We start from the raw sequence: 64,694 nt of genomic DNA on the forward strand, positions 1-64,694 counted from the left end.
TTTCAGTCAATGCTGTAGCGACAAACTTCGACAAGAAGTCTGTCAGTGATTTTCTCCGTACAGCATATCGCGGGCAAATGCAGAAGAGGTGTTCTGCCGTCTCAGGTGTACCGCATTCGTCACAATTCACACTGAGTCCCTGCGAATCATGTTTCCTCGCATATTCGAACTAAAATCTGAAGCTATCATGTCTGCAGCTTGTGTGTAAATCGTACTTTATTAATTTTCTGACGCAACTTACGTTTACAAACTCAGTTATTTCAATTAATCACTTGCGCTTGGAGGGCCTTGATGAATGAGGTTTTATGCTGGGGCGCTATAACGTAAAACTATTCCAAACTTTTCTATTCCAATTCTGCTATCAGCCCTCCACTATTGGTCAAAAACGTTTTTCGACCAACCCCCACTTCACATGTCTGTCACGCGGCGTCACGAAAACCGCGATACCTCCCCATCTGATATGATTGGTACACACTGATTATGCATGATTTGACAGAAAAAAGAAAAACGGTTATTTCTGATTTGACCCCTTTTCGCCATTAGCCCTCGGCTATTGGTAAAAAGTTTTCTGGCTGCACCCACTTCACGTGCCTGTCACGCGATGTCACAAAACCGCACAAACTCACCGCGTCAAAGTGACGTATACGCGATAAAGATGCATTAATATACCGAACAAAGCGGAATTTATTTCGGAATAGCCGCAGGCTGCCCCGTTCCGAAAGGAATAAAAGATGGCTGCCGCCGATCGCTAAGACGCTGGCTACTCGCACCTGCCGGAGAGCATGGGTGCATTTGCGTGTAATAAAACTTCTTGCGTGGCCGTGTGACGTTTTGAAATACTTTCGGCACGTTTACTACCTTATTCTGCCCCCTCTTCTTTGCTGAGGGTCAGTTTTAGCGTCATTCTTGAGCTTCCGTTGCATGCCGCCGCGATTTTCGACCAACCACCACAAGCTAACCAAGGGAAAGCCGACCAATCGCAGACGCCGGCACCACCCTCTTCATCCGGTTATCGATTTTCAGTGCACTGGCTCGGCATCAGTGGATCGTTCTCCACTTGAGCGTTCTCCTCGCCTCTTGTCAGCCAATTAAATACGACAAGCCTTTAAGTGTAGGCAATGTTATTCGTTTTTCAAGCAAACAAAAGTGACCTCCTATGAACGAGGATAGCGTTTGATTGGTCTGTTCAGACAACCCTGCGGGTGACCGCCCGGTGCTTGCGTCGGTGGTTACGCAAATTTGACGTCAGGAAATTGGAATAGAAACATATTGGAATAGTTTTACGTTATAGGGCCCCTGCACTTCTTCGCACATGTGTGTGCGGTGGTGAGGAACGTCTGCACACAATGTATCTCTGCTTGATGCGTTAGCGCTGTGCCCACTGCATCTGTCGCACAGCGTGTGCTGTGACCGTAATCGACATTATGGCAAACACTATACAAAAACAGTTCCTCTACCTGGCGACCGCGGTCACTTAGACTTCAAGGGGCAGCTGGAAAAGGGCTTTGTCTTTCAGTTTCCGCGTAACAAAATTATTTTCCACCGTATATTCAAATTATAATCCGACGCTATCGTGTCTGCACCTTGTGTGTGTGTCGTACTTTAGGCATTTTCTGACGCAATTTAGTTTGGAAAACTGAATTACTTCAAGTGAGATTGCCGGAGGGCCTAGAAGGGGGAGGATCCATGCTGCACTTGGGGTGGTGGTGCTTGCCTAACGTAGTCTCACATCAGTTGGGGTGATAGTACTTGTCTAACATTGGTTGTGCTTGTCTAACGTAGGCAACAGCTTCGCGGTAGATCCACTTTCACAGGGTGGAATGGAGGCGAATTTTTTTGCATGCCGTTAATGGGCAGATAGAGACTGCCTCAGTAGCGCATGCTGTGGCAGGACGTTTAGTGTTTGCCACTACAGCCTGCTCTAAGTGTTTATGTCGTAGAGCAAGTTATGCCCAGTTATATTTCTTTCTGTTTCTCCAGTAATTTTTCTTCTCGCATTTTCTTTTGTTTGTTTAGTCTCTTTATATTTTCTGAGTCGCTTGTGTGTATTTTTGATTAATAGAAAAGTAGGCTGTTCGGTGGCTTAGTATCATTGCCCAGGCTTTCACTTCTCACCGATACAGATTTCGTATTCTAAACATTCAAATAAAAAAGGTCGTTGTCTTATGCAGAATAAGAACTTTTAATTGAAGCTTGTGGAATGAAGGCCCCTTGTCGTTTCACGTTTGCCTATTCATTTTTGATGGTCGATTTATAAGTTAAATTCTCCATTCATGTGATATGATGAGTGTCAACTTGAGCTAAATACTTCATGGCAGTTGTTTTATTACAGACCATAATCGAGAGCGTCGGAAGATGGCTGAAAGAATACGGGGATGTGTTTGGGTGAGACATTCATTTCCTCTTCACTAGGAAAAAGAAACATTTTTGCCTACCTAAGACAACGAGATGTGCCCTTTTACTGTCGCGCCCAGTTTCAGATGACCACCACGGGTGAACAAGAAATGATGGGAGCATGATGAAACCAATAAATTTATTTTTCCAGTCACAGAATGATTCTGTCACTTCCGAAGAACGTTGCAATGTAACGCCTTTTATTAAAGTCACTGCAGCAAATATGCGAGCAGCGAGAAAAAGCGGCAAAGTCGCGCTTTCATTCGTTTCGATAACTACATGATACGTTAAGTATTAATAAGAAAACCTCGAGCACAAGGGCCCTCAGAGTAATCGGAAGATGTAGAAATATCTTTGCCAATCGAATGTTCAAGCTGCCAGTTTAAGAAAAGCCAGCGTGTTTGCATGGCACAGTCGGTCTTTTATAGATGACGCATAAATGTAACCTCGAATAAGTAGGCAGAATCGTCAGACGATGTTTTGTACAGCATATAGGATTTCTTCATGTCCCAAGAAAGAAGTCATTGTTTTCTGCAGAGCAATGAGGCTCGCCAATATTTTGCTAATTCGGTAGGTGGCTTTTTCGCGGCAATCTATATAGATAACAGCAAAAGGCTCAACCATGGAGGAAGACAATTATTTTTTTTTAATTTTCTCCTTCGTAGTTTGGTTATTTATAATGGACTATAACCATCGTTTCGCCTCGTACCTTTGTGCCAAACAGTTGCGATGCGCATAATAGAGAGAGAGAGGTATCGACAAATACGGTTCCTCTATCTTGAGCTGAATAAGAAGCTCTTCCGAGTACCGCTCTGGTGACTGAGTGGGTACGGTGTTCTGGTGCTAAACACGAAGTGCTAATTTCAATTTCCAAGCACCTAGAAGGCATTTGCGTGGCTAGTAATTAAAAAAAAAAGAAACTGCCGGTTACCTACACTTAAGTTACACGGTAATGAACCCAAGGTGGCTAAAATTAAACCACAACTCTCTCCATCGGCGTCTTTCTAAAACATAAAGCAGTTTTTAGACGCCGAACCCCAAAATTTGAATTCCTTATGGAATGCAATTTTTATGTTCGTTGGTGCTTGTTAAAGGAACTTCTTTTCGTTTCAGAGATTTCGGCTATATGACAACATGTCCTTCGTTAAGGGGGCGGGGGGCACGGAATGAGCGTAAGTTGATGTTCAACATAGAAACTAAAAAATTTCACTTTCGTCCTGTTTCTCATATTCAGGTTTTACCTTGGCGATGCTCCCGTCGTGGTAGTAAGAGACGTGGATATGATTGACAGGATATTCGTGAAGGATTTGAAGAACTTTACTGCCAGAGGAGTAAGTCTAATATAAGAGAACGATACCATGCAGCTTTATTTTTGAAAAGCTGAAAGGTTTACCATAGGGTTTGCACAGACACAAATTGTCATTATTTTAAAAATGTTAGATTTCAGTCAGAGAAAAAGTTATTTTTGAAGGGCTTCGGTTAAATCTTCGAGGAACATACCAGATCATTGTTCGAAATAATACATGTTTTTGTGCAAGAACCTTTTCGTCAGTGCCTTTGTCTGCACACGTGACTCAAGTTTTGCTTTGTCTTTTCGAGCACATGACGCACGTCCACGAGCTACAGCCTCTCTTCGTCCGCAACATGCTCTTCACCAAGGGCAACGTCTGGAAGGACGTGCGACACACGATGGCACAGTTCTTCACCCCGTCGAAGCTGAAATCGGTGTGTCATATCAGTCGGAAGTTTTGCAAATGGCACATTTTGCTCACTTTATAATTTCATGGGCAAATGCGTAATGCTCACTCCAATTCACGGGGAACGTCTCATCTGTATAGGCTTTAAAGGGAAAAGGGAAATAATAGCTTTTTCTGATCACTGCTTAGAGTGATCCGTGGAAGTTGCAGTACGCTCCAGGGAAGACGCTGTATTCTTGAGAAAAATGTAAAACGGCAAATTACAACATGTCATTCCTAAAACGCGGAATTTGATATCTCAAAATTTGGATTTCACCAATTGGCGCTTAAAGTACAGCCCATATTAACAGCTTCGATATTCTACAGAGAGCGTTCTCTTCTGTATAGTCAAGGAAATCAGTTAATTGCTTACTATACTAACTCTCATATACTAACTTTGTTTCTTATTGAAAGTACGACCTATGCGGTGGATAGAAATAAAAGTGAACAAGTTGTTTCCATTTTGCTCGATGTGCAATCTTGTTCGGGTTTCGTGAGACTATAAATATCTGAAAAATGGGATTGAGAAAGAATAAAAGCTAAACGATGATTAAGTCTAATAGCATGTGAATTGCCTGTCCGACTATGGATCGTGGCGCATCGAATGTTCTAGATATTGCATATGACCTGTGCAGTAACGTTAAAAATCGGATAACTTGCGAGTTGCTGAATCGCGTGTTGAAAGCAATTTGCGCGTTGCCGATATCGACAGAATGAAGGAAAGAACGTGTGATTCTGGTTCATGATTTTGAATTTGATCACTTTAAGCCAATGTGAGAGAACGGTAATAAAAAATTGCAGATAAAGCGAGACAAGGTAAACCAACGACCGAATATGCATGAGTCATTGTGTGGATGATTAGAATGCAAGGGAACTAGATCCAAGGCTGTTTGGGCACAAGCGGACTAGATTAGCTTTTTGGCACCAAATTAAAAAAAATAAAACACGTTTTTTCCCTCCAGTAATCAGCCTCATGGCGGAAAATACCTAAAACAGGGTTTTCAAAGAATGCCTGATTGGCAGGTACTGATTTGGTGTTCCTATCTAGTGTACATTTAAGCCTTTTATGAAGCGGGCCGTACACGTGCTAATCTTGAACCTGCTAGCGGATTCGGCCTCTTTCATTCGGTTCACTTAAAGAATGATTGAATTTTCATCCTTCGGCCACTGGTACAATGTTTGTTTAGTTTCAGTTATTTATGTGCGGATTGTGGCGATCATTACATTTACTGACGCTTTCGTTTAACGAAAATTTTAAAAAAGAGAGATAAATTTCGCCTCCAAATGGTCAATCGGGTCATGGACCAAAAAAAAAAAGAAAGAGATTCTCTCCGCACATACTACTTGCATCTGCCGTCGTAAATGCGTGCACTTTTGCATAGTGAACTAGTAGTCAGTGGTTCACCTTTTTCACAGGTGATGCCCTCTATGATGGATGCCCTCAAGCGATTCATCGAGATTCTCGATGAGTTTGCCGAGCGCGGCGATGAAGTCGACATCAACGCACTCTGCGAGCGCTTGACGTTCGACGTCGTCTCAAAGGCAGCGTTCGGGATCGACACCAACGTGCAACGTAACCCGCAGCACCCGCTCTTTCAGGGTGCCCTGGTAACCGTTCCGACTTACATGGCGGGATTCTTCTACAACTTAGCCCGTGAGTTTTGCAAATGTCGACACGATTCAGCGCTGGCCAGCTTTAGCCGTGTGAATTGTACATGTCGAAACTCCGTGTGCTACCACCACAAGGAAGTACCACAGAGCACTGAAGTACTCAAGAAATAAGCATTATGGAATGTGTTACTCCCGATATGAGGGTGCACGTGCGTTACCCATAAATATGTGAAGCGTTGTCTTAACATTGGTGAATACGTGGCCTTCGGCTAACACGTGCTTACAGTCACTTTGCAGATTTCAAGGTTGGCACTTTAAGGAAAAAAAAAGTACAATATTGCGACTGTGTCGCAATGCAAACGTTTTTTGTATAAAATATATCTGTCGCAGTTCAGATACAAACCGCAGACTTCCCAGCAGTAGCATCAGTCTGTGACGCACATTCCGCAAGGCAGTGTGTTTTAGCTCGAATTGTTCCTGTTTACATATTCGTTAGAGCGCAGAGTCTCCATGACATGCAGTTCCATTCACAACTTATCTTGAAAACCAACTGATACCTGCACTATGGCGCAGGCTTCTGAATGTCACTGTCAAAAGAAAACAACAATCATTGAGAGCGTGGCACCAATGTGTAACGAAAACTGGGTGAAGCATTGAGAGGCTCAGGTAAATCGATGAATATACTGATCCAGCACTTCATTCTTTCCTCATTCGTTAAATCCATGAATATATCACTCAGAGAACTACAGTGAGCTTTAGATTTCTCTTACATGCTTCAGACACTGTTCTCCATTGTTGAAGTCCTTTTTATTTGTATAAATGTGTGAATGCGTGGGCTCCGCAGTCAGGTTTCATGTTGCTGGCGGGCTGAAAACAATCATCGTTGAATGGCGGCTAACATACAAGGAAAAGGACGTGCTCACAGCTACGCCAGAAGGAGCGAAGAAAACAGAGGGAGAGAGAGAAACAGCAAGGAAGTTAACTGCGACCACGCTGTCTTCCTTACATTGTGGGAGCGGGAAATTGACGGAGAATGAAATAAGTGTGGACAAGCCAGACTTCGAGCACGTTGTTGGCGCCGGCGAAGTGTTGAGCACTGCCTCACATAACACGGCCACTCAATGCGGCTAGCTTCAATACCCGCAGGGTCGCTGTTATTTGCTACTGCTACAATCTTCTCAAGGCGGATAGCCCCGTAAATTTGGCTTTTGTCTTATTCGTGAAATGACGGGGACTGCAATCATAGCTGTCATTATTCTAATTCAAGTAGGTGTGAGCGTTTGTGAAGCAGTGCCCACGTAATTGTGGCAGAGTATGGGTTGCATCGCGTCAGCAAAGATCAAATGGCTGGTGCGAATGCATACGGAAGTCAGGTGAGCGCAACCAGATGAGCTCTAAATGAAGGACCATTTATTTCCCCAAGTCGTATCATGGGTGACCGCGCGAAGGGATCATGCTGCGTTCTTAATCACTGTAGTTTCTTCGAAGCGAAATAATGCCGATTAAGCTGAATTCATGCCTCAGGGAGAAAGTTGTACGATGAACCTGGTCGGAACTTGCGGTAAAGTCACGAAAAGAGCGAGGAGAGTCATGTATTATTTTCGTTCCTCTTTTTATATTTGAGCGTACAGCAGCAGTAAGCCATCACAAGCTAGAAGTGCAGGTCTAGTCCGCGCTACGTGCGGGTAAAGGTGTTGCGCAATGAAATCATAGTGAGTGACACACACACTAAACAAAAGACCACATTTCTTTTCGCTTGTTAACTGCTCTACAAATACCTAATACAAGTATGAATAAGACTCAAGTGATTACTTCTAGCACAGATCAGAGACAGCGTGAAATACTCGAGGCCTTCCCTATTCATCGGGAGAAACAGGCATGGGTCTGAAACCTAACCTAATTTTGACGGCAAAAGAGATAAAAATCTTGCGCAATAGGGTGTCATTGCTCATGCGCTTCAGGGATTGATCATCTAGGACGCGTCTTTTCGCCTAAATATTTGAGTCCTTCTGAGTATAATGTCTGTTGATGTCTAGCGTTCGGTGTGTCTTTTTCCATGTTCCGGTCCGGGTCATTTTTCACTCGCTTGTGCAATGTCCCCTCATGCGCCTAATCTTCGCCTTTAAGAATGCAAAGTGATAGCATTCAAAGATTCGTGACTGCTTCTCCCGCTTCCTGGCAAGTGCAGCTTATGCAACCGCAGTGTTTACCGGGAAGCGAAGGCAGCAATGCTATGCACGAAGGGGAGCTTTCTGGTAGAAACGCGGCCTCTTGCGCGGGCTGCGAATATGCGGAGGCGAGCGCTATGTTTGGATGGCGCTGCTAGGAACCGGACACGCCGCTCAATTAATGGTAAAAACACTGAAAGAAATGTTTGTGTTTAAGTTCCCGCGAAACAGAATATTTTCTCGTATATTAAAATTACACCTTGTGCAGTTCGGCAAAGTCAGAAAATTTGTTTGGCACTCTGCGCTGCATTTCAAGTAATTTATGCTTACGGCAAGGCACCTTTCGTTGTGACGCAGTTAGGAAAAAGTACTTTGACGTATATTGAATCCTACTGGATCGGACGTTATGATGTTGGCAGGTTGTGTGTACTTTGCACGACTTTTTAGGCATTTTACTTTGTGAAATTCAATTAGTTCTGGCACATTAGCGCTGCACGGATGGCCTGCCTGGTAGGGAATGATTATTCGTTCACAGTACGGTCGGCGCTGGACGCCGACCTTATTTGTGCTATCGCGTTAAAGGAGTGGCAAGTCTGTAGCCGAGTTGGAAGCCTGCGAGCACAAATACGTTCTAGGTCCCGCTATACCTTGAGCTACGTGACGGGGTGCATGCGCCATTGATCTAGAGCTATCTTTACGCATCAGGTGCAACGCTGTGGAGGCTACAGGCTTCTTTAAGTTGCTTCTGAGCAATTTTCGGGAAAATTCTGTTAATGTAGGCTGAATTCTGTTATATATATAAAAAAGGTGTGCTTCCCGGAAACGAATGAACTATGGATTTAACCCGGCTGCTGAAGCGGTGATTTAATTCAACTTGGTTTCTGTTGCTTTTATTTTCGTGTTTTTCTTTAATTTTCCATCCCTGGATGCCGCCTGGCGCGCATGCTCGCGTGAAAGAAGCTGTTATGGAGCAGCGAAGCGTTGACGGAACTCGCGGAGCCATAAATTTTGGTGACCCAACGTGTTGCCTAGCTTCTACAGCGTTGCACCTGATGTATGAAACTCAGTATAGTTGGCGCCACCGACTTCCATTGCACACTCCTTAATGATGCCCACAAGATTGTCGTTCATTGTTCCAACACTAAGGTCCTCTTCCCGAGTTAAAGCCGAATACCTGCTCTGTAGCTTGATCTGGAATTCCTCTATTTTCCCTCTTACCGCTAACTCATTAATCCGCTTCTTATGTACCAGTTTCTTCCGTTCCCTCCTCAGGTCTAGACTAATTCGACTTCTTACCATCCTTTCGTCACTGCAGCGCACCTTGCCGAGCACGTCCACATCTTGTATGATGCTGGCACGAGCGAAGTATGAGCGTGGTCGGTACGTGGCCAACTAATGGCAGGCATTTTTAGCATTAGTCAGGTGTTGTATTCTTGTATATGATGACCAGTAGGTAATAAATAAATAAAAAAATAGGCGATCGTGGCCTGACGGCTAGGGTATCTAGCTTCTGAGCTCGGCGTAAGAGATTAAATCTCATCATTGGACACGAATTTTATCATTATAGCGCTAAGGGCTTTGTGCCGGTAAAAAACACGGCGTCGGTGTAAGTGTGGACGTCGGCGACGTTGTCCGTATGAAAAAAAGTAATCCTGAAACACGCATCCCGGTCCACGCGGGCCATCCGCTTGGCGCAGAGACGTTACTGAACTAATTCGATTTCTCAATGTAAAATGCATAATAAAATTCGTAAAGCACGAGTTACAACCTCGAGATATGACAGTGTCGGACTGTAATTTGAATATACGAGAAAATATAATTTTATTACACGGAGGTTCAAACACCAACCCATTTTCCAGCTAGAGTTTGAGGTCTGTCTGAGTGGGTGCGGCGCGACCCGCCCGATTCCATGCAACACCACCCAGATGGCGGTCGCCTTCACGCATGCGCGGCAGCGGCGGTGCCGGCCGTGAGGAAAACAAGCAGAAAGCTTTCCCTCGTGCATAGCGTTCCCCGCTAGCGTTTCCAGAAAACATTACAGTTACATAAGCTGCACTTACCAGGAAGCGATAGCAGCAGTCAGGGATCTCTTAACCCTACTGCGTTCCACTGGTAAAGACGAAGGTTAAGCGTCCTCCAAATTTTTCTTTTTATAATAGGAGGCGAGACAGGAGATACCTTCGATGAGCCAGTGAAGGCCGTTAAAACAAGGATTGACGGAATTCAACGCATTTTCTGCAAGAATACAGTTCTAAACAAATTATTTAGTAATCGTTTACCTCGGGATGTTCCTTTCAGAAATTCTATCTCATTGGCCGTGGATATTTAAGGCATTCTCTCGGGTGATCGATATGTTCTACGTGAACCCTATTGTTGCGTTAACCAAGAAGGCAATTGACGTCATCGAATTCCGACGCCAAAACCCACAGGTTGGAAACTTTCATTAGCCATCATTTTGCGGTTGCTTTCGTAAGAACAAAATGTTTATTTTGACCATTTGGATTTGTGTTTGTATTTATTTGCGCACGAAATAGGCTTGACTTGCCTTAGGCGTGAGACATATCGCAAATGACATAACGAAGCCCTCAACTGCGTCTTTATTCGTGGACAGTCACTTGAGGGAGGACGGCTCGTTCTGTTATGGCAGTCTGAGAATTCTAAGTGTTTGAAGGAAGAAATGCACCATTCCTCATTCTTTATTTGCTTAATAAGAAGAAATGCATGCATTTAAGGAACCCAGTATACCCTGAATTGCCTGAAAATAAACATCGACTTTTTTTATCACCAGACAAACTGCGCATTACTTAAACTTATCAATTGGTATGCACATATGTTTAGTAAGAATTCCTAACGCATTTCTTAACTGGTAGAATGTGTTGACCTCGCTATCTGCATGACAAATTGCAATAAAATATACCTTTGAACTGCAAGTTCTTTTTTGCTAAATGTTTGTCAGAAGTTCGCACCTTCTGTCTCTATCGTTGACGAGACCTCTGGTCATGACTATATGCTTAGTTCGCCCGGGAAAAAGTGAGAAACTTGTGTGATGCTTTCGGAGAAGCGAGTCGCGGCAGATATGTTAGCTGGCATTGGCGGCAGCCCTTAAAGCTAGATAGCGCGGATTTGCAGGCTAAGCTTCGAACACAGCCTGTGTTCAAAGTGCTATGTATTTTAAGTCTGCAAGTCTGCTCTAAGATATGTGATGACGGTGGTAAGGCAGCCCCGAATGCTGTTTGGCTGATTTAACAGTAACTTCTTTTCGTTTCACTTCAAAGAAACAAAACGGTTGTCCTAAATGAGTTTCAGAAAAACTTGTATAATGGGATATTCGGCAATAAATGCTGCGCAGGTCCGTGCGTTTCAAAATTTAATTATGGGGTTTTACGTGCCATCTCGAATAAGATTGCCTCGGTGCGTCGAAGAACTTATCCACGAAGTGCACTATTCGTACAGGTTCTCGCGTTCAGTCTGGACCAATTCGCAACATCCTGGCCAAACAACACGTCATAGTTTGGGACTCAGAAATAACGTGGAGCAGTTTGGGTTCTTTCACGTGAACTCCTTGCATGCTACACGCATATTTTTGCGTTTCTTTCCATAGAAATGCGGTGGCTGTGGCTGAGAGTTGATCCCGCAACCTTATTCTTATCAGCGTAACGCCAAAGTCACTAAGCAACCATGACACGACAGGGTTTATGTAGTAGTTTATAAGTACATGCCTGACACGGTGTGAAGAGTTGGCTTTGAACGGTACATATGAGCATTGGGAGAGATGAATATTGGCCTCGAGCTCCACCACTGGAAAAGCTGGTGCCACCGTCACCGTGACGTGCTATTAGGGATCACGTGGACATAGCGGCCGCGTCGGCTGCTTCGGGAGCGCCGAAGCGAGCTGAAAACGAGAGTTTCAATTCCCTCGTACGCGGCGGTCCTCATTTAGTGGGGAGATTTTCCCGCTTCGAGTGTCTCCTTTACAACGATTGAAAGTACTACAATAGGTAGTGGCTTCGTTCGAAGACGCACAACTTGGTAGGCTACTGCCCGGTGCAGCAGTGCCGGACGTACGCAACGGAGCTTAGTGTCAGCCTTATTGACACGTAGCCGCAGGACAAGAAGCTGCGGGAAGCTTGGCTCCCGAAACATAAAACCGGCAAACAGTCATCTGCTACAACTCGGGTATGCAGCAAGCACAGACGCGAGGAAGATTTCTGCTACGGCGCCGTGTCTGCGATGTTCGGAAAACGCGCACTGAGACGCTCGCCCGAGTCCGCTGCCCGACTAATGTCATGACGGTTTGGTCTATGAACTTGTAGATGCTATAGATACTGGCAAGTTTTGTGGAGTGGAAAGGGAGCGGTAAGAAGCACATTAAAAAAAAAAGCATGGCATCTCGTCATGTTTGTGTTATGAATTAGTACACTGGATTACAAATAAGAGTCAGCGGGAAATCGCACGCTGAGAACACCGATAAACATACAGTGCGCCGCAACTCGAGAAATAATATTGAAACGTTCAAGAATTTAGAAGAAAAAAAAACACTGAGTCGTCGCGACGGCAGATCACAATCCCCGTAGGCGTCGAAGTCTCTACATGAAAATTGTTTTTTAACAGCTCTGATAGCGCCGATGCCACAATGGTTGTTTGTATACTGTCAAATGCTCATATTCTGCGGCCTAAAGCTCATGGCACGGTGCGAAAACGCGCACGCGGCGAAAGCGAAACAGTGCGCGGACAAGCATGCAGACGCTCATTCGTTCGCTGCGAATCTGTGCGAGAGCTGCATTGAGGCTTCATTCTATTACGTTCCATTTAGTTATACAAATACTATAAGAGCATATTTCACATAGTTTTCTCTCAGCGTTTACCTACGTTTCCCGCAAGAAGCCGGTTCGGGAGACTCCATCGTGGCGACCGCGCGCAGTGACGTTCACTGTACGTATTCGGTAAAGAGATAGCGTCTGTAAACGATTCTGTGCTTTCAGTTTGCGCAAGAATATTATTTAGACAGTAAAAAACTTCTCTAGTTTCGAAAGTACTTACAGAAATGTCCGGGAGAGCTCGCCCGTGGTGTTTTTAGTGAGCGCTGAAAGCAAAACCTATGAGGAGCGCGCCGTGTGATCCCTCATACTACGCCAGCGAGGCGCTTCCGATAGATGTCGACTCCCCAACTCCTCACCGCCAATGGGGCTGCATGAAATAAAGCTATGCCATCATGATTCTATAAAAAATTCTGAAGTCAAGTTTACGTAACCACAGCATCGAGTGGTGTTCGCAGGTGTCCAATCGAATGCTGTGCTTGTTTATAGGGAGCAATTTTTGTTTGCTTTGTAATCAAATAGCATTGCCTACATGGACAGGGCATTATTATGTAATCGGCTCACATAGCTTGAGCGGAGAGGGTTTCAGTGGCTCCGAGCTAGCGTAATGAAAGTAGATAAGCGGATGAGGAGGACAGGGCCGACATATGCGATTGGTCTGCTTCCTCTTGCTTAGCTTGTGGTGCATCACTGGTCGAAAATTGTTGCGGTCTGCTATGGAAGGTTAAAAAATTCACCCACGATTACGATACTCACTAATGCGAAATTTTAGCGCAGCTGTATACGTGTTTTCATTTCGTTCTGTATAGGCTGGTGCGGACAATCTGCTTTATGCGGCACTTTGCAAACGAAGCGAAGCGTGGCGCGACTGCATCGCTAATCGGGAGATTGCCAGGCACAGCGCGTCAGTGGCGCGTCGGCACGATTCACAGCAGCCGCCGCAGACGGACCTCCGCTCATGTAGCGCTTTGTTTCCATATGTCTGATGCACGCTACTCTGGCACAATCTCGTAGCCATCGTCACCGTAAAGCCTGCCTTGCGCGGCACTACGCTTTTGTTGTCCCGCTTTCGCGTTACCCTCCTAGTCCACTTTCCTTTTAGCGCGCTGTTTACTATCATCGCCTTTCATCACCCGATGCGCTCCGCGTTCGCTCTTTTGCCTTCGCTATGCTCGTTCGCTCGGTTACGACGGACCCCGAGGCACGCTGACACTCAGCGCTGGAACGGGCGCCCGAGAACGGTGCTCTGAAATGCCGATAAAAGGGAGCACCAGAGAAGAAGAGTCGGCAGACAGATTTCGTACCTTTCCAAAAGGGCCCAACTACGTTCTACTGCCACGCATTTTTTTTAACCATACGCAGCGATAACTCTTCTTCTCGGCACCCTACAAGTAGCCTGTGCCAGAGCAACCGGTGGGCAGCACACTTTTATTCATTTCAAAACGGGGCAGTCCCCAGCTATTCCGAAAAAAAAAATCTGTTTTGTTCGGCATATTACTAAATTTTTTTTTTCTTGCGCACATGTCACTTCGACGTGGTGTGTTTTCGGAGTTATGTGACGTCACCTGACGGAGAGGTGAAGTGGGCGCTGCCCAAACCCTTTGACCAATAGCGGAGGGCTACCGGCGAAAACCGCGTAAAATTGAAAGAAGTAGTTCATTTTTCTGGCCTAATCATGCATAAATAATGTGTACATGTCAGGTCATATTAGGACATTTTACTGTTTTCGTGATGTTGCGTTAGAGATAGGTGAAGGGGCGGTATTGCGTAAAAAAATTTACCAATCACGGAAGGCTCGGCGCAGAAATGGAACAGAAACAGATTGGGATAGCAGTACGTTATAGCACCCATAACCACAATATTTCTTTCTACTAAGAAGCACTCTACACAGATATATGCAGAAAACTGCTGGACGCAAAATGCAAGCATAGAATTCATCGTAGGGGTTAAATATGTGGCGCCTGATGCGCCTTCGTATGCAAATTGCGAGCCGAATTGGTTCGTTAGCTGTAGGAACCATTCATATCTGGCTCCTTGGTTGAAGAAACGTCCGGTAGTGATCCCTATGCATATTTATGCACAGTTTGTAACTAAAGAGAGCAAAGTAACTAAGTATACCAATGAAATATTATGCCGTTGTATCGAGTGGCTTCGTCTTCTGTGGCGAGGACTTTCACAACTTCAATTTAAAACTGCCCTTACTATTTGTATATCTATAGCTAACACACACTAAATAGAATGCCCTTTAAAATCATGTTTGTATCATTTGTTTGTTGTGTTTAAAATAGTCGCAAGCCGGAAAGGATTGCGCACTGTCACCTCTGCGGCTTGCTCCGCCGACACTCGCGGACAACCTTTGTTGGCATTGAAGGAAAAACTATGGAGGTAGAGCGAGCACAAGTATGAGCTCTTCCGAAAAACGTCCCGCACTCTCATTCTCGTTAGTTTAAGCCAGCAAAGTGGAAACAAACGAGTTATCTACAACAGCAACATAAGAAAAAATGTGCTAGGGTCTAGTAGTTGGACTTTTTCTTCCATTTTTCTCTTCTGCGTTTTGGCAAATGCGACGAACGCCGCATGCGGAAACTACACTGAGTCTGTATCTCTTCCGAGATACCGAAACCATGCTCGACTCAGAACCCATGTGCAGAAGCTCTTCACCTGTAGCTTTCGCTTCACTGACACAGAAAGTTGTCGGCGTGTATATCACTTAGTCAAGTCGGAACATGTGCGCCATCCTGGAGGTTTAATCTCAGGCCATGCACAGCGCAACTATACTTTTGGGTTGTTTGCTAAGCCTTGAGAAGCTACATATCAAATACGGCCGAATACATGCCCGTGCATGGGTTGTTTTAATATCTGCCTTGTTTACGAGTAGGTGCGCCAACGAAACTATATGCGAGGTGTTCTCATGCGCGGAAGCAAAGAATCCGTTGCGCTGACGCCAAATGAGGCAACACCTGTTCTTCGCTGTTTTACTCTTTATTTGCCTTAGTGGCACGAGGACCGGCCACGTCTATAGCGTCAATGCATTACTGCGCACCCTGTAAATATATGGGCTAGTTGCTTAGCTCATCAACGTGCAATACGCACTCAGCTTGACATGAGCACAGGACCTTAGCTTTGTGGGTTCAGACTCTCAAGGCTAACTTTCTGCGTACGCGAGGGACCGGTCTGCAAAGAAGTTGAAGTTATATGCATCAGGAGTGCTTACGAACCGAATAGTGTGGTGTGCCTTTACAAGGTGTCATGAGTACCCTTATCTTCTCGAATAACGAACGTAATTTGGGGGCTATGAAGGAACGCTCACTGTCAGATGGTACAGTGAGCTCAAGTGTGCTACTGGTTATTGACTGTTATTAGAAGTACCAATACCCGTCATGTCATTTGCAATTATCTGCAGTGTTCAGGGCCTTAACAGATCTCCACTATCTGTGCATGTTCAGGAAAGAATTTGCATGCAATATTATAATATAATTTATTGTCCGCAAGGTCAATAATCTGCCGTGAATACAAGCGCTGTTTCTTGCATCGTGAAGGCAGTGCATTTGATATTTGCACAATTACTTTTGTTCCTTTCAGCTAGTTCTTCCCGACATGGCTCAAATTCTCCTGGACGATGCGACTGGACGAAAGAGCGAGCCACTGAAGGACAACAACGACGCTGCAAGGCCTCCCGGTACTTTGTTAATCTAAGATGTTATCTTATGTATTTATATACTTGAAGGTGTGAAGCAAATCAACAGTTCTTAACGTCAAGAACATTCGCCAGCCTTGAGTTATGAATGAACGAATGCTTATTTTGCAGGAATTGAAAACTAAGGTCTTCAGATGAAAGTTAAGTTCGAGATGAGGTGTAATGTGATGTAAGATGAGAGCAGTGAAAATCCAGCTTATCCCTCTTTTCTGCTCGGAAACATTGGACCTAGCATAAGTAACAAGCATTAATAAAGAAAATCGCTTTCTGCGCACTTGTGCATCGAAATTAGCTGAGGTTGCTGCTTAGACTTACATAACGGTCAAACTGGCGTTCTGACATTCGCGCGATAACAGCAGCGAGAGAGTGGCTCCAAGGAACTTCCGGTCACGGGCCTCATCAGTCTGCTGCGCCGGAACCCAAATTGTTGTTTTAAGTTCTTCCGTTGCGCGGAAAGTCGATATTGAAGTTTTGAGATAGAAGACATGCGCATTGCGGCTTAATATCGGTGCATAAAATTTCTCGTATAACTTGCGATAACGTTGACTTGTAAAATTGTCATCATTTACAGAGGAAAAGTGTTGAAAATGTGCGGGCTTATATTTTAACGCACTGCTCCTACTCGATATAGCGGTCAAGGCTTTTCTTGCTCGCTAGATTTAGCGGGCTACATCGGTGAGCAAAATCGGAAGTCGTCCAGGGCCTATGTTTGTAAGCAGTGAAAGGATCTATGCAAAGAATAGCAAAATAAAGTGCAAGTAGAACTCTTTTCTCTTTCTTTCACTATTTTTCTTTTCATTTTCTTAGGACGAGGTTTTCCATACGTCATATCATAGTTAAATAAATGCGTGTAGCCATTATTTGCAAAAAAGCTGCATACATGGTCTAAGGAACTTATTGTCCACAATTATTCTCTCGTAATGTGTGGCCTGGCCGTAATCTGTGGCCTATAAAAGCGCTTTTATCCTACTGTGTTCGTCCGTGTACACTGCCACTTAAGATGGCGGGCATCGGCTGCAGACTATAGGCCAGAGCAGTTCGGGCACTTCACAGGTTCTTCATCTGGTGAGTCCTAGGCCCCGTTTCTGGTACGGGCTGCCCCATCCCGATGTCTCCGGAGATGGATTTTCTCTACCTGCGTTGGATTACGAAGAAGGGAGAAGACACGTTTACGGGGTGATTAGAGTGCGTGTCGCCTATCGGAGAAGAGATTTTAGGGCAAAGAACTGGGAAGGGGGTACCAGGGAACGAAAGTAGGTGCACTGTTAGGTAACGAAGGAGGGTGAGGGATTTTGTTGGCTATGTTAGTACACTTATTGTTGCCGTGAACTTGCAACCCCGAGGACTTTCGTGGTGAAATGCGATATGTAAAGTTTATGGATATCTTCAAATATATGCATTTTCTTAAAGCTAAGTTCAATTGCTTCTCGGTGATGAAAGGTAGTTTTGTTTTAGCTATTTGGTTACTCTTTCATGATGTAGCTGGTAAAAAAAAGAACGGATGGAATAGGAGGGACGACGCAAACACTTTCGTCGTCCCTTATTTTCCTTCTGTGTCTCTTTTTTCGCGCTGCTACACGTCTAACACAATTAGAGTGGCCGAGTTTTCTATTTGTCTTTGTTCCCGGGCAAAGAAAATCTAATTATGGTAAATGGTACGCACTCTTTAAATTGTCGGAATTGATGTAAGACTTGGCATTGCCGTTATTTCACTTATGGCTTCTCTGCTGATCACTTCATGTGCAGCCCATTGTTAAGCGGGTATTCACTCCATTGAACTGAGCTTGGTAGACAATGCGTGATTGGATGAGAGAAAGTACGGGCTGCAATGCCACATCAGTGTGAGCCCCACCGCAATTCTGCCGTAATTCCCTTGGCGCAATCCTACGCATTAGGAGAATTGTTGAGGCTGATGACTGGCGGAAGGACTCAACCGAGCACGCAGACAAGCTAGGATGTTCTATTTCTGGGCCATCGATACCTATACTTTTTTGCGTTACTGACGGGCCAATAGCAACCTTAAGGCAAGTTTCAGGGTGTGACTTTATTGTCCAATTTGTTAGCGACATAAATTTAGTAGCACTATTCTTTTAATAGTTAGAAGGTTCTGGTCTGTATGCATGCGTCTAGGATATCGCGAGTATTTTCTAGGTGCTTCTATTCTTATTCCTGCAAATTGACCATATTGTGATGTCGTCAGGCTAATTCTCGAGTTTTATGTAGGTTTGGTTATCAAGAGTGCGGCAGTGCTCGAAGCAATACATTCGGTAGCAAATGAGAGCGATTGCCTCTGTAGCTCCTGATGGTGAGCTACACGCCTTCGCCACATCAATGGTAACATGAAAGAATAGCGCATTTGTGACTGCACAGTATGAACAACACGGTTGCTATGTTTTGGCGTCCTGTTTAGTTTAACTTGGTTATGCGTAAAAATTGTTTTGTGCATAACGCACTTACTATAGTAGAATAAATTTGCGACTTGCCATTGTGTATGTTCCTGATGCAACCCTCAGTTTTTTAAGAAAGCTGATGTTTCGTAACTCCTCTTCCGGTCCATATCTTGCCTCTGTACGATGCTACTAATGTGAAATTTCAGCTAAAATCATCGGCTGCACTGGAACTTCTTGTGTTTCGTGATATTTAAAGAAAACAATGATGAACCGCGGAAACACGAGAACCTCGATCAAAGCACAATAGTCCCACCGATAAACTTTATGCGAAGCCGCATTGCGTTTTGCCCTAGTACAGCGTGTATCTCACGCCAAAATGGAATAGCGCCATTCCTATATTGACACGTGTACTTATCTTTATCGGGCAACCACGTTTCGCCGCCTAACAAATGTAATCGCACAGCATGGGACGCGCCTGCATGTATCCGAAGTTTCTGTAAAGATATTGATGCTTCTTACATCTTACCTTACCTTGATATCTACATCTTGATCTTCTTACCTTACGATATCTGATTTCATCACCTGACGCGAATGGTGTAGAACTTTGTGGAAGGCACGCGGGTCCGAACGATTAGTCTGGAACATTCGACGACTGCTGTATAAAAGCGGACGCGCTTGACCCGCTGATCAGATTTTCGACGATCGCCGACCATTTTCGCCGCTATCGTTGTGCTTTAAGTGTAGATTGTTCTGTGGGCACAGGTTCGCCCAATAAAATGTAGTTTTGTCTTTCACAGTATTACTACTGGGTTCTTCAACGTCGCCACCAGGTGACAATATGTACAATCGTTCAGTACTACTGTAATTTTTTCACTGTTTTCTATAGATTTTCCCTCACCATATTAATTTTTTGAACGTGCGTATCGTGTGACGAACGTATTCCTCGCCTGTTAGAGTGACGGGATACCAAGGATAAAAAGATAATGCGCGCGGAATCAAATAGTTGCCTCCGTATTGTGTTTACCAGTAATCCGCAGCTTTCCATGTGAGTGATCTTTTTTGCTCTTTTGCGAGTGAGAACCTGTTCTGTTGCCGGTCTAAGATGATGGTGTTGTATCTAAACGAGGGCGCGTCGGTTCAACTCATTGCACGTTCCTTCTCACGCAGTTTCGCTTCCTATGGAGACGATGAGAGATATAGCCACAAACTGCATGGTAATCTTTCTTGGAGGGTAAGTACACACACGCCTGTTTTCCTATAATTTAAACTTAGTAATCTCTCAAGATTCGGATTGCAAATTACCAAGAAAAACAAAGTCGTCAAATTTATTGATTGAACTTTTAAACGCCGAGCGCATTCGAATACACTGTCAAGGTATGTAACTGCCTTTTCTAGTTAGCGTCAGGAGGTTAGATTTTCGCTTCGTCCTCTCATCATCCCGCCCGTCTTCGTTTCATGTGCATTTTTTTTTATCGTGAACAGCCATGTTAAGTATAGCATAGGACGATTTTGGCGGCATATCGTGAGAGCTGAAATAAGTTTTCTTGTTTATTTGCGGCCACGTACTGCGAAACGCAGCTGGGTGGCGGGCAAGTGTTTCTGCCTCACGGATGCGTTAACGACGCAAGGGGGATACGGGCTTGTCACGCTTAACGTTTTCGCTAGCGATAAAGAGGCCTGAGGGCCGGTCCCGGGTGGTCCACTGAAGGGAAACACTAAATCAGTGTCCACTGATAAAATATTTCTTAGTCAATTTTAGTCGATGTTGCCGTGAGCGGTCGATGATTGGCGGACAAAATTACGGTTAGACTTTCATTTCTTGGATTACGTGCCATATACTGCTCCTTATTCTGTAATAAATTTATTGTGTATTCTTAAAGTATTCTATAAAGCTCAAAGCAAGTGTCCTTGAAGCATGCTAAATTCAGTGGTTGGTTCTTTTAGAGTAGAGTGCAGTTTATCCTTACGGAAAACAGATAGGCTAGGGCCGAGAGGACGCAGTAAAAATTCATGATGTGACGTTGTCGTGGCGCGGGAACTTAGAGGTAGCGCTGCCATCCCCCGTTTTCGTTTGGGCATTATCATGACTTACCAAGCATACTTGCACAATAAGACTGCTTGGTATTAAGGAAGGGCAATTCACTAGCACAGCCTAAATATTTTTGTAGTTTTTTAGTGTCGCCTTAAAGCGCACTCTTGACGCATCGTGCTAATCAAGCATTTCCATTCCCATCAGTAGCTACCTCGGCTGTGCAAAAGAACAGAGCGTTTGCACTGGTGTTGCCCCGTAGTAAAATATGGTGGAGTCAGAGTCGGATAGACTGGTCCCAAAATATTTGTGGAAGGACTACAATGCAATTACCCGGTCACGATGAGCAATTCTGGTCGTTGTTCCTGTTTTCTAACTCTTTGCATCCATTTACCTCTTTGCATCCATCTAACTCATTGCATCCAGTTTTGAATGACATTATTTTTCTTTTCTTCAAAAGGAAGAAGCATAGATGCATGTGCCATCGCCTGTTTCTTCCTTCTGTGTGTGTCTTAACTTGCAGCAAAAGAACATGTCCTTCAGTAAGCATTAACTACGCCAACAAACAGATGTAGTCTTACCGTGCGAGAGAGTGTTCGCGTGATTACACAGAAATAAATAGATAACACATAATGCCATTCTTATATTGATTACCACTTAGCATTATGGTTCCATGCAACCTACGCCTTAAAATTATGTTTTGTACGGCGAAAAAGGAAAAGCAGTACAATAAATTACGGTGTATCTTTCTCAACTTCTATAATCCAATTCGGCGTCAAACTTCTTACAAAACTATTCCACTTTACCCCGTTCTACTTGAAGTTACGTTATCCTTTCTGTATTCGCGAGCCTGCAGAAGAAAATAAATTAAGTTTACGTTTGTTTAATGCATAGGTACGATACGACGAGATTGGCATTAACCTATTGGTCTTACATCATGGGGAAGCATCCAGATATTCAGGAGAAAATGAGGGCAGAGGTCTTGGAAGCGTTTCAAAAAGAAGTAAGTGTACTTTTTATTATTTGCTTTGAAGAATACCACAAAGATTTTTTCCTTGTTCCCTGACATCGCCGGTGTGGTACAAGAAATCTGAGGCCGTTGACGAAAGTGCTGGACAGCTTTCGCTTTGCCACACCGAGCTACATTCCCATGTCTTTGGTCATTTTCAGCCAGCGCCATCTATGTAATATGAAATCACTAGTGCTGCGCTGTTCTGCAGACTGTTTGACGTCTATGTGGCAGGTGACACGCGTGGACTGCTTGACCAGGAGGCTAAGATAGTTTAAGTTTGCTTCTTTTATGAGCCAAAGCACTTGCCTGCTCTGATAGTTTTGTCACTCGGTCTTTTTTATTACTAAATTTCATTCATGCCTTCATTTTATTTCTGCTAATTTGCATCACTCCCCCATAGCGCTAATATATTAAACGGATTGAAAAGGCTTGTTTATTTGTTGGTTACAACTATATGAAGAGAACAAGCAACGGAGCCAGATAAAGCGTACGAGAAGGCAATGATCATGTGTAATTGAAACGGCTGACTTAATGAGAAAACTGGAAATCAAAGTCGATGAAAGGACAACGTGCTACAGGTGGGAGCCTGTTGCCGACGTCTTCCGCCTTACGCTTGCGGTGACTTATTACTGAAGCTACCTCTACTTGGGTATTTGTGCTTGTCCACAACATTCGCCGTGGCACGGTTAGCCTACGCCGCTCGCAGCTTCAGCGGTGAATGTGTAATCACCTTTCAACCGCAGGTTTCAGGCAGTACGCATGACGGCTAGTATTGCGTGACCTTCCTCGCAATCTTTTCAATCTTTTCAATCCTCGCAATCTTTTTCGAGTACCCGGAATCTCAGAACTTCAGGTACCGCTGTTTTCGCTAATAGTTCTGCATAACGGCGTTGCGCTGCCTGAGTGGAATCCGATTGCTGTGAAGAGTACGATATTAGTGATGTGCGCAAGAGGGCAGTGCAAACTTTGATCTTACCTCAGAGCAAGGTGACGCAGGGACGGGGTTCGCAGCTTCCACATCCCTATCTCCTTTAGAGGCCAAAAAAAAAGCGCGAGCGCAGTAGATCCTAAATTTTGTTATATGTACAAGTCATTATTATTACGGTGTAATACACTTCCTCACAACAGCATTCCCATAGCCTAAGTTGTATGAACAGTTCTAGCGTGTGTTTGCGAGTAATCTAGCCTCAAGTAATGTCGATCGCTGCGTGAAATCGCTAATTTCTGAAAACACAGGCTCATATTTTAACCTCATTCGACGCAGTCAGACTTAAAAGTAGAAGGAAAACACTGTTCTAGTTGAATTTGCGTCGTATACCCTACTAAATTTGTGTCTTGTAATAATAATGATAACTACGTAATAGATTATCCGATTCAAACTAGTCTATGCGGCATCAAAAAGCATGATTAGTCGCACTGTGTCACATCGAAAACTGCACATGGACCGACGACGCAGACAATTTGCAGAGTTTTCTTCATTGCAAGGCTGCAGCATATTGCCGTCACGTTGGAACACATGCATATTGTATGAGAGGCATGCTGATGTTATAAATTACAGGGAGATTTTCTTTCTCAAAAGTGTCAACGGTAATTGAACGTTTTTCAGAATATATACACAAAGGCATTTCAAACACTCTACAATTTCAGAAGCTTAATTAGAACTCTTACAGCCAATGTTGTGTAGCAGGGTCACACTTCCTGAAACGCCATCTTTATGAGAATGGTTGTTACGAACGACGACAAAACGACACGTCCGTCATTAACATTCACTTTGTTACCGCATCCCACGACTCTTACACAACACTGCGCATCTCTGCACAGCATACCACACTTCGCGCTACCCGCGTCTTCCTTCCACTTTCACCATCGCACCTGTGGCACCTAGTCCTTTCCCTGGAAACTACTGTTAACCGCACACACGGCCTTGCCTTTCGCCTTGCCTGGAGCTCACGGTCTGTTTACGCCGTCACTCTCTCCTGACAACTTTCCTTCCTCGAAATATGAAGAAATACGGGAAGAATGAAGCTGAAGTGCATGGTAGAGCACCAACTGGTCTGCGTAGGCAATAGGTCGACGATGTCCCGTAGTAGAGCCACTCAAAACAGTCAATATCGTCTTACCGCTTAACTACGCCATAAGGTCCACACCGCCACGGTGCGGAAAGCTTCGGAAACATAGTGAATTTGTGGATAACTACCAGCAAGTATTTGTGGCGACGAGGTACAGATGGCAATATCCCGGCACTATCTACACTAAGCTCTTCCATGGGAGCTGTGGCTTACTCGCTGTTCATGAGACCCTTAGACTTCTAGCCTCGAGCTTTCCTACAGACAGCGCAGCACTGTACATACTGTCACGTGGTCGTGACGTCAAAGAACACAGTAGCAATACTGTGAAAGGCAAAAACTAGCTTTTATTGGCCGAACCTGTGCCCACAAAACACGCTACACTTAAAGCACAACGAGAGCGGCGAACACAGTCGGCGATCGTCGTAAACCTGATCAGCGGGTCAAGCGCGTCGGCTTTTATAGAGCAGTCGTCGAATGTTCCAGACTAATCGTTCGGACCCGTGCGCCTTCCACAAAGTTCTACACCATTCGCGTTACGCGATGAAATCAGATAACACAAGGTTCGGCGACAACAGACAGCCGGGTAGAAGCATCGATAACTTTCCAGAATCATCGGATACATTCAGGCGCGTCCCTCGCTGTGCGATTACAGTTCTTAAGCGGCGAAACGTGGTCGCCCGATAAAGATAAGTACACGTGTCAATACTTTGATACGTTAGCCCGCTTGCCCCGCCAGACGAGTCGTCCTGTTACATATCTCATAGTTTTGAACAATTTCACATGGCCGAAGTGGGGAGGCCGTGTACCGTCTTCAGTGTCAGACGTTGGAGGTGATAGGAAAGCCATGGTACGTTCTTGCTGCCTCATTACTGAGCCACCAGCCCATTAGGCTCCAGTTCTGCTGTCTCTGACAGAAGGCGGTCCTGAAGGTCCGAGCTTGTGAACTTAGTCGCTTGGACCACAGCCTTCAGAGATGGCCGTCAAGAGCCTGTTCTCGCATGAGCCGTCCTGTGCCGCCTAACAGTGTGGCAAGGAGCGGCAGTGGGGAACAGTATCTCATGCAGACAGTCACTTGGTTGGTCTTGACTGTGGAGAGAGGTCCTGTTCGGGGCATCTGCGTGTATATTTGCCTGTCCTCGTGTGTGCTTGGTTCGGCAATTGAGGTCCTCCAGTCATTGGCCCCAACGCTTGTACCTGGGTGAAGCTTGGTCGTGGTTAACATCCCGGACAACGACAAGTGGTATCAGTGGATCTTAAACTCGGTAAATTCGTAATAAGCGCTGAACACGCCCGCTACCTACACTACTGAAAGGCGCTTCCATTCCTGGACAGTATAATGGCTTTCGACCTCGATAAGGACCAGGCTAATAAAGGGAACAGGCTGCAGTTCACCAGGTCCAGCCTGCAGTAGCACAGCTGCAATGCCGACACCCCTTGCATCACTTTCAACCATGAGAGGTCGGCTTAGAACTGAAAGGCCCACAAGTGCATTTGGAGCTAAGGAAAGTTTGAGTGCAGTCAAGTCGTGCTCTTGTCTCTCTGCTTATTTCCATCGCTCATTCTTCATCAAAAGTTCTGTGAGTTGACGTGCTGTCAGTGAGAAGTAGTGGATGAAGTTCCTTAACAGGCAGCAAGCCCCAGGAAGGGTTCCAACTGCCTAATCCTACTAGGTATTTAGCAACTTAGCACTGCAGGCACCTTTCCTTCATGTGGTCTGCACGAACCAAAGTAGATGTTCTGGCCCGATAACTTAAAGGGACACTAAAGGCTACGATAAAATCAAGTTAAAGTGATAAAGCAATGCTCTAGAGCGTCTAAGGCGTCAATATAATCGCGAACAGAGCTTTATCAAGCGAGAAATTGAGGTAAATGCATGATACTATTTAACACCCCCAGCGAAATTACGGTACTAGCGCGATGACGAAGGCACTCCTCATCATAATTTGTCACTTGTACTCAACTACTCGTATTAAAAAGATTATTTCATTAGGCAACTTGTTTACTTCTGCTCGATTCTAAGAAAAACTAACATTTTGAAGTTACCGTTCAGTAGTATGGGTAGTCGAAAGGTTTCGTTTTTGCTCGACTCTGCGCCGCGCGCGCTTTAAAGTTTCAGTGGTTTCGTTATCGCGTCGTGCTGCGCTGTTTCTGCTGGCTCGCGAAACTTGCATTTGGAACAAGCAGCGAGAATGTCACGTCCGTGTTTTGTCGTGGGATGCGCGAGCGGTCCGCCGAACTTGGCCAAGGGCATTTGCAGCGGCGAATCCAACGTTACTTATCACTGTGTGCCAAAGAGTGCGCCTCTCCGTTCGAAGCGGTTAAGTGTCGTACCTCTGCCACAGCGCATTGGCAAAGAGCCGAAAAATCGCATAGTGTGCTCTCTGCACTTTCGCCCAAAGGATTACTAGTTCAACGCCGACTTACTGAAGTCGTGTGGAGTGCCTTTCAAAGCAATGCTTTCCCGTAGCGCTGTTTTGTCGGTCTTTCCTGCATTCTCCGAAGCGCAGGAACAACTTCAAGTCGAAGACGGGACGGGGCGGTGCGTGCTGCATTTGGTTTTCATGAAGGAAAAGCTACAAATGTGCGAATATGTACAGCCATGGCATACAGTTGCCGTCGTAGTAGTAGGCAACGACGCCGGCAGCGCAAGCCCTCAGCAGCAGGTCACGTTAGTCAGTGCCTAAATCGCTGAAGTGCAGCACAGCATCGCGAGCCAATGTGTCATTGTCAGGGTCGTCCATTGCAACGTGTGTCATAGTTGGCGTCATAAAATAAAGAACCAGCTTATCGTCGCGCGCTTTCCCCTCCGCTAGCCACCATAGTTCCGCTTTCGCGCTGCTGTCGGCTCCGTCTTGACTCTGTTTCTGGTCGCGCGTTTGCGTTTTGCGCAGAAAAGCCGTAGCGCCGTCTGTGGGCGCCGTTTTACTCGCCAACAGCGCAATCTCACTGTGAGACCATGAGGTCAGCACTCCTCGATCGGAGGGCGGGCGATTTGAACTGCGCTAGAGGTACGCGGACGCTTCAGAATGCATTTTCTCTTAAAATAAGTCTCTTCTTCGCATGAAACAAGCGTTTCGAGTTCTGGGATGGTATTTCAACAGTCCACGTTGACTTAATATTAACCTTTAGTGTCCCTTTAAGGGACTGACACCTGTATGTTGTCCGGGTTGATCGTAAAGACAGTACCTTCAGTACATTGCAGTGCTTCCCTCACCTGCTAAATGTGACTCTCAAGCGTCTCCGACTAGACGAGGACATCATCTAAAATGCCATAGCGAAATGGTGATTCATTCCGTGTAGCACACGGTCCGTTAAGGTTTCAAAACTTGCCGGGTACTACCACCCCGAGGAGAATCCTGACAAAATCAAATGTACCTTGTTGGCAGATGAATGCCGTTTTCGTAACGTCCGCATCAAAAACATGAATTTGAGAAATAACCTTGGGAGAGATTGAAGCTTCAGAACCACTGAGCGTGTCTGAGTTGTGCTGGCAGCCAGTGCATTCAAAGCATTCGGTACGCATGCTCCTTGCGTCGCGCATTCAACGGTCGGTAGCCTCCAGCGAGCTGGTAGCCTCCAGCCTGACTTCTTCACGACGAGCATTGGTGCGCTAGTCCAACGACTGCTGCTTCGCCTTATAAGACCCACCTTTAGGAGGTCGTCTACGGTGCTTTCAACAATTTTCTGCTGATTAGCTTTCACTGGACGGAGCTTGCATCTCACAGGCGCACTATGCCCTGTGTCTATGTAGTGCTGAGCGAGGGCGGTACACCCGGGGGCTGTAGTAAACAAAGGGCTGAAGTCGTCCTGTACTTGTTACATCCTTGGTTGTAGTTTTAGACCAACAGCATGATGATTGCCTTCTTCTCTTGGAATGCTGCTTCCCATGGGAGGAGCTGCAGGAGCATAGTCTAAGAAGGCGTGCAAGTAGTAAGACTCTCCATCTTTATGGCAAGCACAGTGACTGGACCCTTGTAGCGCTTAGTCAACGGCAGAATATATTGCCGGTTGGTGCCAATAGCTCATGCGCCTAGTGCTATATGTGTAGAGATGCGTGTTGCGCTCAAAAAGTCACTGCCAGGAACAACGTCCCGACATATACTGGCAAACATATATGAGTTGAGTTGAGTTGAGTTGAGTTTAGTGGCACATAAGCAGCTGAGGCTATCATGCGCCAAACACTAGGCATAGATTCTTTTTTAAAAGTTGGGACACCTCAGTGAGTCCTTGTCTGGGCAAGAGCCCGGAGAGTCCCAACAAATTAGCTAAAGACCTCGGCCTTCTTCTCAGGGATGAGAAGGTGGATGAGGTGTTCTGTATTATGTAGGTGAGCACTCTGCGAAGTTTTTTAAAGTTTTATGAGAACTCCTGCTTCTTTTAAAAAGCTAAAAACACATGATACATCAACGAGCGCATCTTCTCCTAAAATCAAAGCTGGGTGAAAAGGGATGTGTTCTTTGTAAAATATGGTAAAAAAGGTCTTCCTCAATGGTTCAAGTTTTTTGCATGAAAATAGGATATGGTTTACTGTTAGTTCATCTCCACATAGTTCACATTGGGGTTTGTCTTGCTTTGTTAGAATGAAGTTGTGTGTTAGGTGTGTGTGTCCTATGCGAAGACGGCACAGAATCACTTCTTTGAAACGTTCCTGGTGTGTGCAAGATTTCCATTCACCTAACACGGGTTTTAAAAGGTGTAATTTGTTGTTTACTTCATTGTTCCAAGCAGACTGCCATTTTTGCCTTAGTTTATGATGTATTAACTTCATGCAGTCGTTAGGAGGTATCTTTATTTTTGTGATTTCTTTGTGCCGGGCTTGTGCCGCGCATGCATCTGCTCTCTCATTGCCACTAATTCCGACGTGGCTCGGAACCCAGCATAATTTAATGTTCAGTCCTTGTGTGGTGGCGTTTATTAAATTGTGTATAATGCCTCCTAATAATGGTGTGACTGCATTTCTGGCATGAAGAGCTGTGAGTGCACTTAGGGAATCTGTATATATGACACTGTTTGCGAGGTTCTCCTTTATTATTTTGTCTATGGCTACAGAAATGGCGTAACATTCAGCAGTGAAAATGGATGTGCACTGCGGAAGTCTTACTGTTTCTTCCCAGTTCCCTTGTACGACTGCGCTTCCAACATGTTCATTTGTTTTTGAACCATCAGTATAAAAGTTTGTGAAGCTGCTGTATTTTTCTTCTAGTGCAAGGAATTCCTGAATTATGTGTTGTGGCGGAGTTTGTGCTTTACGGAACTGTGTTAAAGTGAGATCGCAAACTGTGGGAAAGATGAACCATGGGGGTAGTGGATTTTGTCTGTGGATAATGCCTGGTAATGTGTCCGCTATGCCAAGATTCCGACACATCTCTTCAAATCGCAGGAGCAGTGGTCTTGTAGTTTGTGGTTTGTTGGTGAAGATTACTCGTGAAGGGCATTTTGTTACAAGGGGATAGCAAATGTGTTTTGGTAGAGATTGTACTTTAAGGATATATGCACAGGTTAGAGCTGTTCTTCTAGTTTCTAGTGGGGGTTCGTTTGTTTCTACGTAAAGGCTAGTTATAGGGGACGTTCGGTATGCACCGGATGAAATACGCAAGCCTGAGTTATGTACTGGGTCTAGTTTTTTTAGGTATGTCGGTCTTGCTGAACCATACACTATGCAGCCATAATCTAAGGAGGAACGTACTAAGTAACGGTAAATGTGTAGAAGGCATGTTCTATCAGACCCCCAATGTTTATATGACAGTACTTTGAGTATATTTAGTGACTGCGAAGCTTTCTTTTTGAGAGTGGTTATGTGTGGTAGGAATGTGAGCTTTTTATCGAAAGTTACACCTAGAAATTTTTGTTCATTCTTTACTGGAAGTATGATTTCATTTAGGTGTAGGGTGGGGTCAACCTGTAGGCCTCTTTTGAGTGAGAAGAGGACAGCAACTGTTTTTTGGGGTGAAAATTTAAACCCATTTTTGTCTGCCCAAATCGCTAGTTTATTCAATGTAAGTTGTATCTGTCTCTCGCATGTTGGTAAGCTGGAGGATGTGCATGCTATTTGAAGGTCATCGACATATACAGAATACATAATGGATCTAGGAATGACTTTTGCTATGGAGTTCATTTTTACTATGAAAAGTGTTGTACTTAAAATACAACCCTGCGGCACTCCATTCTCCTGGACGAATTTCTTCGAAAGGGTTGCACCCAGGCGCACATGAAATGAACGGTCGCACATGAAATCTTTCAGGCAGTTCAGCATCCTACCACGAATACCAAGTTCTGCTAGGTCACGGAGAATACCAAACTTCCAGGTGGTATCGTAAGCCTTCTCGATATCAAAAAAGACTGCTAAACAGTGCTGCTTGTGTACGAATGCTTCTCGAACTGTATTTTCTAGGCGGACAAGATGATCAGTCGTTGAACACGTTTTTCTAAATCCGCACTGGTGGATGTCAAGTAGTTCACGTGATTGAAGAGTGAACGTCAGCCTAACGTTCAGGATACTTTCAAATGATTTTGCCACACAACTTGTGAGGGCTATAGGCCTATAACTACTAGGGGTGGTTGGTGGTTTTGCGGGTTTCAGGAACGGTACAATCACGGCTTTTTTCCAAGCCTCCGGAATTTTTCCCGATACCCATATTTTATTGAAGAATTGCAGAAGTGCGTTCACAGCAGCGTCTGAGAGGTGAGCGAGCATTTCATAATGTATTTCATCAGGGCCGGGTGCCGTCTGTTTACCTGCGGACAGTACTGTTTGGATTTCGTGAAGTGTGATTAATGTGTTATAGGACTCATTTGTATAGCCACTTGTCGGAAGTTTTTGTTTTTCGGTTGTATGTTTGTGCTTCAGGAACGATTGAGTGTAGTGCGAGGAACTTGAAACATTAGAAAAATGTTCCCCTAGTACGTCTGCCTGTTCCTCTATACTTGTTTGTGTGCCAGGAGCTGTTAAAAACGGGATTGTGAAAGGGGAGAAGCTGCCATTTAATTTACGGACTTGTTCCCACATTTTTTTGGATGTGATTGAGCTGTTAATAGATGATATGTAGTTCTTCCAGGAAGTTTTCTCAGCATCTCGACGGATGCGGCGTGCGTTGGCTTTTGCCTTTTTAAAGTTTACGAGATTATCATAGGTTGGGTATCTACGGAATATGCCCCACGCTTTGTTTTGTTTCTTTTTTGCTTCCTTACATTCTTGCGTGTACCAGATTTTATGATTACGTCGAACCACTCCTGAGGACTGAGGAATAGCTAGCCGCGCGGCATCAATAATACAGCTTGTGAATAATTCGTTTTGATCGTCGACATTTAAATTCTTTGAAAAAACTTTTTCCAGGCTGGCCTGTTCTTGAAACAGTGCCCAGTTTGCTAAGTGTAGCTTCCAACGACGTGGTTTGCTTGGGATTAATTGTGGTGCGGATGATAGGTTAATTTTTACAGGAAGGTGATCACTTCCGTAGGGGTTGTCAACAACATCCCATTTAAAATCTGTAAAAACTGATGGAGAACTAAAAGATAAATCTAAACAGCTCATTTTTCCTGAGCTTGGAGAGCAGTATGTGTGCTTTCCTGTATTGAGCAGGCAGACATTATTTGATAAAATAAAATCTTCGAGGATACGGCCTCTAGTGTCTGTTTGGTCACTCCCCCAAAAAGACGAGTGTGCATTAAAATCCCCTACTACTAAATATGGCTCTGGTAGTTGTTTAAAAAGTGCTTCTAAATCATGAAGTGTAACATTTAGATGCGGTTCCAGATACACAGTACATATGGTAATTGTTTTAAAATCGAGGACGGTCACTGCTGCAGCTTCATATTTCGTTTGAAGCCTGATTTCATGAGTGGCAGCACCATTTTTCACTATTATCGCGACACCTCCAGAGAGCCTACTCGCTTGTTCTCTATCACACCGAAATACTTTGTAGTTTTTAAAAATATTCTTATGTTGTGGCCCTAAGTTTGTCTCTTGCAGACATAAAGCCACAGGAGAAAAAGTGTTTAAGATATCTTTTACGTCGCTATAGTTTTTGATAAGTCCACGACAATTCCAATGAACTAGGAACGCCATGTTTAATTTCTTGTAGGGGTGTGGCTATAAATAATTAGGTCCCTCGTGTTTTAGGACCTGTTATTGGGGTTCTTTCTTTTTTCTTTTTTTCAAGTGAGTTGTGCCTCCGCAGTTGCGGGGGCGGGCTAGAAGTTGTCTCCATGGCCTCTTCAGAGGCACTGGAGCTCCGCGTCACCGCGGGTGTGCGTGTTTCAGGCCTCTCCCGTTGGGGAGAAACCTTGCGGGCGGCCGACTTGAGGGCCGGCGGGTTCTGTTTAGTAGGTGGCAGGACAGCTTGTGCTGTCTCTGCCTGGGGCGTGGGCGGCTCTGCCGGAGGCCCGGTAACCATGGCCTCAGCAGGTGCCGAAGGTTGGTGTGGCGCTACGCCCCGTCGCACCACATCGGCGAAGTTGCTTCTTCCATTGAAGGAGAATGCGTTTGTTAGCGTGATACGTCTTCTTGCTTCTTTGAATGAAATGTTTTCTGTAGTTTTCAACGTGATGATTTCTTTCTCTTTTTTCCAGGACGGACACGCCCTGGAGTACGCGGCATGTTCTCCTTCGCAGTTTACGCAGCGCGCTGCACCGTTACAGTTTTCAGTTGTATGTTCTTTTGAAGCACATTTTGCACAAGTTTTGCGGCCCCGGCAACTCTGTGAGCCATGGCCGAACCTCTGACAATTGAAGCACCTGCGGGGGTTGGGAATGTAGGGCCTTACATCTATTTTCAAGTATCCGACTTCTATTTGTTCAGGGAGTGTGTTGCTGTTGAAGGTGAGGATCAGGTGTTTCGTGTCAATTTCTTTGTTGTCCTTCCGGATTTTGATCCGGTGAACGTCTATGACATCTTGGTCGGTGAGCCCTTCAAGCATTTCTTGTTCTGTTAAGTGTACGAAGTCGATTTCTGATATTACACCGCGGACAGTGTTGAGGGATCGGTGGGATGAAACAGAGACAGGAATGTCCCCAATGGACGCAAGGTTTGACAGTTTGGTATATTGCACGTTGTCTCGAAGTTCGAGCAGCAAATCGCCACTAGACATTTTTGAAAGCTTGTAGCCAGGGCCGAGGGCTTCTGTCAAGGACTTGGATACTGTGAATGGGGACAAGATTCTTGCTGGCTTTTCTTGTACTTCGCTATGTATTACGTGATACTTTGGGAAGGTAACTTTCCTTTTCTGGAAAAATTCACTTGCTTCGGTCCGCCCTCTTTTACAAGAGGGGCGATCATTTTGGGGGAAAGGAGGAGCCATAGGAAAAATTATATTGTTCAGCCACGGTGCCAGCCACCCACCATGGAGCCCAACGAGGGGACGCGACAGGAACATGCGAACAAGTCCAGCACACGCCAGCTGTACATCGAGACTATAACCTAATACGACATAACCAAGGTAGGTTAGCCACACAAGGTTAACCCTTGCCACCTACGAAAAATTGAAGTGAATAGAAGATACAAGGAGACAGGACAGGTGTGAAAGAAGAGGGTAAAGAAAAAGCGTGTGGAGGAAGAAGACAGGAAAAGGTGACTGCCGATTTCCCCCGGGAGGGTCAGTCCGGGGGTGCCGTCTACGTGAAGCCGAGGCCAAAGGGGTGTGTTGCCGCCGCCGAGGGGCCGTAAAGGTCCAAACACCCGGCATTGGCTCAACCCCCAGGATCCCCTTTTCCCCGGACACGGCTAAGCCGCGCACGGCTACACGCGGGAGGGTCCAACCCTCGTGTGCTCGGGTACGTGGTGTCGCAACACACCAAACGCCTGCTTACGCAGACGCCCCTGCGGGGAACATATATGAAGCGCCGGTTGTGGCTGCTCGTAGCCCACTGGATCTTGCACATCAGAGATGTTGTAGACTTAGACCACCCTGTCGCCAGGCGGAGTGCACGCACCTGTGTCCTGAACTTGGCGCCTGTCTTCTCTGTTGCCTATGCGCCCAGCATTCCAAGTAAGCTCAGGCTTCAATATATGTGTAGGAGGTATTGGAATGTAGTCTATCCTATGCGCACTCCATCAAGCGGCTGCTTTCTGCCAGCTGAAAATTCTACCTGCAGCACAGTCACGTAGGTTCCCACCAGGGTGACACTTACCATCTCCCCTTTACCGGACACTTTGATCGCAAATGCCTGATTCCGTTGCATTCGTAGCACTGGGGTGGGCCGGTACGCAGAGCTGTAGGACAATCGCGAGCTAGGTTACCCACACCTGCGCAACGGCGGCAGGTAGATCCCCTGGAGTCGCACCGTTGGTATCCCTGTGATGGCGCTGCGAGAGGTGGCCTTATAAAGCGAGCGGTCCGTCCGTGCAGCTGGTCTCGATGATAGAATGTCTGCATCGCCACGGGATACAACGGCCAGTAGGATGCTGCCGGCGGAGACTAAAAAGCGTCACAGTCGCAGCCCTAGACACTATGAGATGCGTTCCGGGAAGGTCAGTCACGTTCACAGCTGACTAGAAGGCAAGGCCTTTCGCCATCTGGTCAGTCGGATACGACGGCCGCTTGTACTGCAACTGCCTCCAAGCCTGCTGCGTGAAGCCGTCAGCTGCCTTAGCCAACTACAGGAGATTGGCAAACTGTTTGACCACTGCCAAGACTTGGAGCAGTGAATGCATTTGCCGCATCCCGCGGTCAACCTTTTCTGATTACAAAACAACGCCGCTGATTCGGTCATCATAGGCCGCGATCTAGTAAATAAATTCTTTAAAATTATTTTCCGTTTGTTGTGTGTGGAGCTCGGGTTCTTGTTCCAACGGACGCTTGGCGTCAATGGAATTCCACAATCAAGGCCGCAATAAATTCATCCCACAAAGCAAACGTGGTTACCAAGCGCCACCACATCTTTGCACTCTACTCCAGAGTAGTGGGCCCAATGTGGGTAGGGCTCTTATCGGCGCTGGCACCGCTATCAAAGAAAAGGTCTGCAACAGGTACAAAAACGTCTCGGGTCACTGGATTGCGTTACATCAGCTGCATTCAGGGAGTTTACTTACAGTGGAGCGCACAGCGACGTCGCTTCATGAACCACCACCAGAGCTGTCACAGAACCTATCGCCACTGCCTCGGCCAGTATTAGTCATTGTCGAACTACTGCCGCGATTTGCTCACGTTGTATGGCGGAGCCACTCGTGTGCCCAGAAGACGCTGTAGCAACTCTTCAGGTACGTTCACCATTTCATTTCCACGTCCATGTCGATCACGGACGAGCCCCCCGCTTACGAATAACGACAGGCCGACGGATGGATTGCAAACATTCACTTTATTACTGCACTCTACACACTCTCCCACCACACCGACTATTCTGGCACATCAAGTGCCACAGCGCACTTCGCGCCACCCGCGTCCTCCTTCCTCTCGCAACGCCGCACTGGGAGCACCTCGTCATTCCCCTCGCAACCGCAATCAAACGCGCTTGGTCTCCGGGAACCGCGCCTTGCTTGGCCGCACATGGAGCTCTCGGCCCGCTTACGCCACCACTCTCTCCTCGCAGGTTAAGTGAAATGATGAAAGTAAGGGGAACAGAAATAAAGAGAGCCTAGAACCAGGTATGTAATTCTGAAGGCCCTCTCCCACTTTGCCAAGACAAATCAGCCTTCACATTGGCCCGTCCCCGAGCTACATCATGCCCTCAAAATTTCCATTCGTGAGTGTGCATTTCATGGCAACGAAGCTGGCGAAAGAAGCTATTACATTAAACACGGCGTCTGGCGCTCTTAGCTAAGCGAAAATCCCCCCAACAGGCGGAACACGCGTACTTCAACTGAACAAAGCGGATGTGCCAGCGTTTAAAAGAGGCCATAATTGTGACAAAGATAATTAGGGTAACCATAGCGAACACAATAAAATTAACAACAATGTCGTCTACAGCAAGAGCACATTCACTGGCCCTCTGCTGACTACGAAATAGTGTTGGGTAAACAAAACATCAAAGTCGAAATGAACCTTTCACACAGTGTTTTAAACACAACGTTCGAACCACTAATTGTTCAGAATTCACGAACCATTCACTACTGTTTCACCGGCTATTTGATTTTGTTTCTTTCTCCTGCTTACAGGGCGAAGAACTGTCGACGCAGACCCTTTTAAACCTTTCCTACACAAACCAGGTCATATCTGAGACTCTGCGAATGTATCCACCACTTATCGGGTATGCGCTTAAGTCAAAATGACATTTTTAATCATTTCACCGGGGCGTTTCTGCAGACGTTGTTGCAACGAATTGGGATGATTGAATACAGAGGACACGGCCGCTTTCATCGTACACCGACTTTGGTTATGATGGATGGAGTAGAAATAACATTGCAGTCCCTTGCTGGGCATTTTATGGAAGACTCCTTAACTGTTCACTCATTGGCTCTAACTTATTCTGGATGCCTTCCAAATAGTTTGGTGGTGAAAATGTAGAACCTTGTATAGTTTAGCAGAACTTGTTGTTGGGCGAGTTGGTACTTATGAGCGAACATTGTTTAACTGCGCTAACAATTAAACGGACCACAGAGACAGCATGGGACAAGGAAGGGCGCAGACTTGCAACTAATGTTTATTCCACAAAGACCACATATAAGTACACCCCCGACATACACCACTGCGCGTGCGCGAAAAAAGAAAAGAAAGAAAGAAAAGGTAAAGGAAAGAAAAACCTTGCATATGCAAAACGCGACCTACCTACGCTCGTCAATAAACCTCATCTCACTGTTGTGTAAATAAACTGAGGTGTCCCTGACACAGTCTTGTCCGTTCTTTCTAATATGGTGCGCCTCGAGTAGCTCTCTGGCTCGGCTATCTCGGCAGCGGCACAAAATCCTTACTTCCTTAATGATCGGCTTGCACGGGCACGCCAAGCAGTGGACAGGCACGTGCCCATTTGTTTTATTTGTAATTGACAATTCATGCTCACGCAAGCGCACATTCACGCACCTTCCTGTTTAGCCTACGTAAACTTTGCCGCATGATAGAGGTATCTGATAAAGCGCAGTGGTGCATGTCGGGGGTGTACTTATATGTGGTCTTTGTGGAATAAACATTAGTTGCAAGTCTGCGCCCATCCTTGTCCCATGCTGTCTCTGTGGTGTGTTTGTTAGCGCAGTTAAACAATGTTCGCTGTAGAAACATAAGATTGGAACTTCGGGGCTTGCAGTCCTATATTTTATAAACGTGTTAATGTTAGCATCGCTTAGTAGCAGAAAAAAACATGCACGAATATTAATTGTAACAAATATTAGGCAAAGTATACCGTTGTCCTACAGAAAACGGCATGTCGTTTGCCTTATCACAAGATGATGCTTGATATAACAAATGTCTGGTTTGCTGTTTTCAAGAATGTGCGTTTTACGTGAACACCTGTCTTGCCTCGCCAGTACACCATTTTTGAAATACCCCCAAAATTGCATACTAAATAGTTGCAGTAAGAAGCGCATAATCCTTAAAACACTAGCTAAAAAGTTCAATCAAGAAAACGACACTTGTTTTGCAATGGGTGTGTTGGACTTCATGAGTAGGGGGGATACGCGTGCTTACTGCTCCGACTATTGTGTCGTTTGTTTTAACCACAGGCTTATTACGCGAGGATCTGACGAGGACTTCCAATGCGGCAGCTACCTTATCAAAAAAGGCATGACCCTTCTCACGCCCACATACCACCTGCACCATGACCCGCTGTACTGGCCCGATCCCGAAAAGTTTGACCCCGAAAGGTGACCTCTTTGAGTTGTTGTTTAAGAATGCTACAGATCTCGAGTTGTTCGTTCACCACTTAGTAATTTTACTTGGGGGCCACATCTCTGTCTGACTGTTTCGGTGGGCTTACGTGAGATGGTGAGATTGTGTAGTCATTTCTGACTGGTGACATGCTTTGAAGCGACAGAAGAAGTGCGAACAGCATGTTTAAAACTCAGCGACACGACACTGCTCCTGCTCCGATAGTTCGCCTAGTTTTACTGCGAAATCATTTGCGTGATTGCCTGGTGTGGGTATATTGCCTTTGTTAATTTTCCTAATCAAGCCATTTAATCAATTCAGGTAGATTACATAAAGCGCATATACATCCTGAACCAATTATTGAATAGTCTATTTTTATTCATACGGTTCCAAGTCCACAAATTTCAGTTGATCCATAAACTAGATTCATTGCTATCAGTTATGGCCTAAATATTTCCTGCAGGACATATGTCTCCAATGCGAAACGGCAGTAGTGAGATCAATTTACGTTACCTGTATTATGAAAACTAGAACTAATTTTGATTTACACATAATGAGTTATTCTTCGGAATATGTTGGTGTTCTATTCATATACTCTGAAAAATCCCATCGCCTTGCAAGCTGCGGCACGATTCCTGGAACCTTAAGACAGAGCACCAGGCAGTGCTCTTTTGTTCAGGAATCCAGTGTTCCCTCAGAAACTAGGCAACTTGCTTTAATTTCTTGTCCTTACTTTCAGCGCTAGGCAAAAGCTTACTGTAGTGTGCAGAAAATGATAAAAAAATATTTTGTTTTCTACGTTATTGAGCCCGTTTCATCACACTATGTATCCTAACGAATGGGTATAATGTCCAACTGCATTTGTACGGCGAAGATAAAGTAAACAGAGAACGTGAATATGTACGCGCAGCTGAAGTAATGCTCACTTATCGTACTGTTATAGAATATTGTTGCAGACATTTAAATTAGTCTCTGTGAAGTGCTACATGTTAGACAAAAAGAGAAGGAACTAAAAACACCAACACTGGACGAAAATCGAGCACAGCACCGTGTCATTGTCACTGCTCTTTTTAACCTTTTTCCTTCCTTTCCAATCTGCATCGACGATTTAACTATCAAACTTTATCCAAAGTGAGCCTGTTTGCTGAAGACTGCGTATTGTAGGCAGAATAGTTAACTCTGACGACATCACATCCTTTCAAACTCATCTGAGTGATGTTCACAACATGGAAAATGGAGTTCAACACTTTAAATGGCAAGGCAATGCGCCTGACTAACAGCTCATTTTCAAGCCAAAAATATGTACCTAATCAAATGATTCACGAACCTATTTTTTCGTACCGACATCTTAGTGTTAGCATTTGTAGCAACTTATCATGCAAACTTTGCGTCAAGTGCATTGTTTGAAGAACTAATCGCACGCTAGGGCACTTAAGAAGGAATTCTTTCTTAGCTGCAGTTTAATAAAAAAGAAACTACTGTACGCAACTCCATATGAAAACCCATATGGAATCCTCCGAGATTACATTAAACAACGAATTAGAAGTCATCCAAAACATCACCACACGTTTCACCTAGCACAATTACCGACGCAAGGCCTGTGTAACCCAAACGAAGGATAATCTCTACCTTCCACTACTCACAACTCGGCGTAAGTTTTCTCGCCTGAGCCTGCTTCACAAAATTTACTACCACCATCATTGACTTCGCTCTCGCTTGATAATGCTGCCTTAGTTTTGTTGAGCTCACGCAGAAAACAGTCACAAGGTCTACGTTCCGCGTTGCCAAGGAGTTAGTTACTTACACTTATTTGTTCCCCTCACGGGCAATCAGTGAAACAACCTCCCATAATCCTCTACAAGCATTGCCCACCAACATCATTCCATTTCTAGATTACACAGTATGTTATTAGTGAGCTAGGGTCTATCAATTTCTCTCCGCATTTGTATTCGTTGCCTCGAATATAAGCATTTTCAATCTGTAAGCTTGTCTAGACATGTTTGGGAATGTAGTTTGTTATTGATCTCAAAGTCCATACATACTCTGCTTTTGTTTTCGTTTACTGAGCCAGATAATTTGTTTATCATTCTTTCTATGAGTGTTGTGTACATTTTCTTGTTTTTTATGTTTTTTCTGTCTCCCAATGCCAGTAACTTGTACTTATACCTTTGTTTCTTGTCTCATCTGGTTCGTATATCATTGCTGTGGTTATGATTATGATGTGTGCTGGTTATGCACTGTTTAATATTTTTTTTCCTAGTCGGAAGTTCTGTACCTATCAAAAATAGAAAACTTTTGACCTTCACTGCCTACATTATGATCATCATTTTCTATTGCCCTACCAACTTTGGTTGTTTACGTAATTGATGTCGTTTTACTACTGGTACTAGTGATCTTCAATTTGCCATGGTTTGTTTCTACGACCCTCCCATCCCTAATGTGAAAACCTTGATTGCAATAAAAATAAAAATAAGGTTAGTTAAATTATGATCCACCCACCAGCCCAAACTTCCACCTTGCCTATACTCACTGGGGTGTTTGCACGCGCGGATGCAGGTTCAGCCCACAAAACAAGCACCTCGTCAACCCCATCACCTAACAGCCCTACGGCCTTGGAATACGCAAGTGTCTAGGCCAGCGCTTTGCGGTACTCGAACTGGTTTCGGTCACTGCGCATGTCTTGCGCTATTTTCGCCTCACTCTGGGGCCCAGTCAGACGGTAAGTTCATAAGCGCAAGCCTAATGCCATAGCCTTATGAGGATCTGTGTATTTACATCAGTTCTTCACATCTTCAGAGAAATATTAGCATGAAGGCGCCGAATCTAGGGTCGCATTCACAAAGATTTTGCGCGTACGTACTGCCTGTCCTTGGCCGGCCCCCTTGGGTAATTTCATGTTCAACATCACGATTGACTGCAATTTTCTGTTATGAACAATTTGAGCGTAGGAACATTTTTGAGGATACTGACTCTGGTTGCCAGCGCAGGCCTTCTTATTCCAGAGTACTATATACTAAATCCGACTTCAACGTAGGCACAGGAGATGATTATCCCGGCATTGTGAAGTGAAATGCGAAGCACAGGCATCGTAATAAGCACTATCGCTTCCTCGTAATCTACTGATGTTAGATTTGCGTAACCGCAGACGCAAGCATTGGGCGATGACCTGCATCGTTGTCTGAACAGCCCAATCAAATGTTCTCCTCCTTTATAGGAGGTCACATTTGTTCGGTTTAAAAACGAATACTGCCTATATTGACCTGTTTTTTTACCTAATTGGGTCACGATAGGCGAGGAGCACGCTCAAGTAAAGAAGGCTTCTATGAGGCCGAGCCATCGCAGTCAAAATAGAAAAGTGGATGAGGAGTGGATCTGCGATTGGTCCGCCTTCGTTTACTTAGCTTTCGGTGGCCAATCGAAAATGGTGGTGGTGTGCAACGGAAAGTTAACAATACCGCTAAAACGAATCCTCAGCAAAGGAGAGTTGGCATAGCGATGTCGTATACTTGGCGAAAAGGCTGATGAGGTTCTACTGCCACGAAAAAAGTTTATAATACGCAAAAAAATCAAAGATCTCCGGCAGGTGCGAATAGCCAGTGCCTGTGCGATCAGTCGGGCAGCCACCTTCAATTCCTTTCGAAGCAGGGCAGCCTCCGGCTATTCAGAAAAACATTCGGCTTTGTTCGGCATATTCGTGCATCTTTACCGCGTACACGTCACTTTGCCGCAGTGAATTTTCGCGGTTTTCTGACGTCGCGTCACAGAAAGGTGAAGTGGGCACTGCCCGAAATTTTTTTTACCAATAACAGAGGGCTAATGGTGAAAAGTCGACGAATCAGAAATAAGCATTCTCTTTTATTCGGTCTATATTCATTCATAATCAACTTGTATACGTCATATAAGAAGAGAAACTATCGCGGTTTTCGTGACGTCGCGTCTCAGACAGGCGAAGTTGGGGTGGATCGAAACTTTTTTCAGTAACTGTCGAGGACTGTTTGCACAATTGGAAAACAAAATTTCGAATAGCATGAAATAGTTTGACATAGCTTTACGCTGTACTGGCCCTGTACTAATACCGCTTTTCTATATACATATATTTAATTATGCACACTGACTCGGAAATATGCCACCATTATCAAAGAAATTGGACTTTTAATTGGAAAAATAAACTACTACAGGAATCTCCATACAGGATATCAAATAGAGCTCTATGAGAAAATGGCGGAGTGGTTATTAGCCGCGGGCGTGTATTTTCTGTGCACTTGACAAACATTTTTATTTTTCATTAGGGCCTCGACTGTTTCGAAAGTAAAGCGAGAAAAATGACATTTTGGTGAAAGCAGTCAATAGGTATTTATAGCATTTTACAGATCTTCAGGTGAAGTTATTTGCTGCACATGTCATGTGGTTGCTGAGGCTCTTTTTCGCGATGATTTATCATGCAGTGTGCTGGTCGGCCTACTCACAGTGAAATCATGGTTATTGACTCTGGAGAAGAAGCACTTCTTTAACATATTTATGCACTGGAATGCATAGATGTCAATGTGAAAAGATCATAACGTATTTCTTTGATTCTTTACAGCGTGATTTGGAGCTGGATACCTACGCAGTCATGGCAATTCCCAAGGAAAAGATCTGGATCAAACTACACAAGCTCAGCAATGCAAAATAAAGGTCAAATTTTCACTTGCGGGAAAAAAAAACAATTCACAATTTTTTACAGACTGGGTGTGAGCCATGACAAGAAATTGTGGTATAGGTTCTGTCATAAGTGCGCCGTTTGCTCTTCTTAACATTGAGCTGCTTATGCGATTAGCATTCATCGACTCTTACAGGCCCTTTGAGACCATCTGCTAGCTCTTACGCTGACCGAGAGACCGAAGTTGCGTTCTAGCTTGGGTCAATAGGTATGTGCTCGTGGTCGCGACGTCGTGGTGGTCATTCCATTGTCGTCATTCCACCCTCATCATTTGACTCTAGTCACTCTGTGTCGTCATCCCTTCGTTGTCATGGCGCCGTGGTCACGCGGTCTTTGTACCATTGCGATTATTCATAGACATCATTGAATTTTCTTGATGATATCGTCATACCATATTTTCCTTTTCGTCAGCCTGATTCCTTTTTTTCGCTATCATCTCTGATCATACTACCGCAATTCACTCGTGATATGCAGCCATTGTGATGCTATTGTCGTCATTGCGTCGTCGTAATGACGACGATCTTCAGGCATGATCGAACTACCAGACGTGGTGGCGGCGTATTCATTGGCGCTCATAAGGACCTTCAATGTACTGAAATTAACACATCGTCCTCCCTAGAAATTCTGTTCGTCCTGTGTAATGCCTCTTACCCACCCACAATAATCGCAGTCTGCTATCGCCCCCCTGGTAATGATCCTAACTTTGTTGCAGAATTCCACGAAACATTGCATTCGGTAACTGAATTGCATCACCACTCTCCGATATTACTGTTCGGTGATTTTAACTTCCCCGCCATAAACTGGACTAACCTAACATCAGCAACTTCGCAACAAAGTACCGAAAGCGATTTTGTTAACTCCTGCCTAACCTTTGGATTAACGCAACTTGTCACTGAACCTACACGTCAAGGTTGTAATTCTTCTAACATACTCGACCTCATTTTTGCTTCTGATCCTGACAAAGTTTATGCAATGACGCATTTGCCTGGTCTTAGTGATCATTCTATAATCCATGCATCGTACTCCTGTCAGCTTACACAACCTACAAAGATAACCAAAGTGATAAAACTCTATGACAAAGGGAATTACTCGGCAATTAACTCGGAACTCGCACATTTTGCTGCTTCATTCCACACCAGTTTTTTGACACGTTCTGTCGAAACTAACTGGCTGCTTTTTAAAAACAAAATGCTCGATGTGTTCGCGAGATACATACCTGTTATCACCCTAACCGAAAAACAGTCATCCCCATGGTTTAATATCACACTAAAGCGTCTTAACAATAAAAAGAAAAGGCTTTTTCGCTCGGCTAAACGATTTAACAACGCAGGCGCATGGAATAAGTATTACCTTGCAGAAAAAGAATTCGAAGCTCTAGCAAATAAAGAAAAACGCACTTTTTTTTCCCGAACGCTGCCGTCTATGTTAAGAAATAACCCCCAAAAATTCTGGAAAGTTATTAATCCTAATAACTCCCAGCCATTAGCTCTGTTTGACGATCAAAACCATCGTATTCCCGATTGCGAAATTGCTGAACAACTTAACCGTACTTTTTCTTCCGTCTTCACAACTGAACCTGTCAACATATTACCTCGCTTCCCTCTTTCCGATCATGCAGTCATGCCTGATATTACATTTTGTCCTTACGGCATTGAGAAACTAATTGATTCATTAAAACTTACATCATCGTCTGGCGTCGATGAAATAAATGTTAAAATGCTGAAAAACACCAAAACAAATGTGAGCGCGATGTTATGTGCTATTTTTCAGCAATCATTGTCATCAGGAGTGGTGCCGGAAGACTGGAGAGTAGGCAAGATTGTTCCAGTCCCCAAAAAAGGTCCTCCATCGTTGTGCTCTAGTTATCGCCCCATTTCACTCACCAGTGTTTGTTGCAAACTAATGGAGCATGTTATTTACTCTCAGATTGTAAACTTTTTAGTATCCAATAACGTCTTTCACCCAGCTCAACATGGCTTCCGTAAAGGTCTTTCATGTGACACCCAACTAGCTTTATTTTTTCATGATCTAAGCTCTAACCTTGACTTGAACGTACCTGTAGATGCTATTTTCTTAGACTTTGAAAAGGCATTTGACAAAGTTCCACACCAACGGCTACTCCTAAAACTTTCCCGTCTCAAGATTAATCCATTTGTACTAGACTGGATACGTAGCTTCCTTACTAACCGACAACAGTTTGTATTTGCTAACACACAGTCATCTAAAAGATCTTCTGTCCTTTCGGGCGTACCACAAGGCACAGTTCTCGGACCACTACTCTTTCTAATTTACATTAATGATCTTCCTACTAATATCACTTCTAACATTCGATTGTTCGCAGACGATTGTGTAGTTTATCGACGCATAACTAACACTTCAGACATGCATTTGCTCCAAGATGACCTAAAACGCATTGAATTATGGTGTAACAAATGGTTGATGTCTTTAAATACTAAAAAAACCTCACTAGTTTCTTTCCATCGCAGACAGCATCACCAATCGGGGAAATACACCATATACGGTGCCGAAATCTCATCCGTAGACTCGTATAAATACCTCGGCGTAACATTTTCAACTACCCTAAATTGGTCACAACATGTCATTAACTTAGCCAATGCCGCGAATCGAACCCTCGGTTTTCTGCGCCGGAATCTAAGACTTGCTCCCCCATCAGTAAAATTGTTAGCTTATGTTACATATGTCCGCCCTAAGTTAGAATATGCATGCTCTGTCTGGGATCCTCATCAACATAACCTATCTAATACACTAGAATCAATTCAAAACCGTGCAGCCCGGTTTATCTACTCTGAATATTCTTATCATGCAAGCGTGTCTGAACTAAAATCCCGTGCCGGTCTTACTAATCTAGAATCGCGACGTCTTATTTCTAGACTGTGTCTTTTTCACAAATTCTATCATTCACCACTCCACATTTCAGCTATACTACCAGCTCATCGTCAGTCCAGCCGCATTAGCCACAGCAAAGCCGTGTATCCTCCCCCGGCCCAGACTACTTCTCATCTACGATCATTTTTTGTGAAAACCGCCAGGGACTGGAACGGTCTGTCTGCCGACATCACGCACCACTCCGACACTCATCACTTCAAGGCTGCTCTAGAATCACTGATTGTTAAAGCCCATCCCTCATGTAATACCCCATCTCTGGGGCCTTTGAGGTATAATAAATAAATAAATAAATAAATAAATAAATAAATAAATAAGTAATGCAGCCGTCGCCCTGTATTTGTTGTCACACAGTTGTCGTGGTTCTGTCGGAGTCACTTCGTCCTCGTCATTCCAGCTTCTTCATCCGATTCTCAACGTACCACCACCGTGACGATGTTTTCGTCGTGCAATCGCTGTCACACCATGGCCATCGTACACTTGGAATCCGATTGTCCTAATGCCGTCGGAGTCACGCTATCGTCGGTATACAATCGACATCGCCTTAATATCTTCATTCCATTGTCGTCATGGCAACGTCCCTCCTTTGTTCATCGTGCTCAGTGCGGGGTCGTCACGTCATTATGTTAATAACCGTCCCGGGTGAGGGAACCGCCACGGTGGCTTAGCGACTATGGGGTTGCGCTGCTAAGCACAAGGTATCACATCCAAGCACATCCTAGAACAAGCACAGGGTACCATATCCAGGCCGCGGCGGCCGCAAACGCCCGTGTATAGGCAACTCGTTGAATAACCTCTGGTGGTCAAAATTATTCCGGAGTCCCCCACTACGGCGTGCCTCACAATCAAATCGCAGTTTTGGCACGTAAAAGCCAAGAATTCAATTCAACCCTGGCGAGCGAGGGTCATAGCAAAGTGGGCCGATGCCGAAGACGGTGCATGTCCCATATAGCCGAAGAAATATAAATACCTGAATGACCACTACAGATTCTAAACAAAGGTATATTTTACAATACGGCGTGTCGCCATATCATTTGAATGCCAATCGTTCAACATCGACAATCATGGTGAGATCGTTTATGTCGACTGTTTTTTGGCGTTGTTTGAGGATGCCAGCTTCTTTCACACCTTCGCAAAAGCGTGACTTTGGCAAAATGTGTGCTGGTAAAGAAAGGGAAGTACAATGCGTGATATCAGGCGGAATGAATATAGTCGGCACAAAACATGAGTAGGAAACGTGGAAACCGATCAGCAGAGGGACTGAAAATACATTTACAAGCGTTTGTAGTATTATATGTGAACTTTTCTCTATACACGCGTCCTATAGCACGCGAGAAGACACGCAGTGTAGCATCGATACGTAGCATGGATACAAACATCGATACGTGTGGCATCGGTACACACCACGTAGCATCGATACATGCACAGTTCGCATTGTAGTTACAAGTTATGGGACCAGATGAGACGGCTGGTAGCAGTTGCATAGGTAGCGGTACAAGGTAGATATAGAAGGCTTGAGGAAGAAAATGATGCAGGAGTTGTATAAAAACGCTAGAACGAAAAACATGTCTAGAATACCTAATTAAACCAGGCAGGCTAGGTGACTGCTTTTTCACCACCTTGTTTGAATGGGGACGCCTATAAATCATAATCATCATTATCATCATTTGCATCGCATCGTGCCACTTCTCACGCAATGTGAGATGCGCGTCGCGTAGTGTCGATACGTGCGCGCTTCGCATTGCAGTTGCATATTATTACACCAGGTGGCACGACATGTAGGGGTTGCCTAAAGCCCCTCAATTTTCCAAAAGTAGCGCCATTCTTAGATCTTTCCGCCACCCCGCTCACCCAGGCGCTTCCTCCTCCACTCCTCCTGTCGCCCCAGCCTCCTCCGCCCCCCATTGGCCAATCTGTGTCACGTGAAAACAGGCCCCGCGCTTTTGTATATTTTTTTCTTTCCGGCGCAGAGCAGGCGCCGCGCTTTTGTATATCTTTTCTTTCCAGCGCGCTGCGACCCCCACTTTTGGGCCTGCGCGACGGAAGTACGGCAGGCGGTTTGAAGGAGCGCGGTAGTTTTATACAATGGGTTAGGGCCGAGTGCTTAATTGTGATGCCGTGCTGCTGCGCCTACGGTTGCCACAACAGACCCAGTGACGGCAAAAAGCTTTTTGCTTTACCATCCGCCGGGCGCAACGCAAAACGAAGAAAAGTGTGGATTCACAAGATCGGGCGGGCTGACTTCGAGCAAGTGGCAAAGAACGCGCGGCTTTGTGAAGTGCCACGGCTCCTCCAACCTCTTCTTTTGACGCCCGTGTCAAAACGGGCCCGTGTCCAGTGCATTGGGGGCGCGTTAAAGAACCCCAACTGGAAAAAAATTAATCCGGAGCCCCCATTATGGCGTGCCTTATGAGATCGGGGTGTTGGGATGTAAAACCCAAGAATCAACTTTTTTTCTGTCTTGTGTGCCTTGACTGTTCCAGTTAACGCAACACTGCTTCCTTGTGAAAACTTACAACGCAAAAGAATACAGACGCACGTGGTATACAGAGATAAAATTAGCAATTCAACAAAAGTGTTGCTGGTGCCAATGAGGGGAGGGGGATAATTATTTTCTGAACCTCTTTCCAGTTGTCCCATCAAGTTCCTTCCTTTTTTTTCTATCGAATTCTAACCATTTGCACTGTAATAAATAAATAACGATTTCATATGCTAGTACGTTGTTCAAATTATCTATACCGCCTATGTGTGAAAACGTTGTTCATGGCCACCACAACCTGCGCATGAGCTACGTACATCTGTAAAAGGCGCGAAACAGAAACGGCCCTGCTGCCAGGCATTGCTGACCGCAGACAGTCGGAATCTCTCACGCGCCGGCCGAACAAAAGCATCCTGCAGGCACGTAAATTAACCTACGAAACCACGTGCACATACTTTTACGTTGTCAAAACCTGAAACTCTGGTAATTACTCGCGTGTCTGAGCACACCGCGTGCTTGTGTCGTGTTTCAGCAACACGAACTTTCAACGTGCGCGCGCTTTACGCCTTAAATACGCCTTGAATAATGGTGTTTTTCTCTATTTCTTCCGCAAATCCGACACGACATTCTTAAGGCCAGTTACCGACTGACAAAGCAAGATCCAGATTGAAAAAACTGCTCCGCAGGACTCGAACGAACTTTTCCGCGGATTTCCTCCCGTAGCGTGCTAGCCGTCGTCTGCTACGGCAGGCCCACTGCCGGCGGCGCCACCGTCGAGGCCGCGCCGAGCGGAGGAGGAGGGAAGTGAATGGCGCTACTTTGGGAGATTGAGGGGCTTTAGGGTTGCCTGTAGCTCTGCCTCATTAAATGAAGCAGGCTAGGTGACTATTTCTCACCGCCCCATGTTAAAGGCGACGCCAATAAATCATCATCACATTCATCATCAAAGCATCTTATCTTCCACCTGTAAAGGAATGTCACACTTGTTACGATACCTGTTTTTACTCTTCGGTAGACGTTATGGCGCCTCCTCGCAAGGTACCTACCCCTGCTGAAGAATCGAATCGTAGAGCTACGCGCTACTGCAACCAGACAACGTCGTTCTCTGCGGACCACTTTCCAGAAAGCAGCACAAGCCACAGCTCGCTGTCGATAGCGGGCGAACAGTTCAATTCGTTCTCGTGAAAACGACGCAAGAGACTTCGCTGCAGTGACCTTCTAGTGCGCGCTGCCGAAAATGGACCTCCTTTGAAGCCGCTCCTCCGGTTTACGCTGTGACTGTGCCGCGTGAGCCGCGCAGTTCTTTTACTTTTTGATGCACATCTGCTTTGCTCGTTGGAGATAAGAGTGCTAAGGGAAGAGATGCAAAGAAAAATCCCCGTCCCGTTCGCACGCAAGACACCGTGCATAGAAGCGCGCGCCTTCCAATGTGACCGCACCAGGAACACGGAGCAAGATCACTTAGCAAGGAAACTTACCCCTCTTCCCGCAGTGAGGTAATGTCACAATCTCGGAGGCTGAGGCTTTGTCTTGGCTTTGCACTCACGCGTCAGTATCAGCAGCCGCGTGCCGAAGCTGGTTTGAAAGCGCTGCGTTCACGAACATGACACAAGGCAATGATAGCAGCGGGGCTTCGATGTACAAGTGCGCGTGAGCAACTGACCGGGTGAGCAGACGACCACAGAGAAAGGACTCAACAGGAGCAGACACTCCCTTAGAGCCTAGCGGCCGAATTGACTGCAGCGCGCTAAGCTGCTGACAATAATACTTGAACCACACTTCCGTTTTGTCTGTGCGCGCGCGCGCTTTGAACGCTAACTGGTACGCGTTACGCCGGCTGAGCTGATCGCCGCGGCATTTTTCTTTCTGCTGCTCGACTGCGCGCACTGTTGGCGCGGAATCCTTTTATTATTGTGTAAAAATGATTGCGAAGGGTCTTCACAAGCCTCCAACGGATATGCGCTCGGTGAAATTCCATAATGAGACGCCTTGTGAAATGAGGAAATATTTATTTTAGTCTATATAAATGCCCATTCTGGGCTTTTTACGCCTTCATCCAACGTTGTGGCACCAGGTAAGCAGCAATAGTTCCCGTAGGAAGCTCCACCGGACGACTTCAGCTGAAAAAAGTATATTACGAGCATCTGTCAGCGCGGGCGCTACAACCTTACAGGAATAATGCGTGTAAAGGTAAAACGTGCGAAAGTGGTGAATCGGCGGCATTACAAACAAAAGGAATTCGCTTTTACATACATGGTATAGAAAATACCCGGTTCATCCCGAACAATACCGTACATACAACGCAATCATCTGCTTTTACAAGAATTTCCCCATTCCCGGTCCTTCTTTCCTACACTTTAAGAGAACAAATACACGGGTGACCACACGTTTCGAAAAGTACTTGGCTTCAACCAACGCCATAATGTGCAACGTATACACAGAGGTGGCCACAACAGAGGCTCTCCATCAGACTACGTTAGATGCTCGCAGAATTCATTCTACTTGCACTCAATACAAATGCTTGGGTACAAAGCCAGTTTACAGCCGTTCAGAAGACAGAATTTTCGAGTTAGAAGTTCCTGCTGTTTGAACTCCTTGGCCTTATCTTCTGCGCGTTCTGCCGGCGCAAGCAATACTCTCCCATGTTATCACTCTTGGCAATCACTCGTCGCGTTTTGGACAAGCGTGAGTACCGAAAAAAAGTATATGTTGCGGGGCAATAAAAAGCGTTGCAAACTTGTCCCACTGAGGTTCAGTACACGACGAAGCAACTTTGTCACCACGGCCGAGCTGCTTTTCGCTGCGTCACGATAGGTGCGGCGAGAGTGCCTCGAAATTATCCCAAAATGTAATAAATTTATTTACAATCATATTTGGAGCCAGAGGAAGTATCGCGAACTTGTCCAAGTAAGGTTTTGTACAGCCGAAACTAGCTGCATGCGTCACACGGCCGAACTGCTTTTCGCTAACTGCCTGACAACACCAGGCGCGGTGAGCACGCCCCAAAGCTACCAAAATTAGAACAATGTGAGACACACAGAGAGCGTCGCAAACATCTCCCAGTACGACTCATTAATTCAACTTAACTGCGCTAAGATGGCTGAGCTCTTTTTCGCTGCGTTCCGCGCCGTAAGCCTGACTGCTTGAAATGGTTCGTAGACTGCCGAACGAAATTTATCACCTTGTCCTAGGCCAATAGTGCAGTGGTGCCACGTCGATGTACAGAACGAACGCCAGAATGCACCGGGAGCCCAACAAAGCTGGTTGAACAGCCCCCCCCCCCCCTCCCCAAAGAAAAAAAAAAGAAAAACAGGCGATAGGGTCGTTCACATGCGCAGCCGGCCTCGCTCGCTTCATCGGGATGTCGCACGCATCGCGCACAAGTTACAAAGAAATCACACAAATGTGCAGAAGCGGCAGATGTAGCATTCCGCGTGCGCATCCGCAACTCAGCCGAATGCAGCACACGATCGTGCGATGCACGCAAGCAGGGTCGCTAGCGCATCCCGTGCTCTTGCACAGTATGTTCCCAACAGGGCATGACACTTCATGCCTCTTTTGCAGACGGTCAAAAGGCCCTCTAGCACACATCCTTGCAGAGTGCACGAAGCTAAAGAACCCCCCACCATCCCCAACCCCAACCCCCCCCGAGCGATGGGAGACCTTGTTGTCCAGCGCCGACCTACCGACCCAACTAGCGCCGGTGGCTAAGAGCCAGGAACGCATATGGGACCATATGGCATATGGGACGCATATGGGACCATAGAAGAAGGTTCCACCCCATCTTGTACCAGCGCACACCAACCGTTACTAAGGGCTCAGTATAAAAGCTGATTCTCTCTCTCTCGCGCGTGCATGCATCTGGCGCGTCATAGGCCCGTCACCAGGTTACGCAAGAAAAGTAATTCTCAAAATATAACCTAATTTGTACGCAGATATTATTAGTTCTGCCACGAAAAAATAAAAACAATTATACAATGTGTGTTAATATTACATTACCTTTTTTTTTTCGAGGCTGGCGGCAGCAAACAGTCGACAGTAATACTTACGTGACGTATTTCTTTTGCCAGTTTTCGTCGAGTGTCTCCTCATGATGAATTCCTTTCTCTACGAGACGACGTTCGGGGGCAAACGCGTTATCTTGCTTATCTGGACGCAGACCAGCGGTTGTGATGCACTGCGATTGCAGACCAACGTTACATTCGTGCCATCTACAGCAGGGATATTGAAACCGGTGTCTTCGTCGCCTAATATATATATATATATATATATATATATATATATATATATATATATATATATATATATATATGTATATATATATATATATGGGGGGAAGGAATGAAAAGGACTGGAAAAAGGAAATTGATGGTAGAGCGTGGTGACAGTCGCGACGTCAAGCCACCCTATTACTAACCCTTCATGGATGACGTTTTCTTAATATTGCACCATGGTGAAGCTCCATTACGTTCCTTGATTACTGACTTTAACAACGCCAAACGATCAGTATCCTTTTTCCATTCCTATTCATCACTCAGCATAAGCTCCCTTGATGTCTCGGTATCACTGTCCAATTGTAACTTAACGAACAATCTTTACAGATAGCCCACTGACCGACAGCTATATCTGCATTTCAAAAGCAGCCTTGTCAATAAATGTAAAACGAGCATTCCCTAGAATCAAGCTATCCGGTTCGAAAGAATTTGTTCAGAGGACAGTGAATTCACTCGCAACTGTAACCAGCTTCATAACGCACTATCCGTACATAAATACCCTCTACAAATAATTGACGATGCCCTTAAGCGAGCCGACTGTCTTGACCACAAAGATCTCATCTGCACGTACAAGCGATCGGCGCCAAATTCAGGAACAAATTTTATCCTAACACACTCCGCATGTATTCCTAACGTGTCGCACATTCTCAGGAAGAATTATAACTTACTGACACTGAGCGATCGTCTTACAAACATCTTCACGGAATCGCCAAGAGCGGTGTATCTTCGCTATAAAAATTTGCTTGACATGGTACCCTCATCCCAGGCGACAGCGATTGCTCCTGCTGGTTGTAACGGCTGAAACCAATGCCCTTGCGCAGGATTACCGAATCACGACGCACATTACCTTTGAGACAAAGTGTACGCATCTCAGGCAATATGCTAGGACCCCTTCCCACCACTTGGCGAGCCTCACTGCTGCAAGGCCCCGCTCAACGTTTAGCGGTAATGTCAGTGCACATCGCGCGTCGTTTACTTCCGGGTACGGACCTGCGGCCAAGCCAGCGTTTCCTCCGTGGTGTTTGAGCCGTCCACAAGTACATAGAATGATTCCAGGACTACACAAGAAGACAGATCTACCAACCCCTTTGAGTGCCCGACTATAGACATCCTACACTTAAGTTCTCTCTCTTCCTCTTTCACTCCCCATTCCCCTCCCCACGTGTAGGGTAGCAAACTGGACTTAGTCTGGTTGACCTCCCTGCCTTTCCGTCTTCCCTTCTCTCTCTCTCTCTCTCTCTACCAACCCCTGCTCTAAAACAGCTGAGCTTACTTCTTCTGCATGAAAAGTACAGCAACCACGTGCACATCTATACCGATGGATCGACTACGTCGTGCAGTTCTTCTAGTGCCGTGGTTATACCAACGTGAGGAATGACACTGCGTTTCAAGACATCTTATGTCACGACCTCAATGGCGGCAGAACTAACGGCCCTGCGTCGAGCACTGGAATTCATTCATTCTGAAAGACCTAGAAAATGGGCTGTGTTCTGTGATTCACAACCGGCATTACAGTGCACGCAATCAGTTCTACGACACGGATGTCATGACCAATTGACATACGAAGTCGTGAAACTTTACCATGATGTCCAACAAAAAGGTCACGTGGTCGTTTTTCAATGGGTACCTGTCCACTGTGGAATCAGTGGCAATGATTCCGCCGATAACGCTGCTCGCAAAGCACATCAAGAAGAGCAAAGCGTTCCAATTCCACTTTGGAGGACTGACGCTGCAAGGCAGCTTCCACACCTGGCACGCAGTCTCACAGTGGCCGAGTGGAACTCGACAAACTTACGACTTACACGACTGCATCGTGTAAGTCGTACCCTCTCTGCAAACCCCTCCCTGCAACTCCGACCTCCACTCGGAATTCCTTGACCTGAAGCTGCGCTTCTCTGTCGCCTTTGTTTAGGAGTTGCCTTCACAAAGCCATACTCTACATTAGTTGGAGTGACTGACAGTGCAGCATGCGAGGTCGGTGGGACCAAAGAAAACACCGACCACCTGCTGTGCCACTGTCGAAGATATGCCCCAGAGAGACAAGAACTTGCCAAAGCTTTCCAAGAACTGGACATTCGGCCGCTTTCTGTGCAGGTGCTGCTGGAACACCGCCCCCACCGCCCGTCGTTCCATAAAGTGGTGAAGGCGCTTTTGCGTTTCTTAAGGACGACCGGTTTGTGCGACCATCTGTGACTATTAATGCAATTTCTGAAGACCACACGCGTCAGCAAACTCGCCGCAATTTCCTTCTTTCCTTCCCTGCTCTCTCAACCTGTGATCTTTGTTTTCCCCTTTCCCATTCCCCTGGTGTAGGGTAGCCAACCGGACGTTATTGTGGTTAACCTCCCTGCCTTCTACTTTTCTCTTTCCTCCCTCCTGCTGGTGTTCATCCCTGCAATAAGCCCCGATGTAAAGTTTCTACACATATGACCACAGCAAATATTGATAGAAGCACAGCATCCAATTTTTCTTCTAAAATCAACGGCGACTTCACTTGCGATAGTACTAACATCATCTAGCTTCTTCAATGTTCAGTGCGTTATATGCAGTATATCGGTCAGACCGAAACATCTTGTCGTATTCGATCCAACAACGACAGAGCACACGTTAACAGCTTGCCGCACCCGCCATTATCTAAACGTGTTCGACTGCCAGGCCATACGGTTGACAACATCAATGTCACAGTAATACGATCAGGGTTCAAATCGCAGCATGGTCGACAAGTACGAGAATCCTTCCACATTCACAAATTTCACACTGTGTCATCCGACATCAACAAGAGCGGTGCATCTAATTTAGCGTGCTGAGTTATACTTGCTGCTTCACTTTTTCTTTCATTATTTGCAAGTGTGCACTTGCATTGCATGTACTGCTGACTATGTCCATTTGAGCATGCCCATAAAAGCGGCAGCGCTCTTGTAGCTGTGTTTATTCTGACGAAGGCTGTGCCACGGCCAAAACTTAAAACCATTAAACATGCAATTTTCGTAAGTGAGCCCCTTCGTTCCTTCAACTATATATATTGTAGCGAAGAGAGACGGCTAGTGGGTTCAGCGCTACTGGCTCTAAACAGTAGTGGGTCGAGCGCTCCTGCTCAGCAACGGCTCTCGTGTGGCTCTCGTGCTTGGAAGTTGTGACTGCCCTGCCCGTCGACGTTGCGCTGCTCCGAGCTCTGCCTAATAAACACCTTTAGAATTGGTGGAGTGTGCGGGGTACCCTCAGACGATCATCCTGGAACTCCGGTCTCGTACCCTACCATCTACATGCCCAAGACGCCTCCCAGCAAACGCCTCCTCCTGCACCCACTGCGTGTCCCGGGGTGCCTCGTCATCGCGACCCTCCTATCTACACTGGGGCGGACGACACTGACGTGGACGAATGGCTCACGGCGTACGACAGGGTAGGCGACCATAACAAGTGGGACGAAGCAGCCAAACTGAGTCATGTTCTGTTCTACCTCGCTGGAGTTGCCAGCCTGTGGTATAACAACCATCAAGCAGAGTTCCAGACATGGTCGGAATTTAAGACTTCCCTCGCCGATGTATTTGGTCGCCCTGCGGTTCGCAAGCTGCGTGCCGAGCAACGTTTGCGAGAACGAGCTCAACAGCCAGGCGAAACGTTCACCAGCTATATCGAAGATGTCCTGGACCTATGCAGGAAAGTCGATTCGACCATGGCGGAGTCTGATCGAATCCGAAACATCCTGAAGGGCATAGAGGACGACGCATTTAACATGTTGCTGGCCAAAAGTCCACGCTCTGTGGCTGAAATTGTCACACTGTGTCAGAGCTATGAAGAACTCCGCAGGCAGCGGTCACTGACCCGTCGATCTCTACCGCGTGACGAACACCTCGCTGGTGTGGCTGCCATGTCCAACCAAGCAGCGTTGCTCGCAGAAATGAAGGCGTTCGTCCGCGAGGAAGTTGCCCGGCAACTCTCGTTGATGGATGCACAGCCGCAGTCGGTACACGCGCCTACGCCAAGTTTTGCGCCTCCACTTCGCCGTGTCATAGCGCAAGAACTGCACGAGGTCTTGCCTGAGCACCACCAGCGTGTTCCTGCGGCTCCGCCTCACAGCTACGCCGAAGTCATGGCCAGGCCCCAACCGATCCCGACAGCTGTGCCACTCAGCTACGCGGAAGTCGCCACCCAGCCTCAACAACTCTCTCAGCGGGGACCTCTCACGTACGCCGAAGTCCTCGCTATGCCCCGACAACAGGCTGCTATGCAATCGATTCACCAGCCGCCACGTCCAACGCGTCCTTCTACATGGATGGGACCTGCCGCAACGACTCGGTGGCGTACAGCGGACAATCGACCGATATGTTTTGCGTGCGGCTACGCAGGCCACGTCGCACGCTACTGTAGTCGCGTGCAGTCGCCTAGCGCTACACCATATGGGCCAAGTTCAATGGTGGGTTCTCTGCGCCCTTATTACGACGACGAACCTCGGGCTGCGTCACCACCATTCCGCCGGTCCGCCAACATCCGCCGCTCAACTTCTCCACGCCGACGCTCCCCATCACCGATGCGGCCTCGGCCCGAAGCTCGGGATGAGGAAAACTAATCGTCGCAGTCCATGAGGCAAAGACTGCGACCCCATCGAAACGCGGAAGTCCTCAACGTAGCCCGACCAATGTGATAGACGTGTTAGTTGACGGTGTGCGCACGCATGCCCTCGTGGATACCGGAGCCGCTGTATCAGTTATGGACGCAAAGCTTTGTCGCTTCCTTCGAAAGGTTACGACGCCCATTGCTGGACTCGCCCTCCGAACAGCAGGCGCACAGCGTATTCACCCGGTTGCGGCGTGCACCACTCGTGTTCTCATCGAGGACGTTGTATACGCCGTCGAATTTATTGTGATTTCCTCGTCCTCCCACGAAGTTATTCTGGGGTGGGACTTTCTCGCCCGCAACGATGCCGTCATTCGTTGCGCACGGGCCGAACTAGAACTGTCGCCGATCGCAGATATGACGCTTGCCGATAATGCCCCTTTTGCGAACAAACTACTCGTCAGGCACGACACAAACGTTCCTGCCAACTCGTCAGTGATTGTGTCAATGCAGTGCAGCAGCCTCTCTGACGCCATCGCACTACTTTCTCCGTCGGGCCACTTTTATAACCGAAAAGGTCTACTGCTGCCTTTTGCGACTGTGAATGTCAAACAGGGTTCCACAGCTATTTTTGTCTGTAACCCCTTCCCATACCCTGTGATGCTGCTTCAAGGCGAATGTCTTGGCCACGTGGAAGTGATTGACGCCGTACAAATTACGGATGTTCCCGAAGACACGTCCTGCGCCAGTTACAACACGCTCGGTTCTCTCTCTCGACGTCGGACCCTTTGCCCACAGCTGTGTTCGATTCATCTATTGCCGATGGCCTCACCCCACCTCAGCGTTCACAGCTTCTGCGCATCTTAGAAGAATTTCGTTCTTCTTTTGATGTCGGGCAACCTTCCCTTGGCCGGGCGTCTGCTGTCACGCACCATATTGACACTGGCTCCCAACCGCCATTGCGGCAACGACCATACCGCGTCTCTGCCACAGAACGTCGTGTGATTAATGAGCAAGTGGACGATATGCTTCGCCGCGAAGTGATCCGACCCTCGAACAGTCCATGGGCATCTCCTGTCGTCCTTGTTACGAAGAGAGACGGCTCGGTACGGTTCTGTGTAGACTATCGGCGCCTGAACAAGATCACTCGCAAAGATCTATACCCGCTGCCGCGAATCGATGACGCCATCGATAGCCTACACGGAGCAGAATTCTTTTCATCTCTAGATTTACGCTCCGGCTATTGGCAAGTACCCATGGCTGACGTCGATAGGCCGAAGACAGCCTTTGTCACACCCGACGGCTTATACGAATTTAACGTCATGCCGTTTGGACTTTGTAATGCGCCAGCAACCTTTGAACGCATGATGGACACAGTTCTCCGCGGTTTGAAATGGCACACGTGCTTATGTTATCTTGACGACGTTGTTGTTTTTGCCTCTGACTTCACCACGCACCTTCAACGCCTACGGCGTGTTTTGACGTGCTTAGCAAACGCTGGCCTCCAACTGAACCTAAAGAAGTGCCGATTTGCAGCGCGGCAGCTCACGATACTAGGTTACGTCGTCTCGAAGGATGGAATCCTCCCCGATCCAGACAAACTTCGAGCCGTAGCTGAATTTCCTAAACCGACGTCCGTCAAAGAACTGCGCAGTTTTGTAGGTTTGTGTTCCTAGTTCAGGCGCTTCATTCGCAATTTCGCCGCCGTCATATCGCCCCTGACGAAGCTCCTTGGCAGCAACGGACCTCTCCGTTCGTGGTCGTCCGAGTGCGACGGGGCGTTCACTAAGCTCCGTCGTTTGCTGACGTCTCCTCCCATTTTGCGCCACTACGACCCAACGGCACCTATTGAGGTACACACAGATGCCAGCGGTGTTGGCCTCGGCGCTGTCCTAGCGCAGCGCAAAGAAGGGTTTCCTGAATATGTTGTGGCATATGCAAGCCGTATGCTTACTAAAGCCGAGACCAATTACACCGTCACGGAAAAAGAATGCTTGGCGATCATCTGGGCGCTTACCAAGTTCCGGCCCTATTTGTATGGTCTACAATTTGATGTCGTCACGGACCACCATGCACTATGCTGGCTGTCGTCATTGAAGGATCCCTCAGGCCGTCTCGCCCGCTGGGCGCTTCGCTTACAGGATTACGATATCCGCGTACTGTACCGGAACGGACGCCAGCACGCTGATGCTGACGCCCTCTCACGTTCTCCCTTGCCAGTCGACAATCCCTGCTGCGCAATATCCCAGCTTGACGTTTCTTCCGTCGACATTGGGACCATTGCTTCTGAGCAGCGCAAGGACCCCTGGATTGCCTCCATCATAGACTGCCTTGCTGATCCGTCATCGCAGCCAACCACTCGTGCATTGCGCCGTCAAGCTCGCCATTTCGCCATTCGAGACGCCCTGCTTCACCGACGCAATTACACCTCTGAGGGCCGCCAGTGGTTATTAGTTGTACCTCGAAGCCTGCGTTCTGATATCTGCGCATCGTTCCATTCTGATCTACAGTGTGCTCACTCGGGACTTTTCAAAACCTACCAGCGCCTCCGACGACGCTACTACTGGCGGGGAATGTACAACTACATTCAAAAGTTCGTTCGCTCATGCCCCGACTGCCAGCCCCGAAAATCTTCACCCCACCACTCGCCAGCTGGTCTGCAGCCTCTACCCTGCCCTATCCGGCCGTTCGGGCGCGTTGGCATCGATTTGTATGGGCCACTTCCCCTGACGTCGTCTGGTAACCGCTGGGCCATTGTGGCAGTAGATCACCTTACACGATACGCCGAAACCGCCGCTCTCCCAGCAGCTACAGCGCGCGATGTTGCATCATTCCTGCTACGCCGATTCATCCTGCGGCATGGTCCACCTCAAGAACTGCTCAGCGATCGCGGACGCGTCTTCCTGTCGGAAGTCGTTGAAGCGATTCTCAAAGAGTGCCACGTTGTTCATCGTACGACTACGGCTTACCACCCTCAAACGAACGGCCTCACAGAACGCTTCAACCGCACGCTCGGCGACATGCTTTCAATGTACGTGGCCTCCGACCACACGAACTGGGACGCCGTTCTGCCATTCGTCACCTACGCGTATAATACCGCTACGCAGAGCACCACTGGATTTTCACCCTATTTCTTGCTGTATGGTCGACACCCTTCGCACACCATTGACACCATTCTGCCGTACCGGCCGGATGCATCCGAGTGCGTGCCTATTTCTGCCACGGTCAGACATGCAGAAGAGTGCCGCGACCTCGCATGGGCGTTTACTTCTGCTGATCAAGAGCGCCAGAGGAGCACTCGAGGTGACGCCACTGCCACGGTCACCTTCAATCCGGGAGCGCTCGTGTGGCTCTCAGTTCCTCTAACTGCCCCTGGCCTCTCATCAAAACTGGTCCCTAAGTATGACGGCCCTTATCGTGTTCTCGAACGTGCATCTCCTGTGAATTATGTCATCGAACCAGTTGAGCCATCTTCAGACATGCGCCGCCGTGGACGAGACATTGTCCATGTCGACCGTTTAAAGCGTTACTACGACCCGCTCATCGTGACGAGCTGTTAGGTCGCCGGACGGCTCCCTTCTCGCTCCCGGGGGGTGATTGTAGCGAAGAGAGACGGCTAGTGGGTTCAGCGCTACTGGCTCTAAACAGTAGTGGGTCGAGCGCTCCTGCTCAGCAACGGCTCTCGTGTGGCTCTCGTGCTTGGAAGTTGTGACTGCCCTGCCCGTCGACGTTGCGCTGCTCCGAGCTCTGCCTAATAAACACCTTTAGAATATATATATATATATATATATATATATATATAGGTGTGTGTGTTTGTGTGTGTGTGTGAGGTTGTGTTTTTATGTATGTGCACATCATCTGTAAAAAAATAAATACAGATCCTACGCAATGTGAGAGTGGAAACTATAACCCTAGCGTTCTACGTGGCTAAACTCCCAGGACCACCTGGGGTTAATAACTGCGCACCTAATGCACGCAATACTTCGGCGCTTTCGCTTTTCACCGCCATCAAAATGCGGCAGCCGTAGCCGGAAATTGAACCCGCGACCTCGTGCTTAGCAGCGCAACGCCATTGCCACTGAGCCATCACATTGGGTGTATTTGAGAATCAAAGTTTATAATCAGTTTATATAGTGCAGTAGTGCAGTTTATAATCTAAGTATTGCTTGAGGTTCTGGCTTTAATTGAAGGTGATCAAGTTGTTTGCGGAACGCGAGCATGTGTGTGACGACAATGCCAAGGTGACGAAACTAAGGCGACAAAGGCTGGACGTCTACGAGGACTATATGACGACTGTTTTACTAAAAAGAGCAAAACATTGGACTATTGCTGTGCAGGAGCACCCTGGTTTGAATTGCACCATTGCACACGTGCATGTATTTATTTCTTTATTTTTAGTAGGAGTAGCTCCAAACGAGGCTTGACAGGAACCGGAAAAAAAAAGAAAGAAATTGCAACCGGAATCGCAAACATATTTTTATGTGCCAAACAGTGCTTCAGATTAGAATGATTACTCACACATGGCCTCAGCGCCCAGGGCTTAAAGGCCGCTCATACAGTAAAGGCTTACGAAAATTCAAGGCATGTTCGATGCGCCCCAGTATTGCTAACTCTGGGTGAGGAAGAGGGGAACACTTGGCATTCCCACAATATGCCTCCCATGCGATCCAGTTGACGGGACCATACTATACAGCTATTTTGTTCTCTAAGTGGCGGCTTCTACGGATAATATGCAACACCACTCTGCACCTGTCGTTATATATAGGTGAGAGCTAGCGTTAACCCCTCCGCCGTCTCCTGTTCCAGCTTTCCGCAATAACTTTCATGGCACTAGACTTTATTCGATCCACGGCGAGAGAAACGGACCATTCACGCGTTGCATATCGTTTCAACATGATTCACTTGCGCAAGCGTTAAAACTACTGTTGAAACATGTCAGCAATAGTGTTCTCTACGGCGTGCAAAAGTAGCAGATTAGTTGGTACGGTTGGTTTACCCACAGCGACAGCTTAGCGTCTATGGCACTGTGCTGCTGAGCACCTCGTCGCGGGTGCCAATCCAAACCGCGGTGGTCACATTTTGATTAGCTGCGAAACACTAAAAACGTTCACTTACTTTCATTTTGCTACACGTAAAAGAACCCGCAGTTCTCTAATTACTGCGGATCACTCCACTCCCCTTCTTCCTCGATATCCAGTGCGCCTATCGTGGTTATGGCGCACAAAGCCCCCAAATTTATCTTTTATTTTTCGCTTGGTCGCCACAATTGTGGTAATGTGCTTTTACTGCACGCGAAACTTAATGAGGCTAGATGCCTTCCGCGCTTAGCGCTCCGCAGCTGCGCCTTTCTTGAACACACTACCGGTGAACTACACAAGTTTTCTTGGTAGGCTGCCGGTGGAGCGTTCGAATTAGTTTAGAGGGTGCCGTGCTTGTTATATAGTATTCTTACTGAAGAGCCTCACGCACAGCCTGAATAGTGTAAGTGCATCCGATAATTTACAACCGCCATAAGCAATGTCTTCTTCTCTAGTCAACACGAATGACATCAGCCGCTCATTACGTGCCGTGTCATTTAGCAGCCTGCACCGAGAGAGACAACTTGTGACACTAATGACTCGCCTATTCATTTCACAGACCCAAATAGTTCGCTGCCAGCAAGTTTGGCAATTATATTGCTGTAGCGCGCAAGCACCGACCTATGTGGGTTCTTATGAAACGCCGCCTGTTATTGTTTGCACGCAAAAAGAGCTGGAATTCATAAAAAAAAACTTGCGAGCTCAAGTTTTCACCATGAAGGAAAATATTTGGCACAATTTTTGGTTTGCTTTGATCGTGTGTGTGTGTGTGAAAACATTTATTGAAATGACGTCCGGAGGCTCGACTTCTTAAGTCAAGGCGGGCCGCTCCCACGTTGGCACTGTCAGGCCAAGCCTTTCAGCGACATCATGGGCCCTCTGGACGGCCCTTAGTTGGTCCTGAAACAATGGGCTTTGAATCCTTTTTTCCCACTGTGTCCATTCTTCAACGAGGTTGGGGAGAGTCGCGGGGCACCCCGCCAGCATATGTCTGATTCCAATGATGCCATTACAATCGTTGCAGTCCATCCTAATCTCCCTCTCTGGACATATTTTATTAATGGTGTACGGTGTGGGATATGTACCTGTTTGCAATACGCGCAGTGAGACTGCCTGAGCCCTGTTCAGTTTTGAATGTGGCAATAGGAATTGCCTGCGTCCTAAATAGTAGTGTTTGGTAATGTCATTGTATGTTATTAAATGATCTCTAGATTCCCTGGCTTGATGGTGAACGGCTAGGGTGTGACTGTCACGGTTAGCAAGTCCTCGTGCCAAGTCATGAGCAACCTCATTGAGGTTTATCCGAGTCGCGTCCACTTTTCCCATATGCGCAGGAAATCATCGAATTTCAGTTCTCATAATCCCAATGTTTTCAAGAGGTTTCGCTGCAACACCAGCTACGTAGCCTTTATCAAAACAATTTATAGCGGATTTCGAATCGCTGTAAATGCAGGCCCACTTATTACTCCTGATGGCTAGAGCAATTGCCACTTGTTCCGCCACCATGGGGCCCTTGGTAAAAATAGTGATAGCATCTTGCACCTTCCCTTGATAATTTGAGACAATGGCCGTATATGCTTCTTTACCTTTCACCCAGGATGCATCAACTACAGCTGCCAATTGGTTCTGCTGTTCTATTTCCTGTAAGAGTGCTTTAGCTCTTGCCTTTCTCCTTTCGACATTATATTCTGCATGCATGTTTCTGGGGATAGGGTTGGTTCTGATCTTGTTCCTAACGTCAGTCCTTAATTCTACTTCAGCCTCTATTAGGCTCCTTGATGTATTCAGTTCTGCACCTATTGCCTGTAATATGTTCCTGCCAGCTCGTGATTTTGTCAATCTTTCGTGTTGCGCTAGCTGTTGAGCCTCCGCGATTTCTTCCATTGTGTTGTGCACCCCTAGACTCATGAGTTTGTCAGTTGCAGCGCTACTGGGTATCCCTAGGGCTACTTTAACGAGCTTCCTGAGCATCACATGAAGTTTGTTAAGTTCTGCCTGCTTCCATTTGAATAATCCAGCCACATAAGTGAAGTGACAGAGAGCAAAGGCGTGTATTAGCCTCAAAGAGCTGTCCTCTCCTAAGCCTCTGTGTCTATTAGTAATTCTCCTCAGTACCCTAATGACTTCGTCTGTTTTATTCGAAATATGTTGTATTGTTCTATAGTTAGCATTGTTTCCGTCTATGTGATACCCAAGAACTTTGATTGTTTCAACTAGCCTGACTGCGGATTCTTCATGAGTGTATAAGCACACTTTTGGCTGATCTTCCGGAATGTACCCTCTTGGTTTGCGACCTTTTCTGCGATGTTAAATGACCAAGAGTTCTGATTTGGCTGCCGAGCATTTCAACCCCATGTCTTTCAGTGTGTTCTCTACAACATATAAGCTTTCCTGTAATCTGGTCTCTGTTTGTCCTACATTACCCTTGGCACTCCATATGGTTATGTCGTCGGCATATACCACATAATGTATACCCTCAATTTTCTCCAGATTTCTTGCAACCTTGGACATTGCTAAATTAAATAGCATGGGTGAGAGCGCAGCCCCTTGTGGAGTGCCCCTATTTCCCAAATTCTTAGCTTCTGATTTAAGCTCACCCAGCATGAGTTGTGCAGTTCGATTTCTAAGAAAGTTCTTAAGCATGCTAAAGAGTCTCTTACCTAACCCCATCTCTGAGAGGACGCCAAGTATTGCCTTATGCTTTATACGATCAAAGCTTTTTACACATCCAATCCCAAAAGAGCTTTCGTATGCGCTGGGCTAGCCTGTATAAGTTGGTGTTTGATCAGCAGCATAGCATCCTGAGTTGACAGCCCGGGACGAGAGCCCATTAAGTTGTACGGGAGGATGTCGTTCTGCTCAACGTATTTAGTGAGTCGATTTAGGATGACATGCTCCATAGCTTTGCCTAGACAGGACGTTAAGGAAATAGGATGGAGGTTGTCCAGAGTGAGTTGTTTTCCTGGCTTTGGTATGAGGATAGTATTGGCCACCCTCCATTCCTCTGAGTATACCCCTTTTCTCCAACACTCATTGAAATGTTCAGTTAGATA

At 46.2% G+C, this 64,694-nt stretch overlaps 1 protein-coding gene across 1 annotated transcript; it reads left to right on the forward strand.

Annotated features, from left to right (window-relative positions):
• Positions 1–3,633: 3,633 nt before the first annotated feature.
• On the forward strand, positions 3,634–40,366 carry LOC135909738 (cytochrome P450 9e2-like). The gene is made up of 10 exons (XM_065441798.1): positions 3,634–3,725; positions 3,994–4,119; positions 5,547–5,784; positions 10,208–10,338; positions 16,309–16,405; positions 19,981–20,044; positions 21,737–21,845; positions 36,012–36,103; positions 37,509–37,649; positions 40,210–40,366. The coding sequence occupies exons 1-10, from the start codon at positions 3,675–3,677 to the stop codon at positions 40,250–40,252; spliced, it is 1,092 nt and encodes a 363-aa protein (XP_065297870.1). The 5' UTR covers positions 3,634–3,674; the 3' UTR covers positions 40,253–40,366.
• Positions 40,367–64,694: the final 24,328 nt, after the last annotated feature.

Source organism: Dermacentor albipictus, chromosome 8, assembly GCF_038994185.2.
Source record: "Dermacentor albipictus isolate Rhodes 1998 colony chromosome 8, USDA_Dalb.pri_finalv2, whole genome shotgun sequence".
Taxonomy (NCBI): Eukaryota; Metazoa; Arthropoda; class Arachnida; order Ixodida; family Ixodidae; genus Dermacentor; species Dermacentor albipictus.

What these genes read in the sequence shown, in the direction of transcription:
- LOC135909738 (XM_065441798.1), top strand. Translation starts at nt 3,675, where the DNA reads ATGATTGACAGGATATTCGTGAAGGATTTGAAGAACTTTACTGCCAGA. An exon ending in CCCCGTCGAAGCTGAAATCG is followed by an intron (nt 4,120 to 5,546) that starts GTGTGTCATATC and finishes CCTTTTTCACAG; the next exon opens with GTGATGCCCTCTATGATGGA. An exon ending in GAAAAGTTTGACCCCGAAAG is followed by an intron (nt 37,650 to 40,209) that starts GTGACCTCTTTG and finishes GCGCGGATGCAG; the next exon opens with GTTCAGCCCACAAAACAAGC.